At 46.3% G+C, this 60,948-nt stretch overlaps 3 protein-coding genes across 3 annotated transcripts; 2 read left to right on the top strand and 1 right to left on the bottom strand.

The window, feature by feature from the left end:
- Positions 1–290: 290 nt before the first annotated feature.
- itgav (integrin, alpha V) lies at positions 291–28,462 on the top strand. The gene is made up of 32 exons (XM_061088115.1): positions 291–756; positions 2,618–2,748; positions 9,026–9,117; positions 9,329–9,443; positions 9,843–9,904; positions 10,302–10,350; positions 11,004–11,126; positions 11,237–11,281; positions 11,841–11,884; positions 12,293–12,349; positions 12,480–12,532; positions 12,646–12,721; positions 12,930–13,059; positions 13,156–13,253; positions 13,491–13,584; positions 13,734–13,779; positions 14,058–14,165; positions 14,303–14,358; positions 15,042–15,196; positions 15,635–15,772; positions 15,889–15,956; positions 19,108–19,252; positions 19,522–19,614; positions 19,855–19,934; positions 22,031–22,111; positions 22,223–22,328; positions 22,697–22,855; positions 24,420–24,551; positions 25,480–25,593; positions 25,786–25,893; positions 25,971–26,090; positions 26,575–28,462. The coding sequence occupies exons 1-32, from the start codon at positions 596–598 to the stop codon at positions 26,665–26,667; spliced, it is 3,132 nt and encodes a 1,043-aa protein (XP_060944098.1). The 5' UTR covers positions 291–595; the 3' UTR covers positions 26,668–28,462.
- Positions 28,463–29,609: 1,147 nt separating this feature from the next.
- si:dkey-69o16.5 (Alpha-aspartyl dipeptidase-like) lies at positions 29,610–34,253 on the bottom strand. Its single transcript, XM_061088700.1, has 8 exons — positions 33,710–34,253; positions 33,201–33,289; positions 33,036–33,110; positions 32,752–32,831; positions 32,065–32,238; positions 31,075–31,134; positions 30,085–30,167; positions 29,610–29,746 (listed from the first exon to the last, which is right to left on the bottom strand). The coding sequence occupies exons 1-8, from the start codon at positions 33,802–33,804 to the stop codon at positions 29,668–29,670; spliced, it is 735 nt and encodes a 244-aa protein (XP_060944683.1). The 5' UTR covers positions 33,805–34,253; the 3' UTR covers positions 29,610–29,667.
- A 1,572-nt stretch (positions 34,254–35,825) lies between these two features.
- tgfbr2l (transforming growth factor beta receptor-like) lies at positions 35,826–45,628 on the top strand. Its single transcript, XM_061088801.1, has 8 exons — positions 35,826–35,919; positions 39,451–39,607; positions 40,399–40,610; positions 42,202–42,932; positions 44,263–44,400; positions 44,491–44,632; positions 45,047–45,174; positions 45,314–45,628. The coding sequence occupies exons 1-8, from the start codon at positions 35,868–35,870 to the stop codon at positions 45,548–45,550; spliced, it is 1,797 nt and encodes a 598-aa protein (XP_060944784.1). The 5' UTR covers positions 35,826–35,867; the 3' UTR covers positions 45,551–45,628.
- The last annotated feature ends 15,320 nt before the right edge of the window (positions 45,629–60,948 follow it).

Below are 60,948 nucleotides of genomic sequence, written 5' to 3'. Positions count from 1 at the left end.
AGTGATTATCTTTATATACAGTCAGTGATCGTCTTTATATACAGTCACCGATTGTCTTTATATACAGTCACTGATCATCTTTATATACAGTCAGTGATTGTCTTTATATACAGTCAGTGATCATCTTTATATACAGTCACTGATCATCTTTATATACAGTCAGTGATCATCTTTATATAGTCAGTGATCATATTGAAACTACGCTTCCGTCATAGCAGACTTTTATTCTGAAAGGCATGAGCCGGATGTGAGTTGGTATGTGTGTCTGTGTGTCTCGGTGTGTCCTGTGTCCTCGCCTCCTGTCTCCTCTTGTCTCCTCCTCCCTTCAGCAGCCGGACCGAGCTCCTCTGCGGTGACTCGGGAATCGAACGCGTCCCATGACGACGTGTTGTGTTCTGACTCTGGAGGAGAGTTTCTAGCAGGACGACATTTTAAACTAGTTCGAAGTGGGGACGCTAGCTAGCTAACTAAACAGCTAACTAAACAGCTAACTAAACAGCTAACTAAACAGCTAACTAACTAGACAACTAACTAGACAACCAGCTAACTAGACAACCAGCTAACTACTCAGCTGCCCGGTAGCGGACCTGTGGTCATGGCGGGCGGACTCGCAGCTCTGCTCGTCCTCGTCTGGGTTCGAGTCCCCGGATCCGCCTCGTTCAACCTGGACGTGGACAGACCCTCCGTGTTCTCCGGCCCGGAGAGGAGCTACTTCGGCTTCTCTGTGGACTTCTTCAAGCCCACCAGCAGCGGGAGGTGAGGAGGAGGCGGAGGAGGAAGAGGTGGAGGAGGAGGAGGGGGGTGAGGGAGAGGAGGTGGAGGAGGAAGAGGAAGAGGAAGAGGAAGAGGAGGTGGAGGTGGAGGAGCAGGAGGAGGAGGAAGAGGAAGAGGAAGAGGAGGTGGAGGTGGAGGAGGAGGAGGAGGAGGAAGAAGAAGAGGAAGGGGTGAGGAGGAGGTAGAAGGGGTGAGGGAGAGGAGGAGGAAGAGGCGGAAGAAGAGGAGGAGGAGGAGGAGGAAGAAGAAGAGGAGCAGGAGGAGGGGGGTGAGGGAGAGGAGGAGGAAGAAGAAGAGGAGGAGGAGGGAGGTGAAACTGAGGAAGAGGAGGAGGAGGAGGGGGGTGAGGGAGAGGAGGAGGAAGAGGAGGAAGAAGAAGAGGAGGAGGAGGGAGGTGAAACTGAGGAGGAGGAAGAGGAGGAGGAGGGTGAGGAGGAAGAGGAGAAGGAGGAAGAAGAAGAGGAGGAGGAGGGAGGTGAAACTGAGGAAGAGGAGGAGGAGGAGGGGGGTGAGGGAGAGGAGGAGGAAGAGGAGGAAGAAGAAGAGGAGGAGGAGGGAGGTGAAACTGAGGAGGAGGAAGAGGAGGAGGAGGGTGAGGAGGAAGAGGAGAAGGAGGAAGAGGAGGAGGAAGAGGAAGAGGTAGAGGGGGTAAGGAGGAAGAAGAGGAAGAGGAGGGTGAGGAGAAGGAGGAGAAGGAGGGTGAGAAGAAGGAGGTGGAGGGTGAGGAGGAGTAGGAGGAGAAAGAGGGGGTGGAAGGGGTGAGGAGGAGGAAGAGGGGGTGGAAGGGGTGAGGAGGAGGAAGAGGGGGTGGAAGGGGTGAGGAAGAAGAGGGTGAGGGTGATGAGGAGGAGGAAGAGGGTGAGGAAGAGGAAGAGGAGGAGGGTGATGAGGAAGATGAAGGTGATGAAGAGGAGGAGGGTGATGAGGAAGAGGAGGGTGATGAAGAGGAAGGTGATGATGAGAAGTGGGGTGATGAGAAGGAGGGTGATGAGGAAGAGGAGGGTGATGAGGAAGAGGAAGGTGATGAAGAGGAAGGTGATGATGAGAAGTGGGGTGATGAGGAAGAGGGGGGTGAGAGGAAGAGGAGGGTGATGATGATGAGGAGGGTGATGAGGAAGAGGAGGGTGATGAGGAAGAGGAAGGTGATGAAGAGGAATGTGATGATTAAAAGGAGGGTGATGAGGAAGAGGGGGGTGAGAGGAAGAGGAGGGTGATGATGATGAGGAGGGTGAAGAGGAAGCTGATGATGAGCAACACTAGCTTGTTTAGGACTGATCTGTCTCTGTCTGTCCTCTTCCTGTTTCCTGCTGAGTCCAGAGACAGGAAGACAGGAGACATTCTGTCTTTATACTCAGTCTCAGCTGATTGGTCTCTGGGTTGGGACAATGTAGTCATAACTCGTTATTTATTATGAGTCGTCCTTATCAAGTTATTGTGTCCCTGATGATGATGATGATGATGATGATGATGATGATGATGATGACCCGTGAAGGAGTCTGACCCCAGATCTGTCCACATGGATGAAGTTTACAGACGATGTTGTATGTGACGGGTTTAAAGATATGAATCTTTTATTCCTTTGTCGTTTTGAGAAGATATGAATGAAGATATGAATGAAGATATGAATGAAGATATGAATGAAGATATGAATGAAGATATGAATGAAGATATGAATGAAGCTTAGATGGTTTTTCCCTCATGATGGTTGGAGCAGGAAGTGAAAACACGTTCATGTCCGATGACTCATCTCTTTCTCCACCGATGATCATCTGGTCGTAGAAGGTGTCTTTTCTGTGTCATCTTGTCCTCTGAAGGTTAATCACATGACTTCCTGTCCCCTCAGGTCGGACGTTCTGATTGGAGCGCCTCGGGCCAACACCACGGCCTCCAGCAGCGTGGTGGAGCGAGGGGCGGTCTACAGCTGCCCCTGGGGGGGGGCCGCCGCCTGCGACGAGCTGCTCTTCGACAGCTCAGGTAGGAAACGTGAATCTCTCAGAACTCATCAGACCTGAGACCATCAGACCTGAGACTCATCAGACCTGAGACTCATCAGACCTGAGACTCATCAGACCTGAGACCATCAGACCTGAGACTCTTCAGACCTGAGACTCATCAGACCTGAGACTCGTCAGACCTGAGACCATCAGACCTGAGACCATCAGACCTGAGACTCATCAGACCTGAGACTCATCAGACCTGAGACCATCAGACCTGAGACCTGAGACTCATCAGACCTGAGACCTGAGACTCATCAGACCTGAGACTCATCAGACCTGAGACCATCAGACCTGAGACCATCAGACCTGAGACCTGAGACTCATCAGACCTGAGACCATCAGACCTGAGACTCATCAGACCTGAGACCATCAGACCTGAGACTCACCAGACCTGAGACCATCAGACCTGAGACTCATCAGACCTGAGACCTGAGACTCATCAGACCTGAGACTCATCAGACCTGAGACTCATCAGACCTGAGACCATCAGACCTGAGACCATCAGACCTGAGACCATCAGACCTGAGACTCATCAGACCTGAGACTCATCAGACCTGAGACTCATCAGACCTGAGACCATCAGACCTGAGACTTATCAGACCTGAGACCTGAGACCTGAGACTCATCAGACCTGAGACTCGTCAGACCTGAGACTCATCAGACCTGAGACCTGAGACCATCAGACCTGAGACTCATCAGACCTGAGACTCGTCAGACCTGAGACTCATCAGACCTGAGACCTGAGACTCATCAGACCTGAGACCTGAGACTCATCAGACCTGAGACCATCAGACCTGAGACCTGAGACTCGTCAGACCTGAGACCATCAGACCTGAGACTTATCAGACCTGAGACCATCAGACCTGAGACTCATCAGACCTGAGACTCATCAGACCTGAGACCATCAGACCTGAGACCTGAGACTCATCAGACCTGAGACCTGAGACTCATCAGACCTGAGACTCATCAGACCTGAGACCATCAGACCTGAGACCATCAGACCTGAGACCTGAGACTCATCAGACCTGAGACCATCAGACCTGAGACTCATCAGACCTGAGACCATCAGACCTGAGACTCACCAGACCTGAGACCATCAGACCTGAGACTCATCAGACCTGAGACCTGAGACTCATCAGACCTGAGACTCATCAGACCTGAGACTCATCAGACCTGAGACCATCAGACCTGAGACCATCAGACCTGAGACCATCAGACCTGAGACTCATCAGACCTGAGACTCATCAGACCTGAGACCATCAGACCTGAGACTTATCAGACCTGAGACCTGAGACCTGAGACTCATCAGACCTGAGACTCGTCAGACCTGAGACTCATCAGACCTGAGACCTGAGACCATCAGACCTGAGACTCATCAGACCTGAGACTCGTCAGACCTGAGACTCATCAGACCTGAGACCTGAGACTCATCAGACCTGAGACCTGAGACTCATCAGACCTGAGACCATCAGACCTGAGACCTGAGACTCGTCAGACCTGAGACCATCAGACCTGAGACTTATCAGACCTGAGACCATCAGACCTGAGACTCATCAGACCTGAGACTCATCAGACCTGAGACCATCAGACCTGAGACTCATCAGACCTGAGACTCATCAGACCTGAGACTCATCAGACCTGAGACTCATCAGACCTGAGACTCATCAGACCTGAGACCATCAGACCTGAGACTCATCAGACCTGAGACTCATCAGACCTGAGACTCATCAGACCTGAGACTCATCAGACCTGAGACCATCAGACCTGAGACCTGAGACTCATCAGACCTGAGACTCATCAGACCTGAGACTCATCAGACCTGAGACCATCAGACCTGAGACTCATCAGACCTGAGACTCATCAGACCTGAGACTCATCAGACCTGAGACTCATCAGACCTGAGACTCATCAGACCTGAGACCATCAGACCTGAGACTCATCAGACCTGAGACTCATCAGACCTGAGACCATCAGACCTGAGACTCATCAGACCTGAGACTCATCAGACCTGAGACTCATCAGACCTGAGACTCATCAGACCTGAGACTCATCAGACCTGAGACCATCAGACCTGAGACTCATCAGACCTGAGACTCATCAGACCTGAGACTCATCAGACCTGAGACCATCAGACCTGAGACTCATCAGACCTGAGACCTGAGACTCATCAAACCTGAGACTCATCAGACCTGAGACTCATCAGACCTGAGGAGACAAAGACACCAAACCTAGAGCTTCTCACTGAGAACTCTCTGAAGCAGATTGAGACATGAGATTAGAAATCATCTGATAGATCTGAACATTTGGAATCATTGTCTTTTTACTAAACTTCATTAACGTTTATTATTGAAAAACAGCAGCAAACTAAATCCTTGTCTTTACGTAGCTGTTCACATGATCTTGTAGACTGGGTCAGTACCAGACTCCACTGGGAACTGAACCAGTACCAGACTCCACTGGGAACTGAACCAGTACCAGACTCCAATGGTAACTGAACCAGTACCAGACTCTACTGGGAACTGAACCAGTACCAGACTCCACTGGGAACTGGATCAGTACCAGACTCCACTGGGAACTGGACCAGTACCAGACTCCACTGGGAACTGAACCAGTACCAGACTCCAATGGTAACTGAACCAGTACCAGACTCTACTGGGAACTGGACCAGTACCAGACTCTACTGGGAACTGAACCCGTACCAGACTCCACTGGGAACTGAACCAGTACCAGACTCCAATGGGAACTGAACCAGTACCAGACTCCAATGGGAACTGAACCAGTACCAGACTCCAATGGGAACTGAACCAGTACCAGACTCCAATGGGAACTGAACCAGTACCAGACTCTACTGGGAACTGGACCAGTACCAGACTCTACTGGGAACTGGGCTTGGCCCTGATGGGACCTGCAATGTGCTACAGAGCGCTGGTCGCCTGCTTAATCAAAGTTTATTAATATTGAACGTATCACGTGTCTCAATCTGACCTAATCCGACACTTGACTGTGAAGCCGATAAGTTGAACGGTTCTCGAGATAGAAACGTTCCACAGACCGGTTTCTGGAAGTTGTAGATACATAACTACTGAAGGATGAGTTATGAAAGCTGTGGGTTAAGTCTGTCCTCAGAAACTTGGCTTCAGTGTTTCATCAGATTAGAAGTGTTGAAATGAAACCTCTGGCCACGCCCAGCGAGACACTGATAACAGCAGGGACTGGCTTTGTTTACTGAACCAGTGAGTGTTACCCAGCACAGCTCATGCTGCTGCACTGGGTGGCAAACACTTTTTATTATATATCATATATTTATATTGATGGCAGAGCTTTTACAGTTACAAGAAAACGTCCAGAGCTGGTCTGAGAGCAGGTGTGGGTGTCTGGCGTCCATCTTAACCACGACGCCACCAGGAAGCTGCTGTTTGTTTTTTGCTGACTCCTCACATCTGACCTAATCTGCCTGTAGCATGTGGGAGAGGGTTTTGTTTTGTGCTGGTTCCCAGTTATCCAGCTTGTCCTGCTGTGTGACCACAGGTTCTAACTGGAAACAGTCACTCAGACTCCGGCTTCTTGTCAAACAGGAAACAGAAGCAAACTGTGAAAATATCAGGAAACATACAGAAATACAAAATGCAGTGAAGCAGACGTCACATGTTTCATTCCTCATATTCATGTCTGTCCAGGAGATGGAAGAACTGTTGTGTCCTAGCATGTGTGTGTGTGTGTGTGTGTGTTGGTTTGCATTAATCTGTGTGTAATCACATGTGTGGAAATGAACAGTAAGGAAGGCGACTCATTGATGAGTGTGGACTTGTTTTAAATGTCCTTGTAAGGACTTTGAACTGAAAACACTCCGAGGTTCTCCCTGTTTAGACTTGAGTTTATGTTCACGTCATGTTTGTGAGAGTCTCCAAGAAAGAACGTTTTTTCCTGTCCCCAGAAGTGAAACCGTAAAAACCGATAAACGCTCTTAACGGTGCAGCAGAAATGTTCCTCCCGTGTTGAAGTTGGTATTTTTTACTTCAGCTAAAAGCACTGGAATTATGTTATAAATTAAGAAATACTCAAATCTGACATGTTTTTCATCAGTAGACACATAAAACATATAGATACTCAAGATTCTAACTATAGACACTTGAACTCACATTCCTTACTCTCCATAAGTTATTAGAAATACGTATGTACATTTGTTTTGTTTTGTAGATTTCTCTGCTCCTTCCAGTTTTATCCTCATGTTTTTCACAGCATGTAATGAAAATTAATAAATTCATAACGAGCTGCAACATGAGGTGGAAGTCAGAGTCCTCGACTTTCTGCTGCAAAAACAATGAATGTTGTATTTATTAGTTTTCATATGAGATTGATGTAAACAGGAGCATGAAAACAAAGATCTGCGTCAGCCGCCTGTGGGACGTAAACCATTAAACCATAAACAGCAGGATTACTATCAGTCTGAGGAAAGAAGGAATAACAGTTAATCTTTACACACACAGAACACAGAACACATTCCTGAATGTGTCCAGACACGAGAAGCTGAGGCTCGTTCTCCTGCAGCAGAGCAGCTGACATGTCTGTGACTGGAGGAGAAGGAAAGTTCTCTCATTAGTTTCTCCTCTGAAGAAGTCCTGTAGTTTGTAGCTCACTTTGAATCAGTTCAGAAACATTCTCAGTCAGTGAGGATCCCGTCTCCACCTCAGGACACTGGCCGTGTTCCTCACATGTTCCTCACATGTTCCTCACATGTTCCTCACATGTTCCTCACATGTTCCTCACATGTTCCTCACATGTTCTGCAGGTTCTCTATGTGAGAACAAATGTCTGAGTCCGTGTCTCTGGACAGTTTCTACAACTTCTCCTGCAGCCTCCTGGTAAATATCTGGAAAATGTCAGAGGGAAACATGTGAGAAACCAGCAGGAAAATGAGTGTGTGTGTGTGTGTCTGTGCGCACATTTGTGTCTAAGTGTGTGTGTGTGCAGGTGTGGTTCAGTGTGTGTTGTGTTTGCCGTTGTGTGTCAGCATTCAGCCTGTAGTTTGATTCCATAACTGGCTGCCCTTACAAGTCTTTGAGCAAGGCACTGAGACTCTGCAGACTCTGGTGGCACTGCTGTACACTGGTGTGTGTGTGTGTGTGTGTGTGTGTGTGTGTGTGTGTGTGTGTGTGTGTGTATTTGTGTGTGTGTTTGTGCGTGCGTGTGTGTTTCCACCACAATAGAGACCTTTGTTATTGATTTGACCTGCGTGATCGCTGGCTAAAGCTTTACAGGACCTAAAAACAGAATAAACTGGAATGTTGCTGTGTGTGTGTGTGTGTGTGTGTGTGTGTGTGTGTGTGTGTGACTGTGACTCAGTGTGTTGTTTTCCTGTGGTTTTTCAGACAGAAGGTGACTCGTCTGCTGTTTTTAAACTTGAAGTATTCTTTTTATTTTGCAGCAGGAAGTGAGTGGAACACAGATTAAAGTTGTTTAAACAATCAAATGAACGAGCAGCATTTGAATCTATAATGAAAAAAGTTGTTAGTAGAGATTAATCGATCCTCAGTCGTAATCGAGTTGAAACTTTGACGTGTCATGATCACGTGATCTACGAGGACTTTTGTGGTTGTGGTACAGATTTCCATGGTAACAGCGAGCTCCACCAATCAGAGACATCTCTCCTACACCAGAGAATTGTGGGTAGTGAAGTACACAACCGAGTAGAAACCTATCATTCAGACTTGTGGCTTCTACAGGAGGATATGATATGGTTTCATAGCTTGTGGTGAGTGGAGCTCAGATAGTTGATAAATTATGACTGATGAATACGACCTCTGTTCAGAACATGAATCTATTTCCAGAACCACGCTGAGAAGCTCTAGACTCCTCATGTGTGGCTTCTCAACACCATCATCACAGGTTCAGGAGAGAAGCTGGATTTCCCCCCCGATGGGAAACTCCCGAGCCCTTCCTCAGTGTGTGTTCATCAACACACACATGTGACTCTTATTCTATTCACTTTTATATCTTTCAATGTCGTTTACTGCCTTTTCATGTATTAAGTTTCTCATAAACTTCAGATTTTCTTCCATTGAGTTTTGTTCTATCGTCAGTTTTATTCTTTAAATCTCTACTTAAACTTCTTCAGTTGCTCGTTCGTTGGCTGAGATTGAAAAAAACCTCCTGATGTTTTCGGTCCGGTCCCTGTACTTCTGTGACACTTGCAAAGACCAAACTATAAAGATAAATGTAATTATCTAAATATTGATTGCTCTCGCTCTTTGCAGATGACAGGACCAACAAAGATGGAGCTCCGATGGAGTTCAAGTCCAAGCAGTGGTTCGGAGCCTCGGTCCGATCCGACGGAGAGTACATCCTGGTAAGAAACTTCACTTCTCTGAAGGCTCACAGATACAAGGAGGACATTTCCACAGGGACAGAACTTTTTGAGGAGGAGACTTTAATGTTTTTTTCATGTTCAGATTTGATAAGGCTTTCATCTCAGACCCTGTTCTCTCACTGGTGCTTTGATCTCCTGTGTGCACATGAGTCCTGTTGTGTTGTTGACCGGATGTGTGTGTGTTCTCCAGGCCTGTGCTCCTCTGTACCAGTGGTCCACCTTCGGGGTCTCTGAGCGGGAGCCGGTGGGAACCTGTTACCTGAAGCAAGGAGGGAAGGTGGTGGAGTACTCGCCCTGCAGATCGGGTTCGTCCCTCCGCTCGTCCTCTGTCCTCTGTCCTCTGTTCATGTGATCACAGGTCGGAGGTGGTGCATGTTTAATCTCCAGCAGTGTCTGACTGCTCCCTGTGGTTGAAACTCTGTCTCACCTCTAAGCTGTGATCGGGAACCTGTAACCACACCTAACAGTCAAACCACCGGAGGTCAGCAAAAACAAGAATCTGCGACTCCAACGCTCTGCTGGTCTAGAACCCAGAACCACTTAGGTCCCCTCATCTGATCCACGTGGAGTCAAATCAATCGTTTGAGAGATTTGTTGTATTTGTTAGATGTTGACAGGTCATCACTGAATATCTGTAATAATAGTTTCTCATCGATCTGATTCTCTTTGTTATTTATGATCAAATGTGTCAAATCTGTGTCCAGGTGCCAACTCCCCAGAGGGGCAGGGCTTCTGCCAGGCCGGCTTCAGCGTGGACTTCCTGAAGGTCGGTATCCAAGACCAGCTCCGACACCTCCTCCACCAAGGAGCTTTTAGATTGTGTGTTTGTGTGTTAGTTTGCAGAAAGTGTTCTCACATCAGCTGACTTTTAACTGAGGGGCCGAGAGTGACTTACTGACATACTGCCTCTCTGGACATGTTCTGGATCTGCTCCTGAGATCCTCCTGGTAACATGTGTGTAACATGTCAGAGTCCATGTGAGGAAGCAGCAGGAGAACGTGTGGAAGCTTCTCAGAGAGCGAGTGGACGTGTGGACGAGGTTTATAACACGTGACGTGAAACTGGAAGAACTCAAAGATCTCAGGATGAAGAAGAGGAGCCGGACACGTAGAAGACGAAGACGTCCACTTGACAAATGTCCTTCTGTCTTTTTGTGATTTCAGAAGAACAAAAAAGTGGTGGTGGGAGGACCTGGCAGCTTCTACTGGCAGGGTGAGCTCTACCCTCCACTTCTCAGTGTCACAGTGTGTGTGTGTCTGTGGGTGTGTGTGGGTAAACAAATACATGAGCTCAATGAAGACTGAGCTCACAGTCTGCATCAGCCCACCTTAATGGTTGAATGAGCAGGTGAGGCTTGTGTGTCAGCAGTGTGTTGTAACCCTTGTTTGTCTACTCGTCTGACATTAGAGGGTGTGACACAGTTTAGTGAGTCGGCCTCTCTCTCTCTTTGCCTGGGGGTAGTGAGCTAATTGTTGTTTTCTGTTGGGTCAACACTCACAATTACACAACCAACCACACACACACACACAACCACACACACAAACACAGACACACACACACCCACAGCTCTGTTCCTGATTAGACAGCTGTTAACTCTGTGGCTCCTTTAATTACAAGTTGTGTGTTTTTCTGAAGTTCATTGTCTTGTAAACAAACTTGTACAAAATCATTTCTCTAAGTTCTCCTCTTCTCGTCTCTTCTTTATCTTCTCTATTTATATGTTGTTCTCTTGTGATGTTTTCCTCTTCTCCTCCTCTCTTGTGTTCTCTTCCTCTTTTCTTTTGTTCTTCTGCTCTTCTCTGTTCTCACCTTTTCATTTTCTTCCTATTTTCTCTTCTCTAACGTTCTACTCCTCCCCTTTTCAGGTCAGCTGATCTCAGATGACGTCTCAGAGATTCTCGCCCGGTTTGACAAACAGTACATCACCCCGTATGGAAACACCCTCACCACCAAGTCGGCCGGGGCTCAGTACGACGACAGTTACCTTGGTAACCATGCACTCACATCTTTCATTCCTTATCTACGTTGAACATTCAAATCCATAAGAAGCTTCTAATATTTCCTGTACCGTCTGTGTTGGGTGCGATGTCCCCACCAGGTTACTCTGTGACCGTCGGAGACTTCAATGAGGATGGACATGAAGGTGAGGCTGGAGATGAGTGGGACTTATTTCAGTTTTAATGCAACATTATGTAACTGTTACTGAGCAACAGCGCCCCCTGCAGTGTCCACGTGATGAGGCGGTTTTCAAGTGTAGAAAAAATTAAGTGAATCAATGTGTTGCGTGTCGTCCCACTGGATATTACCCATGATCCTCTGCTTCCTGACCCTGAAGAGCTGCTGCTGTAACAAACTCTGTTCAGAATTCTTCACGTTTCACAGTTTCCTGCTGAATCTTGGAGATAAACTCCAAGGGGGGGGCACTCAGCAGAGTCCCAGAGAACAGACGCTCAGGGAGAGAAGGAGGAAACTCTCATGTTCTCACTCACACATCAGAAACGTTGCTCAGTGTGGATTAAACTAACGTCAGTAGATGAACGCAGCTCTGAAGAAGAATTCCTCCGTGAATCCACCTCTGCATTTGTTGTGTGTTTTAAATCTTGCATGTGAACACAATCCAATGCTGTGGAGCTGCAACTTTAATCAATGAACTGAATGTAATAATCAAACCAAACCCTGACTGTCTGTCCTCACTTCTGTAGACTACGTGACCGGAGTTCCTCGGGGAGACAAGGCACTGGGTTATGTAAGTGTTTAACACACACACACACACACACACACTTGTCTCTACCTATTCCTAACCCTAAAAGTCTTGACCCTCAAACAGTCAGAAAGTCCTCACAAAGTCAAAATGTCCCCACGATGATGGTGTTGGACTAAAACTGATCCTCGTAACGATAGAGAGACACGCTCACACACGAAAGGCGTCTGACACAAATCTGATGTGTGGCTCATCTGCTGCTTTCAGACTGCTCTCCTAGTAAAACACATTTCACACGTTCCTGTTGTCGTGAACGAGTCTGACCTCATGCTGCTTCTTTAGATGTGAAACACCAACTGTGGTAATATTTCACTAGTGTGGTGAACCAGCTGCAATGTGATTGGTCGGATGCTGACAGGAGGACAGCTGGACTGAAACAGGTTTATGTTTCAGGTGAACATCTTCAACGGCGTCAACATGGAGTCCATGGTCAACTTCACAGGGACGCAGGTGAGCTGATGGATCCTGTCTCCTCACACATAATCATCTTTATAAATATGATGTGAAGTTTTGATGCTCTGTCATGTAGTGACAGTGAAACATAGAAGTGACTGAGCTCCTCCTCTTCTCCGTCTTGTAGATGGCTGCTTACTTTGGACATTCAGTCGCTGCGACTGATGTTAATAACGACGGGTAAGTACTTTGACTGAGTAAAAGTACTTCATGTAATTAGAGTATTTCAGTAAGAGTACACTAGCTCATGGTGACACGTGACAGAGTCGCTGATCTTCATGTCTGTGGCTCAGCTGGGTGGACCTGCTGGTCGGAGCTCCTCTCTTCATGGACAGAGGCTCGGACGGAAAACTGAGGGAGGTGGGACAGGTGAGTGGGGGGGTGGAGACCAAACACTGAGCGCAAAGGAAAACACATTTTATGTGTTGTATGTTTTCTGGGGGTTTTAACCTGCTGGGGACGTAAACTGTGTGTGTGTGTGTATTTGTTTGTTTGTGTGTGTGTATTTGTTTGTTTGTGTGTGTATGTATTTGTTTGTTTGTTTGTGTGTGTTTGTGCGTGTGTGTGTGTCCTCCAGGTGTCTGTCTACATGGGACGAGGTGGATTTTCCTTCCACCCTCCTCAGATGCTGACCGGGTCACAGATCTACGCCCGATACGGCTCTGCCATCGTAGCACTGGGAGACCTGAACATGGACGGATACAAAGGTACAAGATGCCCCCCCACACACACACACTCACACACACACACACACACACACGACCCTGAGCCCGGTGTCTCCTGACACTCACCTCTCTTTCCAGACGTGGCCATCTCGGCTCCGTACGGCGGCCCCGACCACAACGGCTTGGTCTACATCCACAATGGCCGCCTCCGAGGGCCTGACTCCTCCCCTTCCCAGGTACGTCCCACATCTGAACCAGGAACCTCACATGAGAGACATCAATCCACCGAACTGTGAAACTGAAGATATTCATGAATACATGAAACCTGAAAGACAGACATATCACCTCAGTGACCAGTCGATGTTCTTCATCATGTCACCTGATCTGGACAGAGACAAAGTCTGGACAGTACATGAAGGTCTTCAAGAACCAGACCCGAACCTCTGAAGGACATGTTGTGTCTCCTCTCTCAGGTCCTGCAGGGGAAGTGGGCGTCCAGCTACATGCCTGCTAGCTTTGGATACTCCATGACTGGAAACACTGACATAGACGGGAATGGATACCCAGGTATGTACACACACACACACACACACACACGTGCACACACACACATGCACACATTTACAAACACACACGCACGCACACGCACACACACACACACACACACTAATAGGCACAGCAGGATTGAAATTAACATCTGTGTCTTTTTCTTCCAGATTTAATGGTGGGAGTGTTTGGAGCAGACAAAGCTGTTTTATACAGGTAATCAGAACTCACTGTGTGTGTGTTTGTGTGTCTGTGTGTGTGCGTGTGTTCACCCCTGCTGTGTTTGTGCTGCTCATGTATTCGCAGCAGTTTAATGAGCGAGCCCACCTCTGATTTCAAAGAGCTGCTGCTGTCGTTGGTTTTTCTCCCACTGACTTTATAGAAGCTGTGGATGAATTTAACTGATTTAAGCTGCTGACGTTTTCATCCTGTTGAATTAAACACCATGAAAAGAACTGTGTGTGTGTGTGTGTGTGTTTTCATTGGGTCATCAGATCCCGTCCTGTGATCAGTGTGAACGCCACGTTGGACATCACACCTCAGATCATCAACCCAGAGGAGAAGACCTGCACACTTCCTGGAACCACCACGCCCGTGTCCTGGTGAGTTCTCACCTGACGTCACATGATGTCACACGCCACAGGAGCGTGTTTCAGACCTGATAGAAACGAGCTGTGTGTGTGTCTGTGTGTGTGTGTCTGTGTGTGTGTGTGTGGTTGTGACTGTGTGTGTTTTGCAGTTTTAAGGTGAAGTACTGTCTGAAGGCCAGCGGCCTCGGAGCTCCAGATTCCCTCAGTGAGTAAAACACAGAAGATGCTTCAGTCTCCAGCTCATTATCCTCCTCTTCTCCCTTCATCCCTCATCCAGAATGCAGCAGCTCGACTGGTTTTTAACCTAAATTCACTCGCACTACTCCGCTCCTCCGCTCCCTACACTGGCTCCCAGTGGCTGCCCGCATCCGGTTCAAAACACTAGTACTCGCATACCATGCTGTAAACAGATCAGGTCCAGTTTACATCCAGGACCTGGTCAAACACTACACACCAGCACGTTCTCTCCGCTCTGCTTCAGCTAAACGACTCGTTCCTCCTTCACTGCTAAACACTCGTCAAAATCACGACTGTTTGCTGTCCTAGCTCCTGAACGGTGGAATGAGCTTCCACTCGACATCCGGACATCTGAAAGTTTACACATCTTTCGCCGAAAACTAAAAACACACCTCTTCCGACTGTACCTTGAATAAAAAAAAAAAAACCACAACACTAACCACTTTTGAAACTAACACTTTGGTAGCACTAAAATGGCACTTTGTAGTTTTGCTTTATTTCGAAGAAATTTCACTGTCTTGATTCTTGTTGTTCTTGGTTTGTACCCTCAGGGTTGAATGCACTTATTGTAAGTCGCTTTGGATAAAAGCGTCAGCTAAATGAAATGTAATGTAATGTAATCCCTCTCTCTGTTCTGCTCCTCTCTTCCAGAGTTCCAGGTGGACCTGGTGGTGGATCGTCTGAAGCAGAAGGAGGCCACCAAGCGCGTGCTCTTCCTGCACAGTCAGAGCTTCCAGTACTCCAAGAACATGACCGTGTCCAACGGGAAAGTTCAGGCCTGCGAGGAGCTGTTCGTCTTCCTCAGGGTGAAGAACAAATGACACGAGCTCAGAACGCCGACTCGTGAAAATGGCTTTTAGAGATATGAGCAAAATGAATGATAAATACAGTTTTTAAATATCCACAAAGATCCACATGTGGATACTGGGAGACGGATCCTCACATGTGTCTCTCTGAGGTTTCTACGTGTCTTCACCTGTTAAAAAGGTTTTTAGTAGTTTGTCCTGACTCTTGCTGAGGGTGAAGGACAGAGGATGTCTCACCATGTTAAAGCTCTATGAGACAAACTGTGATTTGTGAATATGAGATATACAAATAAAACTTGATTGATTGATTGATTGATACATGTCCATGTTGATCTCCAGACACACATCTGGTGTCTGGAGATCGACACGAACCAGCCGCTGCTCAGTGCAGCTTCTTATCTGATGAAGTGTTTCCATCTGAACGTCTTTGTCTCTCAGGACGACCGAGAGTTTCGAGATAAGATCACTCCCATCTCCGTGGCGATGGAGTACAGCCTGGACTACCAGCAGGCGGCGGACGCCACCGGGCTGATGCCCATCCTCGACATCTCAGCGCCTTCCAACGTCACCAAGCAGGTAACACCGGCGTGGGGGGGGGGGGGTGGTCGTCTGGGTGTTCAGCATCAAACCACCGATCTCCTCCGCTGCTGTGTTTGTCTTCTCTCTCTGATCTGATCCTCCCCCCCCCCCAGGCTCACATCCTCCTGGACTGTGGAGACGACAACATCTGTAAACCAGACCTGAAGCTGACAGTGACCAGGTGAGTTCTGTTCCTTCAGTCTTCTCTTGTCCTCATTGTGTTGTGTAACGTGTTGTCGTTGTGTGTGACGTGTTGTCGTTGTGTGTGACGTGTTGTCGTTGTGTGTAACGCGATGTCGTTGTGTGTGACGTGTTGTCGTTGTGTTGTGTAACGTGTTGAGTTGTGTTGTATAATGTGTTGGCGTTGTGTGTAACCTGTTGTCGTTGTGTGTAACGTGTTGTCGTTGTGTGTAACGTGTCCTCATTGTGTTGTGTAACGTGTTGTCGTTGTGTGTAACGTGTTGTCGTTGTGTAACGTGTCGTCGTTGTGTGTAACGTGTTGTCGTGTGTAACGTGTTCTCGTTGTGTGTAACTTGTTTTTCGTTGTGTGTAACGTGTTGTCGTTGTGTGTAACGCGATGTCGTTGTGTGTAACCTGTTGTCGTGTTGTGTAACGTGTTGTCGTTGTGTGACGTGTTCTCGTTGTGTGTAACGTGTTCTCGTTGTGTGTAACGTGTTGTTATTGTGTGTAACGTGTTCTCGTTGTGTGTAACGTGTTGTCGTTGTGTGTAACGTGTTGTCGTTGTGTGTAACGTGTTGTCGTTGTGTGTAACGTGTTGTCGTTGTGTGTAACGTGTTGTCGTTGTGTGTAACGTGTTGTCGTTGTGTGTAACGTGTTCTCGTTGTGTGTAACGTGTTGTCATTGTGTGTAACGTGTTCTCGTTGTGTGTAACGTGTTGTCGTTGTGTAACGTGTTGTCGTTGTGTAACGTGTTGTCATTGTGTGTAACGTGTTCTCGTTGTGTGTAACGTGTTGTCGTTGTGTGTAACGTGTTGTCGTTGTGTGTAACGTGTTGTCGTTGTGTGACGTGTTGTCATTGTGTGTAACGTGTTCTCGTTGTGTGTAACGTGTTGTCGTTGTGTGTAACGTGTTGTCGTTGTGTGTAACGTGTTGTCATTGTGTGTAACGTGTTGTCGTTGTGTTTAACATGTTGTGTGTAACGTGTTGTCGTTGTTTTGAACGTGTCGTCGTTGTGTGTAACGTGTTGTCATTGTGTGTAACGTGTTGTCGTTGTGTGTAACGTGTTGTCGTTGTGTGTAACGTGTTGTCGTTGTGTAACGTGTTGTCGTTGTGTTGTGTAACGTGTTGTCGTTGTTTTGATCATGTTGTCGTTGTGTGTAACGTGTTGTCTTTGTGTGTAACGTGTTGTCGTTGTGTAACGTGTTGTCGTTGTGTGTAACGTGTTGTCGTTGTGTAACGTGTTGTCGTTGTGTGTAACGTGTTGTCGTTGTGTGTAACGTGTTCTCGTTGTGTAACGTGTTGTCGTTGTGTAACGTGTTGTCATTGTGTGTAACGTGTTCTCGTTGTGTGTAACGTGTTGTCGTTGTGTGTAGCGTGTTGTCGTTGTGTGTAACGTGTTGTCGTTGTGTGACGTGTTGTCATTGTGTGTAACGTGTTCTCGTTGTGTGTAACGTGTTGTCGTTGTGTGTAACGTGTTGTCGTTGTGTGTAACGTGTTGTCATTGTGTGTAACGTGTTCTCGTTGTGTGTAACGTGTTGTCGTTGTGTGTAACGTGTTGTCGTTGTGTGTAACGTGTTGTCGTTGTGTAACGTGTTGTCGTTGTGTTGTGTAACGTGTTGTCGTTGTTTTGAACATGTTGTCGTTGTGTGTAATGTGTTGTCGTTGTGTGTAACGTGTTGTCGTTGTGTAACGTGTTGTCGTTGTGTGTAACGTGTTGTCGTTGTGTAACGTGTTGTCGTTGTGTGTAACGTGTTGTCGTTGTGTGTAACGTGTTCTCGTTGTGTAACGTGTTGTCGTTGTGTAACGTGTTGTCATTGTGTGTAACGTGTTCTCGTTGTGTGTAACGTTTTGTCGTTGTGTGTAGCGTGTTGTCGTTGTGTGTAACGTGTTGTCGTTGTGTGACGTGTTGTCATTGTGTGTAACGTGTTCTCGTTGTGTGTAACGTGTTGTCGTTGTGTGTAACGTGTTGTCGTTGTGTGTAACGTGTTGTCATTGTGTGTAACGTGTTCTCGTTGTGTGTAACGTGTTGTTGTTGTGTGTAACGTGTTGTCGTTGTGTGTAACGTGTTGTCGTTGTGTTGTGTAACGTGTTGTCGTTGTTTTGAACATGTTGTCGTTGTGTGTAACGTGTTGTCGTTGTGTTGTGTAACGTGTTGTCGTTGTTTTGAACATGTTGTCGTTGTGTGTAATGTGTTGTCGTTGTGTGTAACGTGTTGTCGTTGTGTTGTGTAATGTGTTGTCGTTGTGTAACGTGTTGTCGTTGTGTTGTGTAATGTGTTGTCGTTGTGTGTAATGTGTTGTCGTTGTGTGTAACGTGTTGTCGTTGTGTGTAACGTGTTGTCGTTGTGTTGTGTAATGTGTTGTCGTTGTGTGTAACGTGTTGTCGTTGTGTAACGTGTTGTCGTTGTGTGTAACGTGTTGTCGTTGTGTGTAACGTGTTCTCGTTGTGTAACGTGTTGTCGTTGTGTGACGTGTTGTCATTGTGTGTAACGTGTTCTCGTTGTGTGTAACGTGTTGTCGTTGTGTGTAACGTGTTGTCGTTGTGTGTAACGTGTTGTCATTATGTGTAACGTGTTCTCGTTGTGTGTAACGTGTTGTCGTTGTGTGTAACGTGTTGTCGTTGAGTAACGTGTTGTCGTTGTGTTGTGTAACGTGTTGTCGTTGTTTTGAACATGTTGTCGTTGTGTGTAATGTGTTGTCGTTGTGTGTAACGTGTTGTCGTTGTGTGTAACGTGTTGTCTTTGTGTGTAACGTGTTGTCGTTGTGTGTAACGTGTTGTCGTTGTGTGACGTGTTGTCGTTGTGTTGTGTAACGTGTTGTCGTTGTGTTGTGTAACGTGTTGTCGTTGTGTGTAACGTGTTGTCGTTGTGTTGTGTAACGTGTTGTCGTTGTGTTGTGTAACGTGTTGTCGTTGTGTAACGTGTTGTCGTTGTGTGTAACGTGTTCTCGTTGTGTGTAACGTGTTGTCGTTGTGTTGTGTAACGTGTTGTCGTTGTGTAACGTGTTGTCGTTGTGTTGTGTGACGTGTTGTCGTTGTGTTGTGTAACGTGTTGTCGTTGTGTAACGTGTTGTCGTTGTGTAACGTGTTGTCGTTGTGTGTAACATGTTGTCGTTGTGTAACGTGTTGTCGTTGTGTGACGTGTTGTCGTTGCAGCGACCGGGAGCAGATCTACATCGGCGATGACAACGCTCTGACCCTGGAGGTCAGCGCTGAGAACCAGGGAGAGGGCGCCTACGAGGCCGAGCTCCACGTCTACCCCCCCCAGCAGGCCGACTTCACCGGGGTGGTCCGCAGTCAGGTACCGCCCCCCCCCCCCCACACACACACACACACACACACACATCTTATAAACACAGTGCACCAGGAGAAACACATACGAGTGTGGAGCACGAGGTCGACTGAGAGCAGCTCTGATCAGATCCCAGTGGTCGACCAGGACCAGTAAACCCCTCCCACCCCCCCCCCCACAGGAAGCTCATTCTGTCTCATGTTTACATCCGTGTGTTTCACCATGGTTGTGTGCGGTGGAACCTGGTGAGAAGCCGACAGTTGTGTGTTTCTGTGCAGACTCTCTCCAGACTGTCCTGTGCCTACAAGAAGGAGAACCAGACCAAGATGGTGGTGTGTGACCTGGGCAACCCCATGAAGGGCGGAACCAAGGTCAGTGACCTCATCACTCTACCAGGGGGCGGGCTCATGATGCATTCTGGGTGTTTGAGGCTCCACCCGGAGGCTGTTGTGGGAAGTTGGTGGAGCAGATTTTAGTTGAAAATAAATTAAAATATAAGAGAAAACAAAGGAATGTGTCTGAAGTGTTTCTGATATAAAACCACTCATAACAAGACACTTCTGCTTTCTGATTGGTCCTTTGCTGTCTCTGCCTTCCCTGTGATTGGCCAGGTGCTGGCAGAGTTGAGGTTCAGCGTGCACCAGCTGTCGGAGGAGGACACGTCCGTCAAGTTTGACCTTCAGATAGTCAGGTACGGTCCTGTGTCTCAGTCCAGCTCTCACTTGTTGTGTTAGAGGATCAGAACCTGAACCTCAATTCAGCTGCTTTTATTTTGAAAGAACAGGAGCTGATCATAGCCAATTCAGCTGCTTTTATTTTGAAAGAACAGGAGCTGATCACAGCCAATTCAGCTGCTTTTATTTTGAAAGAACAGGAGCTGATCACACTCAATTCAGCTGCTTTTATTTTTGAAAGAACAGGAGCTGATCACAGTCAATTCAGCTGCTTTTATTTTGAAAGAACAGGAGCTGATCACAGTCAATTCAGCTGCTTTTATTTTGAAAGAACAGGAGCTAATCACAGTCAATTCAGCTGCTTTTATTTTGAAAGAACAGGAGCTGATCACAGTCAATTCAGCTGCTTTTATTTTGAAAGAACAGGAGCTGATCACAGCCAATTCAGCTGCTTTTATTTTGAAAGAACAGGAGCTGATCACAGTCAATTCAGCTGCTTTTATTTTGAAAGAACAGGAGCTAATCACAGTCAATTCAGCTGCTTTTATTTTGAAAGAACAGGAGCTAATCACAGCCAATTCAGCTGCTTTTATTTTGAAAGAACAGGAGCTAATCACAGTCAATTCAGCTGCTTTTATTTTGAAAGAACAGGAGCTGATCACAGCCAATTCAGCTGCTTTTTATTTTGAAAGAACAGGAGCTGATCACACTCAATTCAGCTGCTTTTATTTTTGAAAGAACAGGAGCTGATCACAGTCAATTCAGCTGCTTTCATTTTGAAAGAACAGGAGCTGATCACAGCCAATTCAGCTGCTTTTATTTTGAAAGAACAGGAGCTAATCACCGTCAATTCAGCTGCTTTTATTTTGAAAGAACAGGAGCTGATCACAGTCAATTCAGCTGCTTTTATTTTAAAAGAACAGGAGCTGATCACAGTCAATTCAGCTGCTTTTATTTTGAAAGAACAGGAGCTGATCACAGCCAATTCAGCTGCTTTTATTTTGAAAGAACAGGAGCTGATCACAGCCAATTCCGCAGTTTGAAAACTCGGGTTGTGTTTTATTCTGGACGAACGGAAAGTCAGAGGTTTGTAAACGATGACGCAGACGTTCTACTTCCTGTTTACACCACATGACCAGTGCATGTGAAGGGTCATGTGACGTGTGTCGGATTATTTCTGATCCGGACTGGAAGCACATCAGTGTGGTTGTTGTCTGGTGGAAATCCAGAGACAGAAAATGTGTGTTTACATCTCATCACACGTGGGTGTGCGCGTCCTCTAAGTCGTGGTCAGCGATGCGTTGTGTATTTGCTGTGATGACAACGTGCTGGTTGACAACGTGCTGAGCTGAACAGAGCAGCTGGTAAACAGTCGTCACGTCAGCTGCTTTTCACTCAGAGCTCGGCTGGTAATCCCAACGACTCGGATCAGCAGGAAGCAGCATCTCTACATTCCTCTGTGTTTTTGTACTGCTGTGGGACAGAGGGGGGGGGGGAGTATGTTAATGATAGGTTTGCCCAGAGTCCTCAGCCCCTGTGTTAGTGAAAGTCAGTTTTTTAAACCCAGAACTAGGACGACAATCTGAAACAGTCTTTCTGAATCACAGCTCGAAACCCAACTCACACATACAACACATTTTAACCTTTTGACCTTTCACCGTCCTGAGGATTTCATCCTGTGCAGCGCAGACCACGAGAAGAATGGATTCAGAAGGTGTCTGTCGCTGTGTCTCTGAACGTCTCACACATCTTCACACTGAAGTTCTCTGGTCGTCTCACAGAGTCTTTAGTGGGACTTTGATCAGTTTATTAGAAGCTGGAGTTTCTACCTGAATTTGTCTCTCTTCTCATGAACTGAATCTGAAGCAGAGACTTTTTAATTTAAAGCTCTGTAATGTGTAAAATACTTAGTCTGTATTTTAACCATTTTTAACTCTTTCTGTTGATAATGTTACAAGTACAACCAGAGGAGCGTCTTCTTCCAAAGCAGCAGCAGAAACCAACATCCATCTGTTCTTGGATCTGTCATAAACATGTTTATTTATGTGTTTCTTTATTGTTCAGTTTTTTCATTTGCAGCAATAATTAAAGGATGTGTGTGTTTGTTCTTCAGCTCGAACCAGTACAACAACACCAGCCCTCGAGTCTCCAGGGCCATCAAGCTGGCTTTCCTCGCCAAAGTGTCCATCAGAGGGTAAGACACCGTCAGGGGACGATTAGAGCAGTCACACAACTGGAGAAGTGTGTGTTTTTCACATCTGTGTGTGTGTGTGTGTCTGCGTGTGTGTGTGGGGGGTCTTCCTAGGTCGTCCTCCCCTGCTCAGGTGCTGCTTCCCATTGCAAACTGGAAACCTAAAGACCCTCCTGTGACTGGAGACGACATCGGACCCCAGATCTTACACGTCTATGAGGTACACACACTCTCTAAGGATATATAATAACTAAATATAATAACTAAATATATAAACTCAGCACAACTGTTGTGGTCGTTTCTGTCAGTGAGTGTTAGCGAGTTAATGTCAACTGTTAAAATAAAGACGACAACACGTAGTTAAATATCTCAGATAAAAACGCTGCCATCTTGTGGCCTTGGTATCGAAGTCCCGCCCATACACGCTCTCAACCAATCAGGAATCAGTCTCCACCTGTTTTTATATCATTAAATAACTGATTCAAACCAAACTGATCAGAAACATGAGCAAACATCAGAGAGAGAACGACCCCAGTCTCAGGTGTGTTTGTGGGTTCTTGGTTCTCACTAACTGGACCGGTCCCTCAGCTCTTGAACAGCGGACCCAGCACCATCAGCAAAGCGGCTCTGGAGGTCCAGTGGCCGTACCGCTTCAGGAACGGCTCTCTGCTCTACATCACAGGATACGAGACGGACGGACCCATCAACTGCACCACGGACATCGAGATCAACCCGCTCAACGTGTCGGTGAGGAACACCCACACTGTTTCATGAGCTGCATCAGAACCTGCTGCAGGGTCAGGGTCAGGGTCAGGGTTAGGGTCAGGGTCAGGGATAGAGTCAGAGTTAGGGTCAAGGTCAGGGTTAGGGTCATGGTCAGGGTTAGAGTCAGGGTCAGGGTTAGAGTCAGGGTTAGGGTTCAGGTTAGGGTCAGGGACTAGGGTCAGGGACTAGGGTCAGGGTTAGGGTCAGGGTTTGGGTCAGGGTTAGGATCAGAGTCAGGGTCAGGGTCAGGGACTAGGGTTAGGGTCAGGGTTAGGGTCAGGGTTAGAGTCAGGGTTAGGGTCAGGGTCAGGGTCAGGGACTAGGGTTAGGGTCAGGGTTAGGGTCAGGGTTAGAGTCAGGGTTAGGGTCAGGGTCAGGGTTAGGGTCAGAGTCAGGGTTAGGGTCAGGGTTAGGGTCAGGGTCAGGGTTAGAGTCAGGGTTAGGGTTAGGGTCAGGGTTAGGGTCAGAGTCAGGGTTAGGGTCAGGGTTAGGGTCAGGGTTAGAGTCATGGTTAGGGTCAGGGACTAGGGTTAGGGTTAGGGTTAGGGTCAGGGTTAGGGTCAGGATTAGAGTCAGGGTCAGGGTTAGAGTCAGGGTCAGGGTCAGGGTCAGGGTTAGGGTCAGGGTTAGGGTCAGGGTCAGGGTTAGGGTCAGGGTCAGGGTTAGAGTCAGGGTCAGGGTTAGGGTTAGAGTCAGGGTTAGGGTCAGGGTTAGGGTTAGGGTTAGAGTCAGGGTCAGGGTTAGAGTCAGGGTTAGGGTCAGGGACTAGGGTCAGGGACTAGGGTCAGGGTTAGGGTCAGGGTCAGAGTCAGGGTTAGGGTCAGGGTTAGGGTCAGGGTCAGGGTTAGAGTCAGGGTTAGGGTCAGGGTTAGAGTCATGGTTAGGGTCAGGGTTAGAGTCAGGGTCAGGGTTAGAGTCAGGGTCAGGGTTAGGGTCAGGGTTAGGGTCAGGGTCAGGGTTAGAGTCAGGGTCAGGGTTAGAGTCAGGGTTAGGGTCAGGGACTAGGGTCAGGGACTAGGGTCAGGGTTAGGGTTAGGGTTAGGGTTAGGGTTAGGGTCAGGGTCAGGGTCAGGGTCAGGGTTAGAGTCAGGGTCAGGGTTAGAGTCAGGGTTAGGGTCAGGGACTAGGGTCAGGGACTAGGGTCAGGGTTAGGGTCAGGGTTTGGGTCAGGGTTAGGATCAGAGTCAGGGTCAGGGACTAGGGTTAGGGTCAGGGTTAGGGTCAGGGTTAGAGTCAGGGTTAGGGTCAGGGTCAGGGTTAGGGTCAAGGTTAGGGTTAGGGTCAGGGACTAGGGTCAGGGTCAGGGTTCCACTGGTGGAGCAACAAGCCCACGATCATCAGTGGATCAGCCCCAAAGGAAAACACAGGACCGACCCGGATTCAAGCTGCTCTCACCTGATTGGTCCAAATGTTCTGTTGAACTCAGCTTCAGATTTAACACAGTTCTGATGAGTTTCAACGACCACATGTTGAAATATAGATATAGATGAAAGTATAGATGAAGCTTTATAGATAATTGAATAAATATATATTGTGTTTGTGTCAGAACCCGTTGAGCTCGGAGAAGAACATCAGTGGAATCCCCCCCAGAGACCAGGAGACGGAGGGAAGAGGAAGAACCCACCGCAGCAAGAGAGACCTGGAGTCCAGAGACTCCCAGACCGACCTGCAGATACTGGTACACACACAGACACACACAGACACACACACAGAGACACACACAGAGACACAGACTCCCAGACCGACCTGCAGATACTGGTACACACACAGACACACACAGACACACACACAGAGACACACACACAGAGACACAGACTCCCAGACCGACCTGCAGATACTGGTACACACACAGACACACACAGACACACACACAGAGACACACACAGAGACACACAGACTCCCAGACCGACCTGCAGATACTGGTACACACAGAGAAACACACAGAGACAGACACAGAGACATACACAGACACACCCAACCTCACACACACAGAGACACACACACACACACTCAGAGACACACACAGAGACACACAGACTCCCAGACCGACCTGCAGATACTGGTACACACACTCACACACAAAGAGACACACACAGAGACACACACACACAGACACACACAGACACACACAGACTCCCAGACCGACCTGCAGATACTGGTACACACACTCACATACAGAGACAGACACACACAGACACACACACAGAGAAACACCATCAAGACTTTCAACTATGTAGTTATTTCATTATTACTCAATTATTTGACAATTTAAATGTGTTTGTGTGTGTGTCTGTCTCTGTGTGTGTCTGTGTGTGTCTGTGTGTGTGTGTGTGTGTGTGTGTGTGTGTGTGTGTCTCTCTCTGTATCTGTGTGTGTCTCTGTGTGTGTTTCTCTGTGTGTGTCTCTGTCTGTGTGTTAATCTGTGTCTCTGTGTCTCTGTGTGTGTTTGTGTGTTTGTCTGTGTGTGTGTGTCTGTGTGTGTCTGTGTGTGTGTCTGTGTGTGTGTCTGTGTGTGTGTCTCTGTGTGTGTCTCTGTGTGTGTCTGTGTGTGTCTCTCTGGCTCTGTCTGTGTGTGTGTGTCTGTGTGTGTGTCTGTGTGTGTGTAGGACTGCTCGGCAGCAGCCTGTCTGAGGCTGAAGTGTCAGGTGGGCCGTCTGGAGAGGAAGAAGTACGCAATCCTCTCCATCTACTCGCGACTGGCTGTCGACAACTTCCTCAAGGTGAAGACACACACACACACACACAACACAACACAACTCTGACTTCTTGGATCAAAGTCTGAAAACAACAAGTCGTAAATATCAGCAGAGTTTGATATTTGAATGTAAACGATTGAGCTGCTGCAGATGATCCAGCTGCTGCAGGTTTGGATCTTCTGAAGAACGCTGGTCAGACGTGGTTTCTGTTTTCAGACGGAGAATCAGAACCGATCGTACGAGGTCCGAGCGACGGCCTCCTTCAGTGTCATCGAGATGCCGTACAAGAACCTGGTGTCCGAGCTGCCGTCCAACAGCACCACGGTGAGACACAGACACACACACACACAGACACACACACCCCTGGAAGGCTTGAGTCCAGCTAACCGATGTGTCTGCAGGTGACGGTGTCGGTGATGTGGGTGGCGGAGCCGCTCCAGGCCGTCCCCGGCTGGGTGGTGGCCCTGGCCGTGCTGGCAGGTCTGCTGCTGCTGGCCCTGCTCATCTTCATCATGTACAAGGTGAGGAGCACTCTGACCATCTCTGGGATCCTCTGTTCCTGTCTGAGCCACCGGGGGACTCTGTGGGACCAGGTCTCTGTAGGACCAGTTCTCTGTGGGACCAGGTCTCTGTGGGACCAGGTCTCTGTGGGACCAGGTCTCTGTGGGACCAGGTCTCTGTGGGACCAGGTCTCTGTGGGACCAGGTCTCTGTGGGACCAGGTCTCTGTAGGACCAGGTCTCTGTAGGACCAGGTCTCTGTTGGACCAGGTGTCTTTGGGACCAGGTGTCTTTGGGACCAGGTCTCTGTGGGACCAGGTCTCTGTGGGACCAGGTCTCTGTTGGACCAGGTCTCTGTAGGACCAGGTCTCTGTAGGACCAGGTCTCTGTAGGACCAGGTCTCTGTAGGACCAGGTCTCTGTTGAACCTGAATTTATTCTTCAACAGAAACAATTACTTACATTACCAACACTAAACATGTGATGTCTCCGTCTTCTTCTCCTCAGATGGGCTTCTTTAAGAGAGTCCGCCCCCCCCAGGAGGACTGCACTGAGAAGGAGCAGCTGCAGCCGGAGGAGAACGGCAACACTGACGCCTAGTGGTCAAACTGAGTAGTTACTGGACAGAGGTCCAGGAGAGCATCAGGGTAAAAGGCTGTTGAGAGGATTTCACTGTATTAGCCGAGTGGCAGATAAAGGTACTGGGTTAGGTTTCCATGGGGATTTAGTTTTGTGTGTTTGTTCCGAATGTTCTGGTCCCAGATGAACTCCTCTCAGCTCCAGAAACATGGTTTAGATCCTGAAGTCCTCAAGCTTCACGTCGGATCATCTTCAACGTTCAAGGATTCTCTGAGATCTGTGAAGATCCACATGTTCCTCTCAGGGGAGCAAACAGATCCAAACATCTAGAGCAGGACACATGTCTCTGGAGATCTGAGGTCTTCATCTGCACCAGAGCTTCTGGCTTGGCCTGATATTTCATTTGCACTTTGTTTCCAAACTCAAGAGGTTGTGTTAGCTTGTGTTTGTTTCCCTGAACGTCCAGAGCTGCTGATTCAGCAGAACATCTCTGAGCTTCTCAGTGTTTAACACCTCAATCGACTGAGAGATAATCCAGCGTCTGAAAATCTATTAAAATGTAATAATGTGTCAAAGTGTCTCAGCAGCAACATGATCAAGATTCTTTAGTTTAAAGTGCGTCAGTAATACATCGTTGTGTGTGTAACTTCCTGTGTGTGTAACTTCCTGTGTGTGTAACTTCCTGTCAGAGCTTCGCTGCTTTCTCACTCTATTCAGTTTGTGTACATGACGTGATGATGAGAGATGATTGACAGGCGGCGCGTTGAGGAGTCAGAAGAAAAGTGACAATATTAATAAACCACCTTCAGCCTCTTCAATCTGAGGTTTTAATGAATTCCTTCAGATTCATTGACATTAGAAATAATTGTTTATCGCTGCCAAACGTTGGGAATCGTCATGACAACAGGAAGTGAGGTGGGCGGGGTTTAACTATAGCTACTTACAGTTGTTAGTTTAGCACTGATTTTGAAACAGTATTTTTCTGATTATGTCTGCGGCTCTGCTCAGAACGACATGGACTGAAACCAGCGGGTTATTTAACGTGTGTCTGAGTGTGTGTGTGTGAAAGTATTAGAAAGAAAACACAAACTTTGCTGTAACTTCACCCATATTGGGTTCAAATAATGAACTAATGTTTAAACTTGTTCATAAGAAGAACATAAGAATAAGAATCAGTCCACAGGAACGTTAGTGTTTTAGCTTCAGCAGCAGAAAGAAACGAGTCTCTACAGTGAACTCCCAGAATGCATCTGGAGGCCGAACCCTCAGGTTCACTTCCTGGTTTGAACTCTGAATCGTCTCCACTGGAGGAATCAGATTTTCTGTTTGAGATTAACGAGCTTTGCAGAGATGATGTTTTATTGTGTTGGATAGAAACAGTTTCTCTTCACTGATCGAACTTCTAACAGCTTCTGAGGACGTCTGTGTTCATTACTTTTAACGACTTTACTCAAATGATTATTTTATAATATTTTTATGCCTTATTGGATTGTGGGACTCGCTGCGCTGTGCCTGTGTGTCCATGTGGTGGCGCTCTACCTACCCGTCCGCCCCCCCCGGTGGACGTGTGGTGTGACTGAGTTTACTCACTGTTGATGACCTGAAGCTTTTTACTACAGATTGAGCAACAAGCTGAGTTTCTAGAAGTGACTCTGCAGCGTCTTTCTACTCTTTTATATTTAACTCCACGGTTTCTCTTCCTCTGCCGTGATTAAGGTTTTTTTTTATGTATCAATTCTTTCACCTAGAGACTAAAATAACTTTGACACCGATGTTTTCACCTTTAGAATGAAATAAACTGATTTGTTCACATTTGGCTCAGCGTCACGTGTCCTTATTACCTTTGCTTCTTCAACTCGATGATACATCCACACCACAGACCGTCTGACTCGCCCCCTGGTGGCTGATGCTGGCTCTGCTTCACAATCTGTAGCTGAGATGAGGTTCAGACCAAATCAATCTTTTTCAGGGCTGGGCAACGATTAAAAGTTTTAATTTCGATTAATCGCATGATTTCCCTGATTAATCACGATTAATCGCATTTGTATACGCAAAATCCAATAATGAATTAAAAAGGAGTGTATAGCGCAATTTTACTTTCAATGTTCTGCCATATGAACGAAAGTGCCATAACATTTGTTGTGCAAACACATTTAACATCAGCATTTAATACTGTAGCAGTTAAATAAAATATTCAGTGTAAATCTCAACTTAACAATGTTATCAAAGCAAATACAAAATTAAAGCTCAATGCCACTGCCAGGGCATTAATGTTATCCTCTTCGTTATGAAACATGTATACTCCTCCCTGCGTCTAACGTAGTCTGCCGAAGCCTCGCTCCACTCGCTGTTTCGTTGAGTGATTTGTTGATATCAACTGTGTGTTTTGCATTCAGGTGATATTTTAGACTGGAAGTGCTCCGGTGATAAGAAAATTCACCTTGGCTACAAATAACTTTGGTTCTGTCGACTCCGCCGTCTGGAAGAACTTTAAAATGAAAATGGCTGTAAAAGCTCCGTACCCTTATCCATGGTTGTTTATCCGCCAATTATTTTCTTTTTTCCGGTTCCGCAGCAGTCAGCAACAGACTTTCACAAAATAAAAGCCTGACTTTCACAATAAAATAAATAATCAAACCTGAGTTAATGCGAGATAAAATAATTAACTGAGTTAAATAAGTGATGAGTTAACTCGATTCAAACGAGTTAACTTGCCCAGCCCTAATCTTTTTATAAACAAAGACAAAGACACTTCCTGCACGAATGAATCCAAAATATCTCAGACAAGAACGCTGCCATCTTGTGGCGATGATGTCAATTCACCAGTCGTTGAATATGATTTATTAAAACCAAACCCCAGAAACACTAAGAGTCTGCTAACATGGAGGAGGAGGGGCTGTGACCTATACTGCAGCCAGCCACCAGGGGGCGATCTACATGAAAACATTAAAGCTCACACAATGTTTCTTTCAAATATTTATTGTGCTTCAAGCAGACGGATCAGTGAAGAAGAGTCTGGAGTCAGGAGGGGGGGGGGCCGCCGTCCGTCAGCAGGAAGCTCAGGTCGCTGCCGAGGTCGTACTCCACCGAGGGACGTCCCCTGAGACAACCAATCAGATCACAGGGACACTTCATGAGGACTGTTGGACTCCAGAGGGTCAAAGTGCCCGTGAGCAAGACACTAAACACTGAGATCACGTTGGTCATAAACATCATAAACATGCAACAGTTTCATAATCACCAGCGAAGAGAACACGAGTCTGAAAGTGTTTCTGCTGATGAGCTGAGTTTCTCTCGGTCTAAAGAGAATCTATAAAGAGAATCTATAAAGAGAAGTGAGAGTTCCTCTGCTTCCTGCTCTCCTGACCTCCAGCTCCTGTACGTCTGGATGCTTTTATCTCCTGCTTCCTACAGACAGAACTGACACGTGAGATGTACCTGCTGAAGAGTTTGGCCTTCGTGGTTCCCAGTAGAGTGGCTCGGTTTCCCTCCACCAGCAGCATGGAACCTTCTCTCAGACCCTACAACACAAAGTTCAACTGACTCAAAACAAGGAAGTCATGTGACGCTGGAGGAAGGACCAGGCCTCACGCTCACACAAAGGACAGATTCACCTTCAGGTCTAATAACAAGCTTCTCTGTTAGGTTCAAATCCAGGTTTCCTTCATGTTCCAACCTGAGGAACATGTAGAAGAACCTGGAGTCTGGTTCCTCCACATGTTTCAACCTGAGGAACATGTAGAAGAACCTGGAGTCTGGTTCCTCCACATGTTTCAACCTGAGGAACATGTAGAAGAACCTGGAGTCTGGTTCCTCTTCATGTTCCAACCTGAGGAACATGTAGAAGAACCTGGAGTCTGGTTCCTCTACATGTTCCAACCTGAGGAACATGTAGAATAACCTGGAGTCTGGTTCCTCAACATGATCCAACCTGAGGAACATGTAGAAGAACCTGGAGTCTTCATGATCCAACCTGAGGAACATGTAGAAGAACCTGGAGTCTTCATGATCCAACCTGAGGAACATGTAGAAGAACCTGAAGTCTCGTTCCTCTTCATGTTCCAACATGAGGAACATGTAGAAGAACCTGGAGTCTGGTTCCTCTTCATGTTCCAACCTGAGGAACATGTAGAAGAACCTGGAGTCTGGTTCCTCTTCATGTTCCAACCTGAGGAACATGTAGAAGAACCTGGAGTCTGGTTCCTCCACATGTTTCAACCTGAGGAACATGTAGAAGAACCTGGAGTCTGGTTCCTCTTCATGTTCCAACCTGAGGAACATGTAGAAGAACCTGGAGTCTGGGTCCTCTTCATGTTCCAACCAGAGGAACATGTAGAAGAACCTGGAGTCTGGTTCCTCTTCATGTTGCAACCTGAGGAACATGTAGAAGAACCTGGAGTCTGGTTCCTCTGGACTCGAACCACTCACCAGGACTGGAGGTGTGTCGGGTTCTTCGTGGTACTGAGTGATCCTCTGCTCTCTGGTTTCCTGTTCAACACATAGAAGAATTAACAGAAACCAACTTTATATTCAAATGTATTTTAATCTGTCACTTTTAACTACTGCAGCCAGCCACCAGGGGGCACTCTGGTGGCTGGCTTCACTTTTGTGAGCCGTCAATGTCGTCCATCTTTATTCACAGTCCAACAACTTTTTATCAGATTTCGACTCAGGGTTTCATTTTGATCGGGTTAGTGTTTAAAGAACTGAAGGATTTTGTCAAACATGCGTATGTCTAACTTTACATTTTCTTCTTCTACTGTTTAATTCTGTCTCTACTTCCTGTGATTGGTCCAAAAACTCCTCTTCTGCTCTGAGGAACCGTTCACACCTGATGTTCAGGTTCACACTGGAGAGTCTGAAGCTCTGAAGCAGACGAGGCAGATCTCAGATCAGACTGAGGACAAAGTCCATCAGTGCATCGTCCTTATCAGCTGCTCACAGCCAGAGAGACTTTGACCTGATTACAATCTCAAATAAAACCACGATAACTGAAGATGAATGAACTGAACTCAAGTTGAGAAACAAGTTCTGGAGAAGACGGGACTGAGACCAGAGTCAAAGGTTCATCCTCTGGAACAATGATCCTGTTCTTATCTCTCACACTCGTTGTTCAGCTGCTTCATTTCCTGTGGAAACTACGGATTCAATATGAGACACAACACAAATATGTTCTGACAAGTTTTATATGAGTTACTTACAATTTACACTATAAATTATTTGTAATTCAAGTTTATAAACAATGTTGATGATGGATTCTGTAACGAGGTGAGTGAGACGTCTTTGATCACAACCACAGGAGGAAAACCTGTTTCCCGCAGCTCAGCTTCTTACTGGAGGTTAAATAGATTCTCTCTGTTTTAGTAACACATGCGTCTGGTAACCCCGCCCCCACCCCCCCCCCGGGGTCGGACTCACCCCCATGTGGCGGCTGCCGGGCTCGGGCTCCAGGTAGTGAGGGTTGATGTTGAAAGGCACGAGTCCGATGGCGGAGAAGGACGGAGGGAAGACGATGGGCATGTCGTTGGTGGTGCTGATGCTGACGGTGGCCACGTTGGTGCCGGCGCTGGAGCCCATGTAGGGGACGCCGTCCTGGAGGGGGGGGCGGGGACAATGAGGACGGAAGAGACACTTCTGCTTCCTCCCTGCAGACGCTACATGCGTTTAAAAACAACTTCCTGGTTCTTGTTCAGGAAATGAAATGTACATTGATTTATTTATTTTAATCCATTTAATTTTCTCTGCTTTGTCTTGCAGCAGTGTTGTATGTTATTGTATTGTAATAATCTAATATTCCTATATACATATATACATATATATATATATATACATATACATTCTAAAGTGTCTCTATAGTATGTACTTCTGCTGCATGGGGTAGGGGTGGGTGGGTATTATTGTGGGTTAGGTATATCCATCAGATTTGTGATGTGTAATTGTATAATTGTATTGATTACCCGAAGAAAACCAATAAAAAAGAGTTAAACGGGAAATGAAATGTAGGATTTTATCTCTGCACTGGAAACAAAGAGTGAAACTCCAGTTCAACCAGTTTCTCTCTGAACTGGTTCACATCTTCTGGACCTTCAGGACACGTGGACTCACCTCCAGCACCCGTCTCCGGATCTCAGACACCACCTGGTTGTCATAGAGACTCTTCAGCAGCCGGAAGGTGTTCCCTCCTCCTGTAGAGACACGTCACATGACCCAGGGTCGAGGAGAGAGGAGGGGAGAGGGTAGGGAAGGAGACAGTGAGGACACAGTGAGGACACAGTGAGGACACAGTGAGGACACAGTGAGGACACAGTGAGGACACAGTGTGAGGACACAGTGAGGACACAGTGAGGACAGAGGAGAGCACACAGGAGGAAGAGGAGGTGTCTCCTCACCGATGAAGAAGCCCTCAGCCTTCCTCACGGCCTCCACAGGGTCCGAGGCCTCGTGGATACTGTCCAGCTGGTAACCTGCAGAGGACGCAACACGAGGACATTTGTCTCTGCTCAGCGACTCTAATATTCAAGATGAAAGACGTCACGGGGACGGACAGGACTCACCCAGAGTCTGGAACTTGTCTCGGGCCGTCCTGGTGTAGGCGTCTCTGTCGTGCAGAGCGTACGGGACAAACAGAACCGACTTCACGTCTCTGAAAGTCACAGGAGACATTCAGTCCCTGAGGCAACAGGACAGCTTCTCCCTGTGAGACCTTCAGCTGAGGGAGGACTCACTGTCCCTCGTCCACAGACCTCCTGTCCTCTGAAGGTCACGAGGAGCTGAGGTCTGTGAGGGACAGTGAGTGAAACGTCCTCTAACAACAGAGACAGCCACCGGGACACAAGCAGCCGGGGCCACTAGGTGGCGTCAGGAATCAGGAGACACACACAGAAATAATGAAGGGAATTCAAAATAAAAGTGATTTTAAAACCAAAAGGAAGTTTATTTAAATAATTTAGTTTAAAGCTAAAAACACATGTATTCAGTGTCTCTTTAAATATATTTACTCTCATATACTTTAGTTACTTCAGTTCCTTCAGTTCCTTCAGTACATGTAAATACAAACACTTACTTTCCAAAGAAGACAGAGATGTTGTCCTGACAGTGTCCCAGGTACCCACCACCGTGGAGGGTGGAGTTGGACACGAGCAGGAGTCTCCTCTTCATCTCAGGACACAACCAGAGACAACCAGAGACAACCAGGAGACAACAGGAGACAACCAGGAGACAACCAGGAGACAAACAGAGACAACCAGGAGACAACCAGGAGACAACCAGAGACAACCAGGAGACAACAGGAGACAACAGGAGACAACCAGAGACAACCAGAGACAACCAGGAGACAACCAGAGACAACCAGGAGACAAACAGAGACAACCAGAGACAACCAGGAGACAAACAGAGACAACTAGAGACAACCAGAGACAAACAGGAGACAACCAAGGACAACCAGAGACAACCAGAGACAACCAGGAGACAAACAGAGACAACCAGAGACAACCAGAGACAAACAGAGACAAACAGAGACAACCAGAGACAAGTACAGAGACAACTGGAACTCAGAGTTGAGCTGGTTCCTGCTGACAGGAGGTATCACTCCGCCTCGATCTCTCTCTATTTTTAACCTGTTGTTTGCACTCGTCTTTATTATATACTTCCTCTTCCTCCTATGTTCTCTACAACCCTTTCAGAATAAAAGCTTCTTTATATATATATATATATCTTTTTCATTTATAATACAGTATTCCGACTTTATTCTTGAAATATTGTAATACATCACTTATATTAAATATCAACATGTAATAATGAAAATTAACGATCCGTTTATAGTAAGAACAATAGTATAAGTATTATAAACACCACTATTAAATATAACTATATTAATGACTGGTAGTGACGTCATAAATCCTGTGTTAAGCTCACATTTTGAGATGAAGTGTGACACTGATTTTGTGTGTGTGTGTGTGTGTGTGTGTGTGTGTGTGTGTGTGTGTGTATGTGTGTGTGTGTGTGTGTGAGTGTGTGTGTGTGTGTGTGTGTGTGTGTGTGTGTGTGTGTGTGAGTGTGTGTGTGTGTGTGTGTGTGTGAGTGTGTGTGTGTGTGTGTGTGTGAGTGTGTGTATGTGTGTGTGTGTGTGTGTGAGTGTGTGTATGTGTGTGTGTGTGTGTGTGTGTGTGTGTGTGTGTGTGTGTGTGCGTGAGTGTGTGTGTTTGTGTGTGTGTGTGTGTGAGTGTGTGTGTGTGTGTGAGTGTGTGTGTGTGTATGTGTGTGTGTGTGTGTGTGAGTGTGTGTGTGTGTGTGAGTGTGTGTGTGTGTGTGTGTGAGTGTGAGTGTGTGTGTGTGGTGTCATGATCACCAGCCTAATGAGCTGGAATAAGCCAGTTAGAGGGAGGAGAGGGGGGCGGAGCTAACGAGAGGATGAACCCTGAGCAGCTGTTCCAGATGTTCACACCTCAGCTCAGAGAAGATCCTTAGACTAACGCAGCAGAGGTCAAAGGTCATGTCTGTGTCTCATTTTGACTCAAAGATGAAATGATTGGGTGCAGAGGTTAAAGGTCACAGTGACAGAAACGGCTCTGATTGGTTATTTTTGGTTCGTTTGACTTTTTGGTCGATTTTATATAAAAGTTTGTTTGGAATTACATAAAGGTAAATAATGATCCCCACTAGGACTCTGGTTTTATTGTTTTGCTGTGTTTCTCCCAAGTGGGATCCTGTAATACTGTATACCTCAGCAACATGTCTATATGATGTATGCTATATCATGTATGGTGGGGGGTGCAGGTATGCAATGAAGGTATGAGTGGATATCATTATGTACTCACTTTGTTTTGTAATAGCTGCCTATTCTTGAGACAAATATGTGCAAAGTCTGTTATTAGAGTCAATTCTCAACCATATACTACTTGTTCCTGTATAAAGAAACATGTTTAATTTGCCATGTTCCATGCCTAAGAAAAGTTTAATAAAAACTTAAGTTCAAAAGAAAAGAAAGAAGAAGTTTCTTAGAATCTAAAGTTTTAAAAGTTCCTTCAGAATCGAGCCTTTAGTGAAACGAGAGTTTTCCTCCTGTTTTGAAATCTAACGCCTGTTAAAGTGGCGGTGGGCGGTGCTAAACCACATCTGGATGAAAAACATCTGGACCCTCTGAGCTCCGGACCGAGCGACTCCTCGACTCCCGGACTGACCGAGACCCAGCGCCCTCCTCCGGCTCCCGCTGCCCGCTGACGATGGCTCGCTGCCGGACGCTGTGGACCGGGATCCTCGTCCTCATGACGGCCGGTGAGTGCGACCCGAGCCCCGGGCTTCTCTGTCCCTGCTCCCCGGAGCTGCTGGAGGGGGGGGGGGAGAGATCCGCTATTAGATCCTTCACGTCACTACAACAGGCAGGAACTGTACTGCGATACAAGTACTGCGATACAAGTTCTGTGATACAAGGAATAATACTGTGATACAAGTAATACTACTGCGATACAAGTAATGTCACTGTGATACAAGTACTGTGATACAAGTAACAATACTTTGATACAAGGAATACTACTGCGATACAAGTACTGTGATACAAGTAAAAATACTTTGATACAAGGAATACTACTGTTATACAAGTAATAATACTGTGATACAAGTAATAATACTGCGATACAAGTAATAATACAGAACAAATAACAATACTTTGATACAAGTAATACTACTGCAATACAAGTAATAATACAGAACAAGTAACAATATTTTGATACGAGTAATACTACTGCGATACAAGTATTACCTCTGCGATACAAGTAATAATACTGTGATACAAGTAATACTACTGCGATACAAGTAATAATACTGTCATACAAGTAATAATACTGTCATACAAGTAATGCTACAGAACAAGTAACGATAAGTCATTAAAAGTAACAATAATACAATACAAGTAACAATACTGTGATACAAGAATGACTATTTTTTTGTTTATTTCTGAGTAGAACCAGACCCAGAACATTTAAGTGCTGCTCACCAAATTAAATATTTAACAATTTAAGCATCAATGATCAGTGTGTGTGTGATCAGTAGAGTCACTTCAATCGTTCATGTTTACGTCAGTATTATGATTATTATGATTATTATGATTACGATTATTATGATCATAAGCGGATCCAGGATGAAGAACTCAGGTCAACAGAATGTGTGCACTCTTCAGATGAAGGAGCCCAGTGGACTCGATGACCTCATGTGGACCAACGTAGTATTTTCAGGTTCTGATGAAGTTGATGTTTCTGTGGACAAATATTAATATTAATCAGCTGCTTTGACCTCCTGTTGTTCATGAACTGACAGAGAGAGAAAATAAGATCCAACAAAGAGCGAGTGCCTCTGAGACGTCTTTGTGAATAACTACACACACACAGACACACAAAGAGACACACACACAGAGACACACACGCAGGCGTCTTGGCCTTGTCTTGAGATGTTGGAGAGGACAGAGACTGGCACTGAAAGAGTGTGTTTATGTGTGATACTTTCATTTGTGCATGTGAGGACAGTGATGTGACGTGGCCTCACAAACACACACACACACACAAGGACAGACACACACTCTATTCATCAACACAGCTGAGGATGTGGTTCCATGTAAAAAGCATCAGTTCTTAAAACGTGTTGACGCTTTCTTCTCAGGACTGTTTGTCATTTAAGTCAATAAGTGATTTTTAAATCTCAGCAGCAGATTGTTCTGGACACGTTGTGTAGTTAGTGTGTTTGTGAAGCTGCAGCAGGTTGTCGGTTCCGACTCGTTCACACCAACAGGAACATGGGCGAAGCCTGGGTAGAGGGGCGGAGCCTGTAGAGCAGCAGGAGGCGAGACATGACGTATAAACTCTGCTGTGGACAGATCAGTGTTGTTGTTTCCAGCTCCTCCACACGGCGTCGGCCTCATCACCAGAAGATCTGGAACCTCCTCGTGTTTCCAAGTGGACGTCTTCGTCTTCTACGTGTCCGGCTCCTCTTCTTCATCCTGAGATCTTTGTGTTCTTCCAGTTTCACGTCACGTGTTAGAAACCTCGTCCACACGTCCACTCGCTCTCTGAGAAGCTTCCACACATCGTCCTGCTGGTTCCTCACATGGACTCTGACATGTTACACACATTTAACCAGGAGGATCTCAGGAGAAGATCCAGAACATCCAGAGACTCTGACTCAGACATTTGTTCTCACAGAGAGAACCTGCAGAACATGTGAGGAACACGTCAGGAACACGTCAGGAACATGTGAGGAGCATGTTGGGAGATCTGAAAGCAGTTTCTGAGTAACATTGTATTTATCATTTTTCTGTCAACACTGGCGATGTGGTCGCCGTGTTTTTACGTTGCCAAATTCACCTCACCAAAACTAGGCTAGCAGTTTCCACTTGTTTCCAGTCTTTATGCTAAGCTAACCATCTTTATGCTCTGACATGACAGTGGAGACGCAACGTTTACACACAGCAACAGAAAACTCACACTTCAGACGCGATGCAAATATGTGCTGATCTTAAATCATCTGGAGTGTGTGTGTGTGTGTGTGTGTGTGTGTGTGTGTGTGTGTGGTTGTAAGAGGGAGGGCCTCCTCCTCCCAGCAGCTCGTCGTGCTGAGATTTCCCATGAGCCTTTGAGGGTGGAGTGTTGGATACTAACTTGGCTCAGAGAGCAGCTCACTTCTGGCTTCAATTTATTCCTGGAGACACACACACACACACACACACACATGTTTGTACTTCTATCTTAGTGAGGACACTCGTTGACATAATACATTCCCCCGACTCGAACCGAAACCGGATTCTTACCCCACAAACAAGACTCAACCCTCAAATAGGCCAAGAAGTGAGGACCACACAAAATGTCCTCACAATGATGGTACACACACACACACACACACACACACACACACACACACACACACACACACACACACACAAACACACACACACAGAGACACACAGAGACACACACACACACACACACAATCCTCCAGCTCTTTAAGTTTTCTTCCCCCTTTGTCTCCAGCTCTGTTTGGAAGAAACATCTGGATCAACTTCTGCTCTGTGTTTGTGTGAGTGTGTGTGTGTGTGTGTGTGTGTGTGTTTGTGTGTGTGTGGGTGTGTGTGTGTTTGTGTCCTCTACAGACAAAAGCACACACCATAGACACACAGCATAAAGTAGGTGCAAATAGTAAAGTGCACAACAACAGACAAACAAAGAGGAGTGTTGAGTTGTGTGTTTGCAGAGCCGTGCTTCGGAGGGACACGCCCATTTCCTGTTGCTGAGCAGAGGAGTTCCAGCCCGAGAGTCTCACTCATTAGTTCTCTGATAATATTTGAATGAAGTGTTTAACACGAATCTCTGTGGCCGTTTCCATGAGATGTTCATGTGCAGGACGTTGTGTCTTCTTCAGAAACTCGTCGGCCTCCTGATGAAGACTCGTTAACTGAGACTCTTAGTTTCAGCTGATTGATAAACGCTGAGGTTTAAACGTCCTGATGAAGGTTAAATTATAACTCTGATTATTGATGCTCCTGAATCAAAACAAATGATCTCTACTTTCTTCAGCATTGTCTGAATCAACTTGTTACTTTACTGAAGGAAAGTTCTGATCGACAGCTCCAGGAGGCGCTGAAGAGTCAATCTGAGTACTTTGAGTATTTTAATTACACAAAGAGACATCTGATTCACAGCTGCTCTCTACACACGACTCCACAACACAACGAAGACATGTCTGTTTCCATGTGTCGTCCCTTGAACCTCCTGCTTGTCTCATGTTGTCTCTTGTCCCTGATTGTCTCCGTCCACACCTCAGGTGTCCCTGCTGGCGTCCAGTCCTTCAGCCACCTGAGCTTCAACCTGTGTAAGTGGTGCGAGGCGTCCAGCCCGCTGTGCAAGGACAGCGTCTGCACCAGCAACTGCAGCCTGTCGTCCTTCTGCACCGCCATCGAGGAAATCTGCATCGCTGTCTGGTGAGAGGAGTCCGACCTGTTCCACCTGGAGTCAGAGCAGGAGACATTTCATTTTACTCTGAGTCTGAGAAGTTAGTTTGTAGGAACACAAGTTTTACAGATATCATTATATGTTCTTTTTTAATATTTACAATATTCCCAAATCCATAAGTACACCCTTTAATAATTCCAAATTAAAGAACTGAATTTAGGACAAAGTAATAGATGAAAGCCTCAGTATGATTGAAGAGAAACCAGAGGATCACTTGTTTTCTCAGCACGTGTGACGACCCTCACTGACCCACAACTTTCTTCAGGAGTGGAAACTTGAGTCTTTTGTTTGGATAACAGCGTTAGGTCAGGACACGCCCCTCCACCACACACTCACCGCACCCTCTCATTTCCTGTCAGCCCCCCCCCCCCCCTCCCAGTACTCTGCTGGAAACCAGTGATAAGAGAGAAGTGACGGAAGGCCACTGGTTCATTCAGGTCAGAGTTCGTTTCGCTGTAAACACGAGCGCTAACAAAGTGATCGAGTTTCATGAGAACCCACAAACCACCTCCAGCTCTCAGGCCAGTAGGTGGCGATGACGTGTAGGTGAAGGATCCATCCTACACCAGAGAAGAACAGTGGAGCTCAGCGAGAGGCTGATCTGGAGTCAGATGCTAACTTGTAATCAGACGCAGCTGAGTAGAGAATCTGCTTCGTTGTGGAGATCGTTCTCAGATCAGCTGCCGTGTTTTCTCCTCGGCTGCATTAAAGAAACAAAATGAAACGTCTCCACATTAAAGTTTGATTTTCATCTGTTCAGGAGGAAGAGCAACGACACAATGACCGTGAGCACCATGTGTCACCAGCCGAGTCTGCCACTAGAGGGCGTGGACCCCGCCCTGCTGCTGAACTTCACCTCCAGAGAATGTCACATGGTCCCACAGCCGAGTGACGACGGAGCCATGATGGTCTGTGGTTGTCAGGGGGAACACGAGTGTAACGACAAACTGGTCTTCAACAAGGGAGCCAATGGTGAGGGGGGGTGGATGATGGATGGATGATGGATGGTGGATGATGGATGATAGATGATGGATGATGGATGATGGATGATGGATGATGGATGATGGATGATGGATCATAGATGATGGATGATGGATGATGGATGATGGATGATGGATGATGGATGATGGATGATGGATGATGGATCATAGATGATGGATGGTGGATGGTGGATGGTGGATGGTGGATGATGGATGGTGGATGATGGATGGTGGATGATGGATGATGGATAACGGATGGTGGATGATAGATGATGGATGGTGGATGATAGATGGTGGATGATGGATGGTGGATGATGGATGGTGGATGGTGGACGGTGGATGATGGATGATGGATGATGGATGATGGATGGTGGATGATGGATGATGGATGGTGGACGGTGGATGATGGATGATGGATGATGGATGATGGATGATGGATGATGGATGATGGATCATAGATGATGGATGGTGGATGGTGGATTGTGGATGGTGGATGATGGATGGTGGATGATGGATGATGGATGATGGATGATGGATGATGGATGATGGATGATGGATGATGGATGATGGATGGTAGATAATGGATGATGGATGATGGATGATGGATGATGGATGATGGATGATGGATGATGGATGGTAGATGGTGGATGATGGATGATGGATGGTTGATGGTGGATGATAGATGGTGGATGATGGATGATGGATGATAGATGGTGGATGACGGATGATGGATGATGGATGATGGATGATGGATGATGGATGATGGATGATGGATGATGGATGATGGATGGTGGATGGTGGATTGTGGATGGTGGATGGTGGATGATGGATGGTGGATGGTGGATGATGGATGATGGATGGTGGATGATGGATGATGGATGATGGATGATGGATGATGGATGATGGATGATGGATCATAGATGATGGATGGTGGATGATGGATTAAGGAATGATGGATGATGGATAACGGAAAATGGATGATGGATAGGGGATGATGGATGGTGGATGGTGGATGGATGTGTAATGTCTTCTCTCTGTGGTACCCAGTGTTCTTGAAGCTGCAGAGTAAAGACGTGATCCCGGTGATGGTGGATGATGGATGGTGGATTGTGGATGATGGATGATGGATGATGGATGATGGATGATGGATGATGGATGATGGATAACGGATGGTGGATGATAGATGATGGATGATGGATGATGGATGTTGGATGATGGATGATGGATGATGGATGATGGATGGTGGATGATGGATGATGGATAACGGATGGTGGATGATAGATGATGGATGATGGATGATGGATGTTGGATGATGGATGTTGGACGATGGATGATGGATGGTGGATGATGGATGATGGATGATGGATGATGGATGATGGATGATGGATGATGGATAACGGATAACGGATGGTGGATGATGGATGATGGATGATGGATGATGGATGATGGATGATGGATGATGGATGATGGATGATGGATGGTGGATGATGGATGATGGATGTTGGATGGTGGATGGTGGATGGTGGATGGTGGATGATGGATAACGGATGGATGTGTAATGTCTTCTCTCTGTGGTGCCCCAGGGTTCCTGAAGCTGCAGAGTAAGGACGTGATCCCGGTGGTGGTGGTGAGTCTGGTTCCTCCGGTCCTCGTGGCCATCGTGGCGACCGCGGCGTTCTACTTCTACCGCACACGCCGCCCGGACAAACCCGGCCCCCCCGCACGCCCGGACTGGAGCACCAAGCGCACCCCGGAGTTCTACCAGGCTCTGGACCTGCCGGGCGGGGGGGCAGGAGGCCTGACGGGTCCCGGGTGTGAAGGAGATCACTACGACGCCAAAGTGGCCTCGTTTGACAGTGACATCACCGGCGCCCTCACGGATTGGCACGGCCGGCTGTCGGAGACGCTGCCGATCCAGTTGGAGGTCCTGGTGGGGAAGGGCCGCTTCGCTGAGGTGTGGAGGGCCCGTCTGCTGCAGGGGGTGAGGGGGGGGGTCAACAGCTACGAGACCGTGGCGGTGAAGGTTTTCCCGGCCATAGAGTACGCCTCCTGGAGGAACGAGTGCTTCATCTTCACTGACCCCAAACTGGAGCACGGAAACGTGGTTCGATTCCTGGCGGCTGAAGAGAGGGGTCCGCCCGGCCCCTCCCTCAGGAAGTACTGGCTGGTTCTGGCCTATCACAGCCTGGGGAACCTGCAGGACTTCATCACAGAAAACATCCTGAGCTGGGAGGAGCTTGTTGCCATGGCCGGCAGCGTTGCTACCGGGTTAGCTCATCTCCACAGCGACACCACACCCAGCGGCATTCCAAAGGTAAAACTACATCTCCAGAAACCAGCTTCATCATTACAGTTTTTCACAATTGTTAACACACGTTTTTCAAAACAATAACGGCTTTCTCAAAACTGCACACAGGAAACTGAAAACCAAACACACAAAATGCTCAACCTGACACTTTGCCATCAAATCTCTCAACTGTTCACAAAATGGAACTCGTGTTTTCATTTGCTACACACAGACATATTTTCAAATGACACACACATACCATTCATTGAGAACACACAACTAAGCATTTGCTTGCACACTTCCAAGCATTTACAGCACACTGAAGTGCAAAATTGAAAACACAATCATCGAAATGGAACACACCATATGAATGACATGACCCTGGAGAATTATCCATTTCTCCTTTTGTAAACTGTCTCAGTGTAGGCCTACTTTTTTCATAGTCAAACATAAAACAGCACACAAATATGCAGCTAAAAAATGTTTATTTCAGTACACACAGAGAACAGTACAGTACTGACACAGACAGCATGAGAATGAAAGTTACAGTCTGGACACAGAGAGGTCAACACAGTGGGCTACAGTGAGACACTGTAGAAAAGGAACAATATTTGATTACAGGTACAATACATGCATGTGTCAGTGCTGAATGTTTGGTACTAACAAGCACAAACTCTCTCCGTAACTCCTTGATGCGTCTGTGCTCCGTACGAATGGAACCTGTTCACTTGTTTCATCTACATGGCTCCTATGAAGAAAACGGTCCAATGTAGAGAGGCTGACGGTCTGGATGTTCTAAATGTATCAGGTCAGCCAGGATCCTAGTTTTTATTTGTCTGAGTGTGATAGCGTTGTTCTCATGAACCATATCTAGAATTTCAGTCTCTTGTTCGGCTGTGAAAATGCGTGTTCTTCCTCCACGGTGTGGTTCTCTTTCAGTCCTGCAAAATATAAATACTGTGAGCACACTGTATTCTATTCTATTCCATTGTTCATCAAACAAAACAGAGGCTCAAGGCACTTTTATGCTGCAGTCCTGATTGCAAATTGCTCAACAGACCTGAATGTTTAGAGATTTGAGTATTTGTGTGTTGTAGGTTGATGCTATGAGATTTTACTTGAGAAGTGTGTGTAACAACTGAACATTGTGTGTAGTGTTTTGACAACAAGGTGTTGTGTAATTTACATCAGAGTGTAAAGAAGGAAAGTCAGAGTCTAATGCAGATAAGGGAGTGTGAAGTAGTGCCAAATTGGGTCGAGTGAGGAGATGAGAGGAGAGGAGAGGAGACATTAGAGGAGAACTGTCCCAGCTTCCCTCTGACCTGCTCTGGCTCCTCCTCTGGCTCCTCCTCCTCAGGTGCCGGTCGCCCACCGGGACCTGAAGAGCAGCAACATCGTGATGAAGAGCCGGAGGGAGTGTGCCCTGTGTGACTTCGGTCTGGCCTTACGACTGGACCTGGCTCTCACTGTGGACGACTACGCCAACAGTGGACAGGTGAGATGTTTGGTTGTTGCTCATGAAGCAGAACTTGTGATGGAGGTCCTGGTTGAGTTTGACCGGACATCCCTGTGTCGCCCCCTGCAGGTGGGCACAGCTCGTTACATGGCTCCTGAGGTGCTGGAGTCCCGGGTGAACCTGGAGGACCTGGAGGCCTTCAAGCAGATGGATGTCTACTCCATGGCCCTGGTCCTCTGGGAGATGGCCTCACGCTGCCACGCCATCGGAGGTGAGAGGAGAGGAGGAGCCGGGGGGGGGGGGGGGTCCAGCTTCTACTTCACAGGATATCAAACCAAATTATGAAGGAACAACCGACATAATCCTGAAGGAAGAAGAAGAAGAGACTCGTTGTTCATCTTCATTCAGCAGATTTTATGAAGATGGCTTCATTCAATGTGTTTTAATATTAACATCAACAGATCATTTTATATGGAAACGTCTTAATTTATTGAGCTGTAGTCATCGTGTGTGTGTGTGTGTGTGTGTGTGTGTGTGTGTGTGTGTGTGTGTGTGTGTGTGTGTGTGTCTGTGTGTGTGTGTGTGTGTGTGTGTGTGTGTGTGTGTGTGTGTGTGTGTGTGTGTGTCTGTGTGTGTGTGTCTGTGTGTGTGTCTGTGTGTGTGTGTGTGTGTGGTACTGCTGCAGAGGTGGACAGCTACGAGCCGGCCTTCGGCTCTCAGGTGTGTGAGCAGCCGTGTGTGGACAGCATGAGGGACATCGTCCTGAGGGACCGAGGACGACCCGACATCCCGGCGGCCTGGACGCAGCACCAGGTCAGAGACAGACACACAAACAGACACTGATGCTTTCATCGCAGACACACACACGTGTGCAGACGACTTGGTTGACATGTCTCTGTCTCACTTTGGTCCTCTGTCCTCTGTCCTCTGACCTCTGTCCTCTGTCCTCTAGGGGATGAACGTCTTCTGCTCCACGGTCACCGAGTGCTGGGACCACGACCCGGAGGCCCGGCTGACGGCCGACTGCGTGGTGGAGCGCTTCCACGCCCTGCAGGAGGACCAGGACCTGACACCAGAAGCCGTCAGAGACAAGGACGGAGACAGACAAAAGAACTCAGAGACGCCAGAAGACGATCAGATCCGCTCCTCGTCCTCCCAGGCTCCTCAGAGAGAGGACACACAGCTGTGAGGCTCAATCTGCTGGCAGAGACACTCAGACTCTTCTGTTGTATGAAAGTGTTGTTTCATCGGAGCCGGTCTCCGAGTGTGTGACTGTGATCCCCCCCCCCCCCCCCCTCATCACCCATCAAAACTCTGTTGGATGGAAAACACAGAATCTTAATGTTTGTTTTTTATAAAAATAAAATATCAACGTTAAGTTACATGTTCAGTCCGAAGGATTCAGTGACGAGTCCACTGGTTTAGCTTCTAACATTATATCGTCGGAGGTGAAGACTGCAGCTGCTTCCTCTTCTTCTTCTTCTACTGTTTAATTCTGTCTCTGCTTCCTGTGATTGGTCCGAAAGTCCAAACAATCCAACAAAGTGTTTCACTGCAAAGCAACAGATTGTTTGAATTAACAAGAGACAAACATCAGAAGAAAACTTGAATAAATACTTTAAATTTCTCGTAATCGTGAACATTTGATCATCTTTACAAAGTTCAGAGGATTAATACAAACTTTTCTTCTGTTTGTTATTCTCAGTTTATTAATCTGATCCAAACAACGTGATGTTCCACAAACTTCTTCTTTCAGCTTCAGAGAGAAACTGAAAACCACCAAAGCTTAACAACAATGTCTTTAAACTGGTTCCCGTGGTTACCAGTACTTTGTAATGTGCACGGGGGGGGGGGGGGGCGGGTGCTCTATATGACATGACTCATTTTCTCCACAACAAAGGTCCCATTAATTACGATGGAGGAACCAACTGTCGAAGTCGCACAATCAGAGATGTTGTGTTTTTATTCCTAAAGCTGCCTTCAAATACGTCCTCTACGCTGCCCCCTGGGGGACTTGGCTGGGACAAGACCCCTCTCAGTGCCCCCTGGGGGACTTGGCTGGGATAAGACCCCTCTACGCTTCCCCCTGGGGGATTTGGCTGTGATAAGACCCCTCTACACTGCCCCCTGGGGGACTTGACTGGGATAAGACCCCTCTACACTGCCCCCTGGGGACTTGGCTGGGATAAGACCCCTCTACACTGCCCCCTGGGGGACTTGGCAGGGATAAGACCCCTCTACACTGCCCCTGGGGGACTTGGCAGGGATAAGACCCCTCTACACTGCCCCCTGGGAGACTTGGCAGGGATGAGACCCCTCTACACTGCCCCCTGGGGGACTTGGCTGGGATAAGACCCATCTACATTGCCCCCTGGGGGACTTGGCTGGGATAAGACCCCTTTACGCTGCCCCCTGGGGGACTTGGCTGGGATAAGACCCCTCTACACTGCCCCCTGGGGGAATTGGCTGGGATAAGACCCCTCTACACTGCCCCCTGGGGGACTTGGCTGGGATAAGACCCCTCTACGCTTCCCCCTGGGGGATTTGGCTGTGATAAGACCCCTCTACACTGCCCCCTGGGGGACTTGACTGGGATAAGACCCCTCTACACTGCCCCCTGGGGACTTGGCTGGGATAAGACCCCTCTACACTGCCCCCTGGGGGACTTGGCAGGGATAAGACCCCTCTACACTGCCCCCTGGGGGACTTGGCAGGGATAAGACCCCTCTACACTGCCCCCTGGGAGACTTGGCAGGGATAAGACCCCTCTACACTGCCCCCTGGGGGACTTGGCTGGGATAAGACCCATCTACATTGCCCCCTGGGGGACTTGGCTGGGATAAGACCCCTCTACATCCTCCCCTCTCTATCCCTGTTCTCTACTTGGTGTCTCTGACTTCCTGTCAGCTGGACTTCCTGTCAGCTGGACTTCCTGTCAGCTGGACTTCCTGTCAGCTGGACTTCCTGTCAGCTGAACTTCCTCTCACTGTCCTCAGGACAAGTTTTCACAGTAACATAAGATTAAAGTTAAAATTAAAATTAAAACATTTCTAGGTCTGCAAAGCACTGAACAGGTGAGCACTTGCATTTTGAAGCGTGTTGCTCACTGCGGCTGGAGAACGCTTCACTTCCTGCGTCCGTCACGTGATGTCGATCCTCGCCTGCTGATTGCTCGTTAGGGTCGACGCTGTGAACATTTAATGTAAATTGATGATAGTTGTAAAACAAAGCTTAGTTCCTGTTATTTATAAAGCGCTTTTCTAGTCGTGACGACTCAAGCTCTTTACACTTTTACATTCACACACACACACATTCACACAGAGCATCTATAAGCAGCACATTGTTATTCTATGAGGTTGGGGGGCTATTCAGGGTTCAGCATCTTGCTCAAGGACACTTCGGCATGCAGATGGGTCAGACTGGGGATCGAACCTCCGACCTGCAGGTTGGAGGACGACCTCTCTCCCCCTCAGCCACAGCTGCACTTGAGAATGGCGCTGCGCGGCGTGAGGCGTCTCAGAGACATGTGTCAATCAAACTATCAATGGACTCCACGGCAGCACAGGTGTTTTACAGGTATGAAAGTGTTGTTTCATCGGAGCCGGTGTCCGTGTGTGTGACTGTGACCCCCCCCCCCCCTTCTTTGGGCTCCACAGTCCAATGCTTTGGTTCTGTGATATAAAAATGGAAAAGCAATGACCTTCTGATCTCGAGGCTCTTTACATAATTAGATCAACACCTTAAATATCATAGAGAAACCATCAGTTCCCACGATGAGCAGCTCTGACGACTGAGACACAAAACTCTGTTGGATGGAAAACACAGAATCTCAATGTTTGTTTGTAATAAAAATAAAATATCAACGTTAAGTTACATGTTCAGTCCGAAGGATTCAGTGACGAGTCCACTTGTTTAGCTTCTAACATTATATCGTCGGATGTGAAGACTGCAGCTGCTTCTTCTTCTTCTTCTTCTTCTTCTTCTTCTTCTTCTTCTTCTTCTTCTTCTTCTTCTTCTTCTTCTTCTTCTTCTTCTTCTTCTTCTTCTTCTTCTTCTACTGTTTAATTCTGTCTCTGCTTCCTGTGATTGGTCCGAAAGTCCAAAAAAATCCAACAAAGTGTTTTCACTGCAAAGCAACAGATTGTTTGAATTAACAAGAGACAAACATCAGAAGAAAACATGAATAAACACTTCATATTTCTCGTAATCGTGAACATTTGATCATCTTTACAAAGTTCAGAGGATTAATACAAACTCTTCTTCTGTTTGTTATTCTCAGTTTATTAATCTGATCCAAACAACGTGATGTTCCACAAGCTTCTACTTTCAGCTTCAGAGAGAAACTGAAAACCACCAAAGCTTAACAACAATGTCTTTAAACTGGTTCCCATGGTTACCATTACTTTGTAATGTGCTCTGGGGGGGGGTTGCTCTATATGACATGACTCATTTTCTGCACAACAAAGGTCCCAGTAATTACGATGGAAGAACCAACTGTCGAAGTCGCACAATCAGAGATGTTGTGTTTTTATTACTAAAGCTGCCTTCAGATACTTCCTCTACGCTGCACCCTGGGGGACTTGGCTGGGATAAGACCCCTCTACACTGCCCTCTGGGGGACTTGGCTGGGATAAGACCCCTCTACACTGCCCCCTGGGGGACTTGGCTGGGATAAGACAACTCTACACTGCCCCCTGGGGGACTTGGCTGGGATAAGACCCCTCTACACTGCCCCCTGGGGGACTTGGCTGGGATAAGACCCCTCTACACTGCCCTCTGGGGACTTGGCTGGGATAAGACCCCTCTACACTGCCCCCTGGGGGACTTGGCTGGGATAAGACCCCTCTACACTGTCCTCTGGGGGACTTGGCAGGGATAAGACCCCTCTACACTGCCCCCTGGGGGACTTGGCTGGGATAAGACCCCTCTACACTGCCCTCTGGGGGACTTGGCTGGGATAAGACCCCTCTACACTGCCCCCTGGGGGACTTGGCTGGGATAAGACCCCTCTACACTGCCCCCTGGGGGACTTGGCTGGGATAAGACCCCTCTACACTGCCCTCTGGGGGACTTGGCTGGGATAAGACCCCTCTACACTGCCCCCTGGGGGACTTGGCTGGGATAAGACCCCTCTACGCTGCCCCCTGGGGGACTTGGCTGGGATAAGACCCCTTTACGCTGCCCCCTGGGGGACTTGGCTGGGATAAGACCCTTCTACACTGCCCCCTGGGGGAATTGGCTGGGATAAGACCCCTCTACACTGCCCCCTGGGGGACTTGGCTGGGATAAGACCCCTCTACACTGCCCCCTGGGGGACTTTGCTGGGATAAGAACCCTCTACGCTGCCCTCTGGGGGACTTGGCTGTGAGAAGACCCCTCTACGCTGCCCCCTGGGGGACTTGGCTGGGACAAGACCCCTCTACGCTGCCCTCTGGGGGACTTGGCTGGGATAAGACCCCTCTACGCTGCCCCCTGGGGGACTTGGCTGGGATAAGACCCCTCTACCTGGTGACTCTGACTTCTTGTCAGCTGGACTTCCTCTCACTGTCCTCAGGACAAGTTCTTACAGTAACATAAGATTAAAGTTAAAATTACATTCACACACTCCCACACACACATTCACACAGAGCATCTATTAGCAGCACTTTATGCAGATGGGTCAGACTGGGGATCGAACCGCTGACCTGCAGGTTGGAGGACGACCGCTCTCCCCCTCAGCCACAGCTGCACTTGCGAATGGCGCTGTGCGGCGTGAGGCGTCTCAGAGACAATCAAACTATCAATGGACTCCACGGCAGCACAGGTGTTTTACAGGTGACCTGCAGGGCGTGGCCGGGCACGCTGGTTAATGTCGACGCACCTGAGAGCCGGGGATTAATTCCCCAGATTAATAGAATATGTAATAGAGTGGAGAGGTTGTCTCTTCACTCAGAGAACCAACACGACAAAATAACCAAGAGTTCCGTTTATTTTATGTTTCTGTACCTCATGTGATTTCTAATGAGCTGTGAAATTTTATTGTTAAATTGATTTTTATTATGTCAAAATGTGATGTCAAAGTTTACCAAGAAGGAAAATGTCCATTAAAAGTTATAATTCGCTGGTCATGTTTGGAGATATGAGGACTTTGGTAACACAGCTGGTCACTATTTCAATACATATATTTAATGAAGCTACTAATGTGTGCTGCTCAAGATATTTTATATCAAAAAGAAAATAGAAGAACACATAAGTCACTTTTTTATGTTGCATATCCATATATTTATTGATGCATTTATACATTTACACATTTTTGTCTATTTACTTTACTTACCAATCTATTTTCTATAAGACAGGAGTTTCCATAAACCCAACACCAGTGAATTATTAATGTTTTCTTTGCAATTTTGCTTTTAAATCTGACAAAACAAACAGCTGAGAGCTAAGAGCTGAGATCTCGTTCACGAGGAGGATTATCAGAATCAGAATCAGAACCAGAACCAGAATCAGAATCAGAACCAGAACCAGAACCAGAACCAGAAGGTATTCATTGCCGAGTAGGTTTACACCTACCTGGAATTTGCTCTGGTTATTGGTGCATACAATGAACATAGAAACATAAAAACACAATAAATACACCACACATAAGAAAAAAAACAATAAAAAGAGATTATTATTTACTCACTATTTACTTCTATTAACTATTTTTTTTCTAAAATGTATACAAAGTAACATTTATTTAGACATAATAATATCTATATAAAATATCTAAAAGATAAAAGATATAAAAAGTGAAGTAAAAAGTGAAGTAAAAAGTGAAGTAAAAAGTGAAATGCAAAATGCAAAACAGTAATGAAAAGATACAGAAGGAGTCTGAAACCAGGCGGAGTCTAAATGATCCAAAGTGTCTGTTTGTGTTGAAGAATCATCACAGAGCAGATTCATGAAGTGATAACACACAAGTACATCACAAGACATTTCTAGTTTCTCTCACTGTAAAGAAACAATAGTCGAAACAAACATCATCCAAATATTCATTAATGCATTAACGTTATTAGAATCACTATTGAGACAATTACTGTTTTTCTGATGTCAGGATGTGTTCTCTCTCTCTCTCACTCAAGGAAGCACCAGCCGCGCTGTTCCATGCTGTAGCAGACAAAAGGTTTTCTTTCTTCACAGGAAATTAATCTCCATTTTCCTCCATTACTCAAATCTGCAACACCACATACGACTTCCATCGAGCCAAGTGGGTTGAAATCCTGGAACCAGGGGCTGAAAGAGAAGTTACTCCCGTCGGACCAGTAAATCTGAGGATCTCTGTACAAACCGATCCATGCAGATCTCTGAAGGTTGTTCTTTATCTTGTTGTTGTCAGCTTCGTTCCTCACAGTGGCCAGATCTGTGTAGTGTTCTCTGCAGTGCTTCTGAGCCTCAGACCAATTCTTCGCTGTATTCACTGGCATAAAGTAATATCCTCCTGCAGCTGAGTCTGAGACAAAAGAGGGATTGTTGAGATCACACAATGGATTAAAAAATCATATCTTAAACATGATGTTTATCGTAAAGATCAATATAAAGCACAACATTACCATTGTAGCAGACAAATGTACGTAGTCCATCGCAGAAATAATCATGCCAATCTCCTTCTATATTCACATCCACACAGAACTGATTGGCTCCTCTATAGTTTGGTTGGTTATGTCTCCAGTTCCTATATTCAGCTCCACTCTCGTTGAACCCATCTGACCACTTCCAGTCCACATGACTGTACAGGCCGATCCAAACCTGAGACCCGTGACCAGCAGCAGAAATTGTGTGGTTCAGTTCCTCCATTTCTTCAGTGTTTCCCACAGTGGCCAGGTCGGTGTACTTCTCTCTGCAGTAGCTCTGAGCTTCAGTCCAAGTCTTTGCTTCAGACACAAAGTGGTACTGGTGGAGGAGGCAGGTGGAGAAGGTGAAGCACCCTGAGGAGGAAACCAGTTATTGTTGTTATATATGAGGACTAATCTCTATGTTCAGATTTCCTGTCAGACATCATACAAACAGTTAAATTCACTGACCTGAGAGACACAAGACACCAAAGAGGATCCCGTCCATCCTGATGCTGCTCGGTGGACTGTCTGTCCCAGTGTCCACCACCAACACCTAACTGATCCAGCTCTAGTGCAGCTTTAGGGAAATGTAACTCCATTTCCTCCTCTGCTACAGACAAGAGTGTTCTGTTGAACTCTTTATGCTAAAAGGCAAAGATGCAAACAACAATTTTTTCTCATGTATTTCTGGAGGCATCTCACTGTGCAGATAGATCTGATCGTATCTGAACTCCTCTTCCATGTTTCTGGCTGCTTTGCATTGTAAATCCTCTCTGGCAGAAGCTCTGTGTATTCACTCATCTCCCTCAGGGTTATTATCTATTAGTCTAGGTCCTGGGAAAGATTTGTATGCGCTTCATTTAGCGGAGAATATCTCAACTGTTATAGACTAATATGACCCCACTGAACAACGTGGGATGTGTGCCAAAATCTCTATCTGGGACGAAAGTCCTAAAAATGACCACTATAGGTCACCACTTCAGGTCCAGGTACTGGTAGGAGTCCAGGTATGGGGATGATGATGAGAGCTCATTCAGTGATAGGATTTTAACAACTATTGCCTCCCTTGCATTTGCAGTACTTGCAACAACGGATACCAGCTACCCGACAGGGACTTCCATTCTTGTGTGCACACTTGCCACATGAGCAGGGATCTGTCAAACCTTCAGGTTTTGAGATTACAATCTCAGGGACTAATAAACTGCCCTTTCTTACAAAACCATAAGCATCTGCATTAGAGATTGAGGTGGCGTCTGTAAATGCTGCTTGGACCCAAAGCTGCTGTTGATAATAGGCTCTTTGTATATGTCTTCTTGCATTAGTTGAGGTGCAAGCAGTCCTCTCAAAGTCCATCTTGAGGACATTACTATCGAACGCAGCAATGCGCAGGTCGTCAAATGTCTCCATGTCTGTTGATGGTTTGAGACATTTGACCAAGAATGTTTCCGCCATTTGTATTGCACTCTCTGTTAGCTGTGGACAGTTGACATTGAGAATCAGAGAAGAGTTGTCTGGTTTGTGGACAGTGTTCAGAGCTGCAAGTTTAGTTAAATGTTGCTGGTTGTATCACAGCCAGTCAGCGCATGTAGTGCTGGGAGGAACCTTGCTGGACAGCCATGTGCTCTGCTATGACCTCAGGTCACTATGGCTGCCAAGTAAACTTTTGTTGAAAGAAAAGTTGGAGGTGATGACGTGATGACAGCAATATTTAGAACAGCTAGGAAATGTAAGCTTTTAAAGTTTAGGTTAATAAATAACTGGCAATTCCTGTATGTTGCTAGTTGTATGTAATAGGTAATAGTTGTAACTTTTTTTAGTCATTTTATTTATATCAAATCAGAATGCTTACACTCTTCTATGACCTTATAATCATGGTCATTGTGATCACCTCAGAAAATATGTAGCTTCAAGGGTTTGTGTACGCATATATAATGAGATATCGCCGCATTTGCATATTGTAATATTATTTTTTAGACAAAGTGTAATACAAAAAGTATTTATCTTAATATGAACATTAACCTGGTAGAAATTGATGAGGATATATATAAAGGGGGAAAAAAGTCCCATTCTCTGGACCGGGCTCCACCCGGTGTTCCCCCATAACAAGAGTTCCGTTTATTTTATGTTTCTGTACCTCATGTGTTTTCTAATAAGCTGTGAAATATTATTGTTAAGTTGATTTTTATTGTATTCATTACCAAAGCAATCTAACATTATCATTTTAATGATCAAATAAATAGCCTAAAAAGCCTGCCCCTTGCAAATATGATGATCAATTGATTTGTCCACTATGGACCTGATGTCAAAGTTCACCAAGAAGAAAAATGTCCATTAAAAGTTATAATTCGCTGGTCATGTTTGGAGATATGAGGACTTTGGTAACACAGCTGGTCACTATTTCAATACATATATTTAAATGAAGCTACTAATGTAACTCCATTTCCTCCTCCTCTACAGACAAGAGTGTTCTGTTGAACTCTTTATGCAAAAAGGCAAAGATGCAAACAACAATTTTTTCTCATGTATTTTTGGATGCATCTCACTGTGCAGATAGATCTGATCGTATCTGAACTCCTCTTCCATGTTTCTGGCTGCTTTGCATTGTAAATCCTCTCTGGCTGAAGCTCTGTGTATTCACTCATCTCCCTCAGGGTTATTATCTATTAGTCTAGGTCCTGGGAAAGATTTGTATGCGCTTCATTTAGCGGAGAATATCTCAACTGTTATAGACTAATATGACCCCACTGAACAACGTGGGATGTGTGCCAAAATCTCTTTCCGGGACGAAAGTCCTGAAAATGACCACTATAGGTGACACTATAATTACACTACAGGTGAATGGGACTTTTTTTCCCCTTTATAGATATCCTCATCAATTTCTACCAGATCAAGCTTCATATTAAGAGAAATACTTTTTGTATTACACTTCTCTCAAAAATTAAATAATATATGCAAATTAGGCAATATCTCATTAAATATGCGTACATATAAACTCTTGAAGCTACAGATTTTCTGAGGTGATCACAATGTTTAAAGTGAAAGAATTCTGGTTTGATATTTCTAATTGTGTCTCTGTAGATGTGCAGGGTGGATGTGTGTGTGTGTTGCTGTTATCATTGGAACGTTAACTTAAAGTGAAAAATACAAAACAGCAGGTTTATTCCCTGTGTTGCAAGGTAACACTTCAGGTCCAGGTACTGGTAGGAGTCCAGGTATGGGGATGATGATGAGAGCTCATTCAGTGATAGGATTTTAACAACTATTGCCTCCCTTGCATTTGCAGTACTTGCAACAACGGATACCAGCTACCCGACAGGGACTTCCATTCTTGTGTGCACACTTGCCACATGAGCAGGGATCTGTCAAACCTTCAGGTTTTGAGATTACAATCTCAGGGACTAATAAACTGCCCTTTCTTACAAAACCATAAGCATCTGCATTTAAGATTGAGGTGGCGTCTGTAAATGGTGCTTGGACCCAAAGCTGCTGTTGATAATAGGCTCTTTGTATATGTCTTCTTGCATTAGTTGAGGTGCAAGCAGTCCTCTCAAAGTCCATCTTGAGGACATTACTATCCAACGCAGCAATGCGCAGGTCGTCAAATGTCTCCATGTCTGTTGATGGTTTGAGACATTTGACCAAGAATGTTTCCGCCATTTGTATTGCACTCTCTGTTAGCTGTGGACAGTTGACATTGAGAATCAGAGAAGAGTTGTCTGGTTTGTGGACAGTGTTCAGAGCTGCAAGTTTAGTTAAATGTTGCTGGTTGTATCACAGCCAGTCAGCGCATGTAGTGCTGGGAGGAACCTTGCTGGACAGCCATGTGCTCTGCTATGACCTCAGGTCACTATGGCTGCCAAGTAAACTTTTGTTGAAAGAAAAGTTGGAGGTGATGACGTGATGACAGCAATATTTAGAACAGCTAGGAAATGTAAGCTTTTAAAGTTTAGGTTAATAAATAACTGGCAATTCCTGTATGTTGCTAGTTGTATGTAATAGGTAATAATTGTAACTTTTTTTAGCCATTTTATTTATATCAAATCAGAATGCTTACACTCTTCTATGACCTTATAATCATGGTCATTGTGAACATTGTGATCACCTCAGAAAATCTGTAGCTTCAAGGGTTTATGTACGCATATATAATGAGATATCGCCTCATTTGCATATTGTAATATTATTTTTTAGACAAAGTGTAATACAAAAAGTATTTATCTTAATATGAACATTAACGTGGTAGAAATTGATGAGGATATATATAAAGGGGAAAAAAGTACCATTCTCCGGACCGGGCTCCACCCGGTGTTCTCCCATAACAAGAGTTCCGTTTATTTTATGTTTCTGTACCTCATGTGTTTTCTAATAAGCTGTGAAATATTATTGTTAAGTTGATTTTTATTGTATTCATTTCCAAAGCAATCTAACATTATCATTTTAATGATCAAATAAATAGCCTAAAAAGCCTGCCCCTTGCAAATATGATGATCAATTGATTTGTCCACTATGGACCTGATGTCAAAGTTTACCAAGAAGGAAAATGTCCATTAAAAGTTATAATTCGCTGGTCATGTTTGGAGATATGAGGACTTTGGTAACACAGCTGGTCACTATTTCAATACATATATTTAAATGAAGCTACTAATGTAACTCCATTTCCTCCTCCTCTACAGACAAGAGTGTTCTGTTGAACTCTTTATGCAAAAAGGCAAGGATGCAAACAACAATTTTTTTCTCATGTATTCCTGGATGCATCTCACTGTGCAGATAGATCTGATCGTATCTGAACTCCTCTTCCATGTTTCTGGCTGCTTTGCATTGTAAATCCTCTCTGGCAGAAGCTCTGTGTATTCACTCATCTCCCTCAGGGTTATTATCTATTAGTCTAGGTCCTGGGAAAGATTTGTATGCGCTTCATTTAGCGGAGAATATCTCAACTGTTATAGACTAATATGACCCCACTGAACAACGTGGGATGTGTGCCAAAATCTCTATCCAGGATGAAAGTCCTGAAAATGACCACTATAGGTGACACTATTATCACACTACAGGTGAATGGGACTTTTTTTCCCTTTATAGATATCCTCATCAATTTCTACCAGATTAATCTTCATATTAAGAGAAATACTTTTTGTATTACACTTTGTCTCAAATATAAAATAAAATATGCAAATTAGGCAATATCTCATTAAATATGCGTACTTATAAACTCTTGAAGCTACAGATTTTCTGAGGTGATCACAATGTTTAAAGTGAAGGAATTCTGGTTTGATATTTCTAATTGTGTCTCTGTAGATGTCCAGGGTGGATGCTGTGTGTGTGTTGCTGTTATCATTGGAACGTTAACTTAAAGTGAAAAATACAAAACAGCAGGTTTATTCCCGGTGTTGCAAGGTAACACTTCAGGTCCAGGTACTGGTAGGAGTCCAGGTATGGGGATGATGATGATAGCTCATTCAGTGATAGGATTTTTAACAACTATTGCCTCCCTTGCATTTGCAGTACTTGCAACAACGGATACCAGCTACCCGACAGGGACTTCCATTCTTGTGTGCACACTTGCCACATGAGCAGGGATCTGGCAAACCTTCAGGTTTTGAGATTACAATCTCAGGGACTAATAAACGGCCCTTTCTTACAAAACCATAAGCATCTGCATTAGAGATTGAGGTGGCGTCTGTAAATGGTGCTTGGACCCAAAGCTGCTGTTGATAATAGGCTCTTTGTATATGTCTTCTTGCATTAGTTGAGGTGCAAGCAGTCCTCTCAAAGTCCATCTTGAGGACATTACTATCGAACGCAGCAATGCGCAGGTCGTCAAATGTCTCCATGTCTGTTGATGGTTTGAGACATTTGACCAAGAATGTTTCCGCCATTTGTATTGCACTCTCTGTTAGCTGTGGACAGTTGACATTGAGAATCAGAGAAGAGTTGTCTGGTTTGTGGACAGTGTTCAGAGCTGCAAGTTTAGTTAAATGTTGCTGGTTGTATCACAGCCAGTCAGCGCATGTAGTGCTGGGAGGAACCTTGCTGGACAGCCATGTGCTCTGCTATGACCTCAGGTCACTATGGCTGCCAAGTAAACTTTTGTTGAAAGAAAAGTTGGAGGTGATGACAGCAATATTTAGAACAGCTAGGAAATGTAAGCTTTTAAAGTTTAGGTTAATAAATAACTGGCAATTCCTGTATGTTGCTAGTTGTATGTAATAGGTAATAGTTGTAACTTTTTTAGCCATTTTATTGACATCAAATCAGAATGCTTACACTCTGTTGAGAGTGAATAAGTGTATGTATGCATGCAACTGTGTTTGTCCAGGAGGAGGCGCTGTTGCGCCTCATATGACATGAAGTCACCTGTGACTGGTGACATCACCATGTTATAAGGGGGTGTTACCGTCTTCCTTCTCTCTGTTACCTGACTCTCCCGGAGAGCAGTATGTTGTGAACACCTCTGCAATAAACAACGCCACTCGATGGATGACCAAAGAAACGCACGTCTGTTTATCAGTTAGGATCATTATTCCGTTGTGCAGGTAGGCAGAAGTTATAAGCCTACCTGTTAACAGGTTATGGGCCCAGCTAACCGAGGATGGTTCTAAAGTTTGACGGACACGTGCATCGATAGCTAGCAAGTGCGCTAGCATACGGAAGAGCTACTTTAGCATCGGGAGTACCGGGGAAGCTAAAGCTAGGCTAAAAAGAAGCTAAACTGAGCTACGAAGACAAAAAGCCATGGCAAACAGAAGCAAGAGCAAGTGGCCCACGTTTGACGGGAGAGCAGAGGAGTACGAGCTCTGGGAAGTGTTGCGGGTGGAAATCAAAGGCAGGAGGCGTCGTTCTCAAGTTAAAATTAAGCAGGTTTATTCAGAGGTCACAGGTCAGGAAACTGCGGTGTCTAGCAAATGATCATGCATGGTCCACTGATCCTGTACAGGAAAATTGGCGTTTAGTCAGAGTGCGTACAAAGCTTATATATCGATACTGGGCTTGACAGAGGTTCTTCTTGGATTGGGATTGGTCGGATCTCGTCGGGTCGTCCTCCTGGCGTCGTTTGGTCCTCCTCCTGGCGTTGCGTGATGACGTGCAAGCCGTGTCGCGGTTACTAAAGTTCATGAGCATATTGCCTCGTGTGTGCGCTTATTTTATGTGTGTGTGAAGTGAAGTGAGGTCATAGAAAACTGTGAGAAAGGCATGAAAACCTCTAGTCTAATCTGTCCGCTGTGTGTGAGGGAGTCTCACAACTAATATAATGAAGTGATTCATGAAGCCAGAGGTTTGAAAACCTGTTATCTGTACGCTAAGGCAGACTCCCTTTTTAAGGAGTATGAACCATTCTGAGGTTGAGAAGCAGGAGAAGAACTATGTGTTATGTTTGTGTGTTTACGCTATGTGTATCTGACTACACGTTAAAGTGTGTGTATGTGTGTGAACAGTTGTGTATTGTCAACAGAAGAGAGGATGCTGTGCTGCATGCACGGAGTGGGGCTGAAGCAGACGATCCTCACGGAGCCCGCTGGACCACTGTCGGTGGAAGAAAAGGCGAACGATGACAAGCTGAATGCGGACGCATATTGTGCATAGGCGCCGCTACTCGACAACACGAGCTTGGGACTGATATTCAGGGACACGAAGGACAAGGGACGAGAGAGTCTCAAAGTGTTAAAAGAACACTACATCGGAAAAGGTAGACCCCGGATTGTTTCCCTGTACATAACAATGACTGCGCTGAAGAAAGCTGACCATGAGACTGTAACCGAAGATGTTATTCGAGCTGAGCATATCATTACGGCACTCAGGGGTGCAGGTGAAGCACCGAGTTAGGGACTGATGATGGCGATGGTCATGAGGGGGTTGCCGGAGAAGTACAAGCCGTTCACACTGATGGTGACGCATGGTTCAGCGGACATGACGCTCGGAGAGTTCAAGGCAAAGTTGAGAAATTTCGAGGCTTCAGAAGACTCAGACCCATCCCGAAGGAGACGGGAGAAAGGGTGCTGCGGGCCCAAGCGGCGCCAAGGAAAAAGACCGGGCCAGTGGAGCTGGTGTGTTGGCGGTGCGGAGAAAAGGGCCACAGAAGGGATGACTGCGCAGAGAAAGTTTGGTGTAGTTTTTGCAAGAGCGGAGGTCACACAGACAAGGCGTGCACAAAGAAGGAGCGAGAACGGAGCACCCGGTGTGCGTGTGTCGTTGATGGCGGCGGTGAACGTAAAGCAGGTCGTGAACCAGATGGCGCCCGGAGAGCCGCGGGTGGAGAAGACTACATCTTCAGGGCACAAACGGAATATGCCAGCCCCTCAGAGCAACGGCTGCAGATCCAGAGGAAGGGCCTAATCGTGGACACGGGCGCGTCGTCCCACATCATCAACGACAGGAGCAAGTTCAAGAGCTTCGACAGCACCTTCAAGCAGGAGAGACACAGCATGGAGCTGGCAGACGGGAAGCGAACCGTCGGGGTGGCAAAAGGCAGGGGAGACGCACAGGTATGCCTAATAAACAGTGAGGGGCGCAGGTGTGCAGTGACTTTAAAGAACGCTCTCTACATCCCCTCCTACCCCCAAGAACTTTTCTCAGTGAAGTCTGCTACCGCTCACGGTGCCAAAGTGTTCTTCGAAGAAGGTAAAGATGCCATAGTGTTGCCGGATGGAACCAGGTTTAATATTTATGTATGTAAGAGGATGTATTACTTACAAACCGAGTGTGATGTAGATGATACGTGTCATGTCAGCTATGATATCCAGACATGGCATGAGATAATGGGTCACTGCAATTACGAGGATATACTGAAGCTACAGGATGTAACAGAAGGCATGCACATTAAAGGTGCAAAGCGTAGGCCTGATAAAGAATGTGCAGTGTGCATAGAGGGAAAGTTCACTCAAACGAGAAACAGAGATCCGACTGAAAAAGTAAAGACACCACTTGAGCTGGTGAACACAGACCTAGCTGGTCCAGGAAACAATGAGTCCATAGATGGTTTCAAATACATGCAATCTTTCACAGATGTGTGTACGGGGGA

The sequence above is a fragment of the Limanda limanda genome, chromosome 16, assembly GCF_963576545.1.
Source record: "Limanda limanda chromosome 16, fLimLim1.1, whole genome shotgun sequence".
NCBI lineage: Eukaryota > Metazoa > Chordata > Actinopteri > Pleuronectiformes > Pleuronectidae > Limanda > Limanda limanda.
The sequence above is the reverse complement of the archived record's forward strand: the minus strand, read 5'-3'. Positions and strand labels throughout refer to the sequence as shown.

Bases quoted from the DNA above. Each gene is read 5' to 3' on its own strand.
- itgav (XM_061088115.1), top strand. From the start codon at position 596: ATGGCGGGCGGACTCGCAGCTCTGCTCGTCCTCGTCTGGGTTCGAGTC. The intron at 11,282-11,840 runs GTGAGGCTGGAG...TCACTTCTGTAG, and splicing joins CAATGAGGATGGACATGAAG to ACTACGTGACCGGAGTTCCT. The intron at 13,254-13,490 runs GTACGTCCCACA...CTCCTCTCTCAG, and splicing joins CTGACTCCTCCCCTTCCCAG to GTCCTGCAGGGGAAGTGGGC.
- si:dkey-69o16.5 (XM_061088700.1), bottom strand. From the start codon at position 33,804: ATGAAGAGGAGACTCCTGCTCGTGTCCAACTCCACCCTCCACGGTGGT. The intron at 32,832-33,035 runs GTGAGGAGACAC...GTGTCTCTACAG, and splicing joins GGCTGAGGGCTTCTTCATCG to GAGGAGGGAACACCTTCCGG. The intron at 31,135-32,064 runs GTGAGTCCGACC...TGTGTTGAACAG, and splicing joins CCGGCAGCCGCCACATGGGG to GAAACCAGAGAGCAGAGGAT.
- tgfbr2l (XM_061088801.1), top strand. From the start codon at position 35,868: ATGGCTCGCTGCCGGACGCTGTGGACCGGGATCCTCGTCCTCATGACG. The intron at 39,608-40,398 runs GTGAGAGGAGTC...TCATCTGTTCAG, and splicing joins GAAATCTGCATCGCTGTCTG to GAGGAAGAGCAACGACACAA. The intron at 44,401-44,490 runs GTGAGATGTTTG...CGCCCCCTGCAG, and splicing joins ACTACGCCAACAGTGGACAG to GTGGGCACAGCTCGTTACAT.